This window comes from Nicotiana tabacum, chromosome 3, assembly GCF_000715075.1.
Source record: "Nicotiana tabacum cultivar K326 chromosome 3, ASM71507v2, whole genome shotgun sequence".
In the NCBI taxonomy this organism is placed as follows: Eukaryota; Viridiplantae; Streptophyta; class Magnoliopsida; order Solanales; family Solanaceae; genus Nicotiana; species Nicotiana tabacum.
In genome coordinates, this window is record NC_134082.1 from 112590666 (window position 1) to 112662754 (window position 72089).

The 72089-nt window shown below is 36.9% G+C and overlaps 1 pseudogene; it reads left to right on the plus strand.

Moving 5' to 3' along the window:
- Positions 1-11141: 11141 nt before the first annotated feature.
- On the plus strand, positions 11142-39046 carry LOC107771411 (calcium-transporting ATPase 2, plasma membrane-type-like; annotated as a pseudogene).
- The last annotated feature ends 33043 nt before the right edge of the window (positions 39047-72089 follow it).

Sequence of the window (72089 nt, forward strand, 5' to 3'; positions counted from 1 at the left end):
CAATGCTCATAGGCAGTTAACCGTTTCTAACATGCTTTGCTTCAAACAACATGAAGTCATCCCGGCTTGCTTGTTTGCCCCTTTGAAGTACTTTGGGAACCCCTGTATTTTATTCTATTTTGTATTTTCTTTTTCCTTCGATTTTCATTTTTTCTTTTCTTTTTTTTTCTCTTTTTTCAATTTTTTTTTTGTTGTTGTCGAATCTTGTGGAGATTGCCTACGTATCATGACCCCGCATGAATCAGACCTTGCGTAGTTCGTGCCAATAAAGATAAACAATACTCAACATTTTTTTTTATTTTCATATTAAAACAAACTGGGTTTCAAAGGTTTAAAGATGACCTACAAACTTGAAAATCAAACAACCCGCATATTCTAATCAAAAGATTTACAAACTCAAAAACAAATGCTAGCTTCCTTTCCCCGTTTGTCAAATGCAACCAAACGACTATTTTTGCAAATGTGGCCCCTTCCAAATTTCACATGAATTTTGAGGCCGAGGAGGATTATTTTATGACACTTTACAAACTTGCCCGTTCTTTTACGAAAATAGCCTTTCGACAACTGAAAGATACTCTAAGGCTATTTCGGCAAGAACGGTTTAAGACGCGGCTGAAGCTGGCTTGGCTTATTTTTGACAAAACCCAAAGGTATTCACCTGACCGCTGACTTTTTTCCAAACTACAATAAAAACGTGGTGTTGCAAACACGGCCCTTCAGCGCCTCGGGGACGAAGATTTATAAGGCTGTGTGGGTCGACTAGACCAAAAATCCTAAACATGACCCAAAGGTGGCTATTTATGCAAAGTCAGCCTTCCGGCGTCCCTTTCGGGAACATTCGGCTATTTATGACAAAACAACATCACCTGACTTATTTATGACTCTTTTTATCATTTTTTCAAATTAGAAAACTCAATATTGCAAGCATGGCCTTTCAACGTCTCGGGGACGAAGATTTTTAAGGCTGTGTGGGTCAACTGGACCAAATCTTAAAAAATGACCCGAAGGTGGTTGTTTACGCAAAGTCAGCCTTCCGGCGTCCCTTTCGGGAACATTCGGCTATTTATGGCAAAACAACATCACCCGACTTATTTACGACAAAAATCAATATTTGACATATTATTTGTTTTTTATTATTATTAATAATTAATTATTTTTGGCTTTTTAGCAAAAAATGGGGTTGGACCCGATGAGGGTTGCCTACGTATCTCACATCCGGTGAGAATCAAACCCGCGTAGTTCGGGCAATCAAGAATAAGTAGATGAACTAACTTCCTTTTTTGAATTTGTGAAAGAACTACTTTAAAAAGAGAAAGGAAATATTTTTGATTGATTTTCTTTTTAAAAGAAAGACTTCTAAGATATATATTTTTTTTTTAATTTCCATTTGTTTTTTTTTTCTTATTCTAAAGGAAGAAGAAAATATTTTTCGGAATTTTACCTTTAATAAAAGAAATGCTTCTAAAAAATATTTTTTTTTTGAATTTTGAATTTTCTTTTCAATTTTGAAAGAAGAAAAATATTTTCGGATTTTTTTCTATCTTATTATACATTTTTTTTTTAAAAAAAAATAGTTAAAAGACTTTCTAAAGAAGTTAATAATGGAAAATATTTTTGGATTTTTTTTTGTTTTTGAAAATTGGGGGTCTAAAAACCTTTCTAGACTTTTTGGCAAGACAAATATTTTTGCAACAAATAAAGACATATATATATTTTTTGGAAATAAAAACTTTTGGATATATATATATATATATATACATGTATATATTTGTGACAAATAATGAAAGACTTTGTGACAAATAATGAAAGACTCTTTTTTATTATTATTATTATTATTATTATTATTATTATTATTATTATTATTTGAATTTTCATAAAAAACCCATTTTAAAAAAGTAAGACTCTTTTTAATTTTTATTTTTATGACAAGACAAACTATATATTTCTATATATTTTTTTTTTGAAAAACAAAACAGAACAACGATTTTTTTTTCTATTTTTCCTTTGCTTTTAATAAAACAAACTAATAAGACGTTTTTTTTTCTTTCCAAAATTTCGGCAGAGTTTTGACAGTATTTGGGTATTGGGTTTTTTCAAAAATAAACAATCAATTCCCTAACCGCTATTTCCTTTTTTTCAATTTCACAATATTCATAATATTCAAACACCGGTCAGCATGCGGGCATGAGACAAATAAATGCACGGAAAACAAATAGGATGCATGAGGATGGCCTTTTCATATCAGGTTGCTAGTCCTAGACGGACCCAACCCCTGTGTTGAGTCCCCTAAGTCAAATGCAACGTGATGCAAATAAGCGTTCCTACTAGGGATCCGGCATGAAGTCACGTTATTCTATGTTCAAAACCTGGGTCGGTGTTCTAGACAGTGTACCCGAGCGGACCACTCGAGTTGAGGAAGGAGCTCCTGTCCGGGAACCAAAAGGCCAACCGGCTTAGAAACTTTCCGAGCCTCTTTTATTTAGGGTATGACACTAACAGAATAGGGAGTCTTAACCAGTAAGCACATCCCCGGAGGTAAGAAGAGTAGGTTTCGGCACAGTTTATATACGGTTCAGATAATATCAAAGCGGTAAAGGCAACATTTAGCACATTAGGCTCAAAACATGTAAAAATCAGATAAAGCCAAATATAACAATTTATCTAAGCTCGAATTTCTAACCCTGAACCAGTGGTTCTGGGTCAAAGTATTTTGGGAACCCCTGTATTTTATTCTATTTTGTATTTTCTTTTTCTTTCGATTTTTCATTTTTTTCTCTTTTTTCTCAATTTTTTTGTGGTCGAATCTTATGGAGATTGCCTACGTATCATGACCCCGCATGAATCAGACCTTGCGTAGTTCGGCCCAATAAAGATAAACAATACTCAACATTTTTTTTATTTTCATATTAAAACAAACTGGGTTTCAAAGGTTTAAAGATGACCTACAAACTTGAAAATCAAACAACCCGCATATTCTAATCAAAAGATTTACAAACTCAAAAACAAACGCTAGCTTCCTTTCCCCGTTTGTCAAATGCAACCAAACGGCTATATTTGCAAATGTGGCCCCTTCCAAATTTCACATGAATTTTGAGGCCGAGGAGGATTATTTTATGACACTTTACAAACTTGTCCGTTCTTTTACGAAAATAGCCTTTCGACAACTGAAAGATACTCTAAGGCTATTTCGGCAAGAACGGTTTAAGACGCGGCTGAAGCTGGCTTGACTTATTTTTGACAAAACCCAAAGGTATTCACCTGACCGCTGACTTTTTTTCCAAACTACAATAAAAATGTGGTGTTGCAAACACGGCCCTTCAGCGCCTCGGGGACGAAGATTTATAAGGCTGTGTGGGTCGACTAGACCAAAAATCTTAAACATGACCCAAAGGTGGCTATTTATGCAAAGTCAGCCTTCCGGCGTCCCTTTCGGGAACATTCGGCTATTTATGACAAAACAACATCACCTGACTTATTTATGACTCTTTTTATCATTTTTTCAAATTAGAAAACTCAATATTGCAAGCACGACCTTTCAACGTCTCGGGGACGAAGATTTTTAAGGCTGTGGAGCTGATCTTTGAACCAGTGTTATCCCCAAGTTTAATAAAGGAAGCTGAATCCTCAGCAGACCGAACAAAAAGATTGGAACTTGTGTTTGGAAAGGCAAAGGGCCAGTGTCGCTCCCAACAGGTTTCAGAAGAGGGGATCACCAATTTTGAAGGAATGCAAATCCCCCAGCAGTGTTATCCTCAACAGCGTTATCCCCAGCTCATAACACTTATCCCCCAGCATGTAAGTAAATAATCCCCAGCAGAGTCGCCAGAGCTGTCACACCTCCTTTTTACATACCCGCGAGGGTACAAGGGAGTTTTTTCCAATTAAAGGACAATCGAAACGAGATTGGTTTATTTATTTCAGAGTCGCCACTTGGGAGATTTAGGGTGTCCCAAGTCACCAATTTTAATCCCGAATCGAGGAAAAGAATGACTCCATATTACAGTCTGCGTACCAGAAATCCGGATAAGGAATTCTATTAACCCGGGAGAAGGTGTTAGGCATTCCCGAGTTCTGTGGTTCTAGCACGGTCGCTCAACTGTTATATTCGGCTTGATTATCTGATTTTATACAAATATAAACTTATGTGCAAATTTTATCTTTTAACCGCTTTATTATTATTGTTTTTAAAAGAAATGTGAACATCGCTTAAAACACGTCTTTGGACTGCGTCACATGAAATGCACCCACAATCCGGAACACGTTTTATTTGATGTTTTGGGATTTGGATTCGGGTCGCATGAAATGCACACCCAGGCTTAAGAAAGTAAAATATTAAACACGCGCCTAAAGAGACTATCGCGTTATTATTTTGGGGAAGACCGTGAAATTTGCTAAACGGTCCTTCCGAATTCTAATTAAACCATACATTTTGTGAGGGCCCCGCAATCTGTACGTTTTATTTGGCGAGGCTCGTCTCATTTTTATTTTTAAAGGATAAACCTACAATGACTATATTTTCTATTAAGTTCGTCTCTAAAATAAAAGAAAATCTCTTAATTATTTACATGCTGAAAAATGTAACTTATTAGTTATTAGTTTACGGCTAATGCGAATGGAAAATTGCGATCGAGTTTGTACAAAGAAAAACTGCTTTCATTTTATATTCTGTTATTCAATAATACTAGAACATGAGATTGACCATAATATCAAAACAGATTAATTATTCTCCGATTAATTTAAACTAACATTATTAGATGAAGAAAGTATACATATGCAACCTCATTATTCATTAATCATTCAACTACATCTTTATACGAAGAAAGAAAAATTATATTCAACCACAAATCTAAACAGGAGGAATTCAACAGGAACAAAGCCTGATTAATATTTCATTTTTTGCTTCAAGCCGAGATTGTACAAATGTGTACCTGGAAACAGCAGTACAAGAACAAAAGAAGGAGAAGTCAGCAGCAGTAATAACACAGCAACAGCAGATTCAGCAACACCGCAAACCAGTACAGTAGGAATAGCAGAAAACCCAGGAGAATATAAACGACTCCAAGTATAGAGAAGAAGTAAAAGGCAGGAAGGTTCTGACTATTTCAGATCTTAAGCAAGACAATGAAGCAGTAACTATTCTTTTTCAACTTCAAAACTCTCCAAAATGAATTCTGCCCCTGTATATTCACTGTATCCAGAATGTATATCGGGTGTATACTTCTCACTCCGCCCCCTCTTTTTTTCTTCTCTCTATCTAGTTTTTCCTCTCTTTTTTTCCATCCCTTCTTCCTAAATTTTCTCTTCTATTTATAGTAAAATTTTCGAAATTTTCAGATTTATTTTTTTATTATTTTATTATTTTTTTAATTAAAAGAAATCCCACTTACAAATTGCTTTTATTTTTTTAGAAAAAGAAATCCCACCTTTATTTACTTTTATTTTTAAAATTCCAATTTTAATTACTTTATCTTATTTAAAATCCCACTTTTTATTTTTTTAAAAGAGAATCTCACTTTATTTAACTTTTCTTTAAAAAACAAACCACTATCTTTTCTTTTTCTTTTAAAAATGCTACTTTCAATTACTTTAAATTTTTTAAATTTTAAGATACCTTTATATTTATTTTTTAATTCCAACCTTATTTTACTTTTAAATTTTTTAAAACTTTTTACTTTTTTTAAATTTTCTACATTCTTTTACTTTTTTTTATTTTTTTATTTTTTATTTTTTTTAAAATCATTTCCGAAAAATTACTATATATATATTTTTTTTAAAATAAAAATAATAAATAAAATAATATATTTTCGGATTTTTTTTTATATATAAAAAAACAAAAAAATAAAACTATTAATAGTGATAATTCACTTTTTATTTTTTATTTTTTTGGTTTTGTTTTGTGTTGGACAAAAATGAAGAAGGGGTGTTGGGTTAATGGAGCGGACCGGATCGACCCGGTTTGAAACGGACCGGGTCATGGGGAAAGTTGGACAATTATTTGGGCCTGTGGTTTGAAATTGAAGAAGTGGCCCAATCCGATTTTTCTTTGTATTTTTGTTCTCTTTTCTTCTTTTATTTTTCTAAAACTAAATTATAAAAGTACTTAAATTATTATTAAGAACTAAATTAAGTTATAAAAGCGCAAATTAACTTCCAATAATAATTAACGCACAATTAAGTAATAATTAAGCATAAAATTGTTCATTTGGACATTAAATGCTAAAAATTCAAAAGATGCCTATTTTTATATTTTTTATTAATTTAACAAATAAACATGCATAGACAAACATACAAATAGTTACACAAAATATCACAAAAATTGCACACCAAGAAAAATTATTTTATTTTTGAATTTTTTGGGAGTAATTCTCATATAGGGCAAAAATCACGTGCTTACAATACGTATGTATTTTTTTTTCTAATAAAAAGCTTAAGGTCTCTTATTGAAGTTTTGCTTTATGCCACCATATTTATTGAGCTGCTCCTGATTTTCCCTCCTAATAGTAGGGAAAATATTTTTTAAAAATCTAAATTGAGTATATTTTTCAAAATAATATTTTCTACTCACTAATTAACACTGAAAAATATTTTTCGAAATTTTTTTCTAGTCACCAATCAAACAAGAGAAAATAAATAATAAAACCACTTATTTTTAAGAAAAATATTTTCCTTCATACCATATAAACCCATCATTTTACTGGATTAGTTGAGATGCTAAGGAAACTTGGTATAGGGTAAATTGTAAGTGTTGAGATAAAGAGATTTCCGTTCAGAGCCTACCAATGAGTGTGTATGTGTTTTACAATTTACACAATGTCTTGAACTCACGATACCATATAATCGTACAATGCCAAATGGCCTAACTATTTGCATGGGAAAAAAGACGAAACTGAGCGGACGATTGACGCTCAAGTAAAATGAGCAGAATATAACTGATACAGAACTGTTGATATTAACCTATAAGTAGGGGCTCATAGGTTGGGTTGGTTTGGATTTTTAATTACCAAATCAAACTAATTATGTCGGATTATTAAATCTAAAGACCAAACCAAACCAAACCAATAAAAATTGGATTTTTTTAATCTCGATTTTTTTCGAATTTTCATTTTTTTTTGGATATTTTTTATAAAGTCTTCATCGTACAAAATATAAAATTTGTGCTATAAATATTTCTTTAATCCAGGTAAGACAAAACTATATAAGGCATTTTTCAAGAAAATAATATAAAATATGAGATAAGTCATGACGTTGTACTAATTATTGAATGTTGTAGTTCTTTTTGAATCTCTGAGGTTGATTGTTACCATTTCTTGAATACATAGCCAAATCATAATTCCTAGTAACTGCAGTAGGATTGGTCCCTAGCAAACTAGAGGTAGCTGTTAGGACCAAAAAACTAGGTGTCATGAGGAAAGCTAGCAAAGCAAACCTTCAACGACGATAAATCAGACAACAAAGGAGAAATCTACCAAAAGAGACAAACATTTAACGTGGTTCGGTCAACTGACCTACGTCCACGACGGAGATGAGCAATCCATTATATAAAAAGAGAGTACAAAATATCGAGAGAACAACCTCACAAAGAGGCAAACACAAGTGACACACTAACACTTGTCCCGTAAAATTCTCCCCCTAAACACTACTCTCAAGCCCCTATGGCTACATTGTGGATGCTGCTGAATGAGAAGGAAGGATCCTCAATTTATAGAACTCCAAACCTTTTCCTACAAGAAAAAAGACTAGCCAAATATAGGAGAATTATAATTTTCTTCTACAAAAAGGAAAACTCAATTAAGTTAATTATATTGTCGTTTCCTTCAACAAATAGGAAAACCAAATATGGTAAGAAAATTATGGCAAACACCTAACAATTCTCCCCCTTGGCCGGAATTTTCTGACAAAATAAACTTGATCCACCTTCTTCACATAGCCTTCAACAGGTCGCATCTCCAAATCTCCACCACAAAGTTTGTCTCAACGTGCGTAGCACACCGGTCAAATTTCTCAGACAAAAATCACGATTATCGTCAAATATGTTGCGGCTAGAACTGAACCCGCCAAGATGAACCTGTCTTGAACCTCGCTCTGATACCACTTGTTAGGACCGAAAAACTAGGTGTCATGCGGAAGCTAGCAAAGCAAACCTTCAACGATGATAAATCAGACAACAAAGGAGAAATCTACCAAAAGAGACAAACATTTAACGTGGTTCGGTCAACTGACCTACGTCCACGACGGAAATGAGCAATCCACTATATAAAAAGAGAGTACAAAATATCGAGAGAACAACCTCACAAAGAGGCAAACACAAGCGACACACTAACACTTGTCCCGTAAAATTCTCCCCCTAAACACTACTCTCAAGCCCCTATGGCTACATTGTGGATGCTGCTGAATGAGAAGGAAAGATCCTCAATTTATAGAACTCCAAACCTTTTCCTACAAGAAAAAAGACTAGCCAAATATAGGAGAATTATAATTTTCTTCTACAAAAAGGAAAACTCAATTAAGTTAATTATATTGTCGTTTCCTTCAACAAATAGGAAAACCAAATATGGTAAGAAAATTATGGCAAACACCTAACAATTCTCCCCCTTGGCCGGAATTTTCTGACAAAATAAACTTGATCCACCTTCTTCACATAGCCTTCAACAGGTCGCATCTCCAAATCTCCACCACAAAGTTTGTCTCAACGTGCGTAGCACACCGGTCAAATTTCTCAGACAAAAATCACGATTATCGTCAAATATGTTGCGGCTAGAACTGAACCCGCCAAGATGAACCTGTCTTGAACCTGCTCTGATACCACTTGTTAGGACCGAAAAACTAGGTGTCATGCGGAAGCTAGCAAAGCAAACCTTCAACGATGATAAATCAGACAACAAAGGAGAAATCTACCAAAAGAGACACAAACATTTAACGTGGTTCGGTCAACTGACCTACGTCCACGATGGAGATGAGCAATCCACTATATAAAAAGAGACTACAAAATATCGAGAGAACAACCTCACAAAGAGGCAAACACAAGTGACACACTAACACTTGTCCTGTAAAGTTCTCCCCCTAAATACTACTCTCAAGCCCCTATGGCTACATTGTGGATGCTGCTGAATGAGAAGGAAGGATCCTCAATTTATAGAACTCCAAACCTTTTCCTACAAGAAAAAAGACTAGCCAAATATAGGAGAATTATAATTTTCTTCTACAAAAAGGAAAACTCAATTAAGGTAATTATATTGTCGTTTCCTTCAACAAATAGGAAAACCAAATATGGTAAGAAAATTATGGCAAACACCTAACAATAGCTGCCACAGATTTTTGGCTTTCATCATTGACTATCAATGCATATGCCTGGTTTACTGTAGATAAGGGACTTCTCATTTAAATATGACTTCTAGCTTGTGAATATGAATCATTCAACCCCATTAAGAACTGATATAACTTCAATTTTTGTAAGTATATCACAAAATCTCTTGATTTTTCACAATCACAACCAGGAAGAGGCACGAGTGCCTCAAATTCTTCCCACAAATCTTTGAGTCTTGAATAGTACACAGACACAAAAGCAGTACCTTGAGTTAAAGTTGCAATTTCTTTATGCAAATTGAAGGTTCTTGACCCATTGACTTTATTAAATCTTTCCGATAGATCTTCCCAAACAGCTTGGGCACTTGAGGCATACATAATTTTTCCTAGCATGCCCTTAGCAACTGAGTTCATTATCAAAATAATACTATTGCATTGACTCTTTCCCAATGATTTTCTGTTGTATCTGAAAAGTTTTCCTTCTTGCATGTACCATCACCCATGCCTAATTTGTTTCTTCCTAGTAATGCTACTCTCATAGATCTAATCTATTTCAGATGGAATAGTTTTCAATACCAGTTAGTTGAAAAGAAATGATTTTAATCCCGCTTAACCGGCTAGAGACAAAAGCAATAGATGATTGTAATCAACACCTGCAATTGGATTTCCAGAGTTTTGAGCCACACACTCCCATGTGCCCAGATTTGCAGAGTTCAGCCTTATTTGTTCTCCCATCTACCCCATTGCTTCTTGAATTTCAGAATTCAGATATGACTCTTGTTACAGCTATAAACTCGATCGATTTACAAGCTTCAATTTCTAAGCTTGTGAAGCTCTGATACCATGTTGTAATTCAATAAAGAGGAGAAATGTAACCTTGCTATGAAGAAGACGAAGTACATATATAAAGAGAGACGAAGTGAGAGAGGTAGAGAGAGAATTGGTGTATTAAGTATATTTTCGTGTGTTTACAAATGAGAGCGGTTAGGCTTAAATAGTGACGATTAACTAATATTAGGAATCATAACTAACTCACTAGTAACGGCTAAGCTAACTTTATTAACAGCTAACCACTTAGTGTGAAATGATTAAACTATCCTTTATTCTTTTAAGATTTCTTTTGTACACCCCTGCCTAAAAGAATGTGACTATGGAAAGTTGTCGTTAAATATCGTTTCTCTCGTTTGCACCCTCACTAAATGCGATTGACTAAACGTTTAGAAAAGAGCTACGAGTACTATAAAAGTGAGAACAAGGAGCATGGATTCCGCGTCTGCCAAACCCGAAAAAGAAGCCCCACATTTTCACTGACGGACTTTACCTCAATTAATTTGTCTTAATTAAGGAAAGAGAGTAAGAAAATATATCCATTCCCTCTAATTAAGTTTTTCTTCACATAGTTAATAAGTACTTAATTGGCTTTTTAGCAATACTTTCCATATGAAAGTTACATCAAACATAACATATGACCCCCGTCCATTTCGGTCAACTATGCCATAAAACAAGGTAACAAAAAGAAGGACCGTTCTAATGCGAAAGAAGAAATGAATTAACGAAGCTCCATTAATGTTAAACCAAGTATTCATAACTTCTCTCACCCAAAACTCGGATCCATCTTCTTCACTCTATTTTCTCCCTTAATTCTTTTATTCTCCTTGTCTCCATAAAGCTCCCATACATATCACGTTTTTTAACTTTTGTTTCTGCAAATATATTCTTCCCCCCAACTTGTAACACAATGTCTTGGAAACTTATTCTTATGCCCATTTAACTTTCCTCTCTTTTTCACTTTCCCCGCGTTACTATTTTTCTCAATGCGCTGCCTTTTTCTGTAAGTAACGGTTTGTCTATATATTGCTTTTATATTTGTAGCATATAAGCAGAGAAGAAAAAAGAAGAACAAAAACGGAGAGTTATTTGAATGAGAATTTTGGAGGAGTGAAGCCGAAGCACTCGGAGGATGAGATGCTACGGCGATGGAGGAGCCTTTGTGGTGTAGTCAAGAATCCAAAACGTCGTTTTCGTTTCACTGCAAATCTCTCCAAGCGATACGAGGCTGCTGCCATGCACCGTACCAATCATGTACGATCCCTTTTACTTCTACCATCAGCTTATATGTGTTTTCAGAGATTATCTTCTCTGAACGTATGGACCTCATTGGATTATCCTTTCGTTATACTAAAATTTAGTTTTATGACTTTGCTGCAATAAATTAAAACTTGAATGACCGATACAATTGTTATAAGCTGTGGGAGGCCTGAATGAAGGAATTAAGAGGTAGTTGATTTTGGAAATCCGCAAAATACTAGTAAATACTTACACAATAGCTATATTAGTGACACAGTTGACATATTTTATATAGTGGCAATCTTTTTTAAACAGCTCCGCTTAGTATTTTCTATTTACAAATCCTGATTTCATCTTGATTGTTTGAGTTGAGTTGCGGTGCATTCCAATTTGCGCACCCCTGTAATGCTGTCTAAAAACTGGGTCAAAACTGTTGAAGTTGTCAAACTCCCACATCGGTTGGGGAGAAAAATTGTTGGGATTTTTCCCTTATAAAAGGAGGCCTAATGTTTAGGATTTATACACACCTCTCATTTGCCTTCTTATATTCTTAAGGCATTTGTATCTTCTCTCTTTAGTATTGTCGCACCTCCTTTTTCCGCACCGCTAGGTGCGTAGGGAGTTTTTTCAATTAAAGGACAATCAAAACGAGATTTATTTATTCATTTCAGAGTCGCCACTTGGGAGATTTAGGGTGTCCCAAGTCACCAATTTTAATCCCGGATCGAGGAAAAGAATGACTCCATATTACAATCTGCGTACCAGAAATCCGGATAAGGAATTCTGTTAACCCGGGAGAAGGTGTTAGGCATTCCCGAATTCCGTGGTTCTAGCACGGTCGCTCAACGGTCATATTCGACTTATTTATCTGATTTTAAATACAATTATGAACCAATGTGCAAATTTAACTTTTTACCACTTTATTATTATTATTATTATATTTTTTTTAAAAAAAAATTGTGAACATCGTTTAAAACATGTCATTGGATTACGTCACATGAAATGCACCCGTAATCCGGAACACATTTTTTTTCAATGTTTTAAGATTTAGATTTGGGTCGCATGAAATGCGCATCCGAGTTTAAGAAAGTAAAATTGATTAAATCGCGCCTAAAGAGTCTAGCGCGTCATTATCTTTGGGGAAGGAAGTGAAATTCACTGAACAATCCATCCCAAGTTCTAAGTAATTTTTTTTAAAAAAAATTAAATAAATAAATGAGATTGGAGAATCCTGTAAATTTTTGTATTATTTACATCTATTTATTTTTAGCGAAATCCTTCCTTATTTTAAGAATATCCTTTAATGACTACCTTTTTATTATTACTAAGTTTGTTTATAAATATAAAATCAATATCTACATTCTTGAAAATGACATATTAAATAAAAGAGAAAAACAAATATTAACAGAAAGTAATAAAATTATAATCATAAATACAACATGGAATTATCGAAAAGTAAAAAAAATAAAAATAAAGAAAACTAATTATCCCATAGTTGGATTAAAATTCAAATTGTTAGTAAGACTTAAGCTTATTGAAACTAATTATTTACAAATACTGAAAATTGAAAGAAAGAAAAATAATAACTTGAGTACTAAATCATATTTCTAAAAATTTAAACAATTTAACATTAACTAACTTTGTTTTAATTCATCATGTCCTAATACTTGTTCGCAAACTAATTCATGTTATAACTGAAATTGACTACATGATTCTGATTAACTTATCGTTGATGAAAAACCTTATGAATAAGGAACTTAGTTAATTTTTTCCAAACTGATTCAATAACGCCATTTTTTACGTTATTTCTTCTATTTTTTGTTATTAAACAGTTTTAATTAATAATCAGGCTTAAATATATTTCCTAATAATCTGGTTAAGGCGTTATTTAATATGTCGCTATAATATGCCTAGTTATGCCAAATGACAGTGATTTACAGAATAATAATACATGAATAACCTAAATACAATACAAAAAATTAAATTAAACTAAATTAAAAATTTAATACTCCATTCTTCATTTCAGCTTACAAAATGCCAAAATTACAGTTGTGTACCTGATATTGTCAATATAAGAAGAAGAAAGTCAGCAACGTAATACGTAACACAGCAACAGCAACAATAACCAGCAATAACCAGTCAACGAAAATCCCAGTGACAGCTTTGAAAAATTCAAAAATAAAATCCAGGAATGCCGAAAATAACGGACAGAAACCAAGGGAAACTTTCAGATTTTTGAAAGTCTAGTTAATCTTCAACCCTTAATTTCTACACCTGTATACCAGAATATTTATCAGGTGTGTACTACTTCCTCTTCTAATTTTTAACTTTTTTTTTATTTTTCTTTGTATGTTTTTCTTTTCTTGAGAGTTTCAATGTTTTTTTCAGAATAAATGTTCAGCTCTTTTTTTTTCTCTAATCTTTTTTTTTTCTGTCTGTGTATTTCTCTTGTCCTCTTATTCTGATTTCAAGACTTCTTATAACCCCTCTCATAAAATCTTTCCATTAATTAAAATCAACCCATTTTCTCTACCAAACCCATTATCTTCCCACTCATTCCCATTACATTAAATAACATATCACACCACCCCATTTCATTTTGTCCCCCATGCTTTATTTAAAATAATGCAAGATTCCCCTTTAATTTAAATCTTGTCCCCCCTTTATATTAAATAATCATATCACAACCCACCCCATTTCATTTTGTCCCCCATGCTTCAAATAAACAATTACAAAATGTACAATTCCTAAACTACCCCCTCCAACCTTACTGAAATTACCAAACTACCCCTGAACGTACTACAAATTTACCAAATTACCCATCAGCTATAACACATCATTTAATCAAACATAACCAAAATATAGACAATATGATCAATTTCTAACAATGTTCAAACAACAATATGAACATGGATGAACATCATAACAACAATATCACATGAACATGATTTTAACAATATTTCAACAACAAATCACATGAACACAAATTGAACAACCAAGAACAACTAAAATTTGATTGAACAATATTTTAGCAACAAACAATCCTATTTTCGGATTCAACAACAACAACAAACAAAGTATGAAGATTTCTAAATTCAATCATATTGAACTTAAAATCAACTCTAACAACATTACAACAAACAATTCTTATATTAAACTTTAAACAAGATTATGAAAACAATTCAAGCAATAATCATAAATGGTAAACAAGAAATCAAACTATACAAAATTCGGATTCAAGATCATCCAAACAAAGTATGAACATGAATGAATCTATTTTAAGACAACAAACATGACAGATTAAACGATTAAAACAATATATTCCTTTAATACAACTAAATTCTTTAAACAAATAACAAGATCGACGAAGAAACAATTATGAACTTAAACTTGAACTTAACAATATTAACAATTTCTAACAATACATAAACACATGAAACAAATTGAAGAAACAATTAATTAAATTTCAATTTGAATCTAACAAACATCAAACTAACAAATTCTTACTTAAACAATACAACAAACATGAAATAAACATGAAAACAACTAATTAAACTTCCATTTTAAAATCTGAAAATTGATTTAACAAATAACACATGAACATGAACTAAAAATTAATTCAAACGATAAACAAAACAAACATTTGTTGATTTTAGATTCGAAAATATCAAAACAAAATATGGACAAAATAAAACTCAAAAACTACTAACCGGATCGAAAGACGAACAACGACCAAACAAACAACGAACTTGACGATGAACTTACGACGTATAGTATCTTCACTTGACGAAAAACCCTCGACCTTTGCCGGACTTTAACCGGACTGTCTTGTGTCGTCAACAACAGTACGAAGCGGCGAGCAGCAACACGACGCCAAGAAGCAGCAGCAGTCCGAAGCAGCGAGCAGCAGCAACTGTCGACGACGTCCATGGCGGAATGGACTGCTCCCGATGGCAGCGTGCGAGCTTGGTCGTGACGAGCAGCGGCGATGGGAGCTTCGATCAACAGCTGACTCATCGAGGCTATGTTCGTTTGGTTGTTTGGTTGAGACAGAAGCAACAACGACATAGACGTCGAGCTTCAACGAGCTTGAGCTCGATGAGCTTCATCAATGGCGGATAGGGTTGGGGTCGCGAAAGAGGTTGTGTCGTTTGGTGGTGTTTGGACGGTGCTTGGGTGGTGTTCGACGAAAGGGGGTGGCTGCTGGGTAGCCATGGTTGTGCTTTGGAGTTTTGAGGAGAAGAAGATGAAAAGAGAGAAAGAGAAGAAGGGAGGGGGGGGCGGATAGCTTAGGATAGTTTTAGGGTTTTTTTTTTCTTTTTTCTTTTGTTTTGTGTCTTTGAAATGCAAGATAGGGGTATTGGGTCTTTTGGGTTATGGACTGGGTCGACCCAGTTCGAAATGGACTGGGTCGTAGGGAAGATTGGGCCATTTTTTGGGCCTATAGCTTGAAATTGAAGAAGAGGCCCAATTCCGACTTTCTTTATATTTTCGCTCTTTTCTTCTTTTATTTTTTTCTAAAACTAAATTATAAAAATACTTAAACTATTATTAAGAACTAAATTAAGTTATAAAAGCGCAAATTAACTCCCAATAACAATTAACGCACAATTAAGTATTAATTAAGCATAAAATTGTATATTTGGACATTAAATGCTAAAAATGCAAACGATGCCTATTTTTGTAATTTTTAATTTTTGTAAAACAATTTTAATTACTATCAATTGTAGAATTAAATCCTACATGCAAAATGCGACGTATTTTTGATTAATTTAGCAAATAAACACGCACAGACAAATACAAATAATTATTCAAAATGCCACAAAATATCACAAAATTGCACACCAAAGAAAAATCATTTTATTTTTGAATTTTTTGGGAGTAATTCTCATATAGGGCAAAAATCACGTGCTTACAGCTGCCCCTCTTTGCCCGGAGACACGAAGGGTTTTCGTGCAAAGATAAAGCGAGCGATTTTTGCCCATCCGAGTACTCCGTTGAAGCATTTTTTGAAAAAGATTTGACCGAACCTTTGCTTCAAAGGTTTCCTACATATCCTGGGCTAAACAGGAATCAGGTCAATGTAGTTCGGGAAGTTTTTGGTAGCTGGGACTACCGTGGGACTGCGATGTTACTGCTGTTGCATGTTGTTATCACTGCTTACCGATCTCCTTGTTACACCGTGCTTAAAAGAAAACAAGAAGCTAGGCTAGACTAAAATTTGTTCTTGTTTCCTTGCTTTCTTGTCGGCTTGTGTTTCCTCCGGTGCTTTTCTTTCGATGCTTTTCTTCCTTTTGACACATGCACTTGAATTTGTGCTGGGACCTCTTGTTGCAACCTTCTGCTTCCCGGTGCTGGGGATTTTATTGTTTACTGCTGGGGATTCCTATTGTAACCTTCCGCCTTCTGGTGGGGTTACTGATTCCAAAATCTGTAATACAAGACTAAAAGGTTGCTTCAATGCAAAATTATGAAATGTATGCCCGCATTATACTGGTGGGCGACCTAGAGCTGAAAGTATTCCCGCATTTTACTGGTGGGCGACCTAGAACATGAATGTATTCCCGCATTTTACTGGTGGGCGACCTAGAACTGAAATGTATTCCCACATTTTACTGGTGGGCGACCTAGAACTGAAATGTATTCCCGCATTTTACTGGTGGGCGACCTAGAACAGAAAGTATTCCCGCATTTTACTGGTGGGCGACCTAGAACTGAAATGTATTCCCGCATTATACTGGTGGGCGACCTAGAACTTAAAAGTATTCCTGCATTCTACTGGTGGGCGACCTAGAACTGAAATGTATTCCCGCATTTTACTGGTGGGCGACCTAGAACAGAAAGTATTCCCGCATTTTACTGGTGGGTGACCTAGAACTGAAATGTATTCCCGCATTTTACTGGTGGGCGACCTAGAACAGAAAGTATTCCCGCATTTTACTGGTGGGCGACCTAGAACAGAAAGTATTCCCGCATTTTACTGGTGGGCGACCTAGAACTGAAATGTATTCCCGCATTCTACTGGTGGGCGACCTAGAACTTAAAAGTATTCCCGCATTCTACTGGTGGGCGACCTAGAACTGAAATGTATTCCCGCATTCTACTGGTGGGCGACCTAGAACTGAAATGTATTCCCGCATTTTACTGGTGGGCGACCTAGAACTGAAATGTATTCCCGCATTATACTGGTGGGCGACCTAGAACTGAAATGTATTCCCGCATTTTACTGGTGGGCGACCTAGAACTGAAATGTATTCCCGCATTTTACTGGTGGGCGACCTAGAACTGAAATGTATTCCCGCATTTTACTGGTGGGCGACCTAGAACAGAAAGTATTCCCGCATTTTACTGGTGGGCGACCTAGAACTGAAATGTATTCCCGCATTTTACTGGTGGGCGACCTAGAACTGAAATGTATTCCCGCATTATACTGGTGGGCGACCTAGAACTTAAAAGTATTCCCGCATTCTACTGGTGGGCGACCTAGAACTGAAATGTATTCCCGCATTTTACTGGTGGGCGACCTAGAACTGAAATGTATTCCCGCATTTTACTGGTGGGCGACCTAGAACTGAAATGTATTCCCGTATTATACTGGTGGGCAACCTAGAACTTAAAAGTATTCCCGCATTCTACTGGTGGGCGACCTAGAACTGAAATGTATTCCCGCATTCTACTGGTGGGCGACCTAGAACTGAAATGTATTCCCGCATTTTACTGGTGGGCGACCTAGAACAGAAAGTATTCCCGCATTTTACTGGTGGACGACCTAGAACATAAAGTATTCCCGCATTTTACTGGTGGGAGACCTACAAGACTAAAAAGTTGCTTCAATGCAAAATTATGAAATGTATGCCCGCATTATACTGGTGGACGACCTAGAACTGAAATGTATTCCCGCATTTTACTGGTGGGCGACCTAGAACAGAAAAGTATTCCCGCATTATACTGGTGGGTGACCTAGAACTTAAAAGTATTCCCGCATTATACTGGTGGGCGACCTAGAACCTAAATGTATTCCCGCATTATACTGGTGGGCGACCTAGAACTTAAAAGTATTCCCGCATTCTACTGGTGGGCGACCTAGAACTGAAATGTATTCCCGCATTTTACTGGTGGGCGACCTAGAACTGAAATGTATTCCCGCATTTTACTGGTGGGCGACCTAGAACAGAAAGTATTCCCGCATTTTACTGGTTATATGGGCGGGCTCCCAACTTCAATGCTAACTTAGAAGGAAATGCGTCTCCTATGGGTAAAAGTAAACTTAGGAGGAAATGCGTCTCCTATGGGTAAACTAAACTTAGGAGGAAATGTGTCTCCTATAGGTAAAAGTAAATTTAGGAAGTGCGTCTCTTATTGGCAGAACTAGACTTAGGAAGTGCGTCCCCTATTGGCAAAGGCGTGGAATGTATTCCCTTGTTATACAGGTGGGCGCCTAAAATATGCAATGGACAGACAAGAAAAGTATTCCTCTCGTTATTTAGGTGGGCGCCTGGCTTCAACAACAACTTTGAAAATAAAATCCTATTCGAGGGCGGATGAACCCAAAATATCCTATTCGAGGGCGGATGAACCCAAAATATCCTATTCGAGGGCGGATGAACCCAAAATATCCTATTCGAGGGCGGATGAACCCAAAATATCCTATTCGAGGGCGGATGAACCCAAAATATCCTATTCAAGGGCGGATGAACCCAAAATATCCTATTCGAGGGCGGATAAACCCAAAATATCCTATTCGAGGGCGGATGAACCCAAAATATCCTATTCGAGGGCGGATGAACCCAAAATATCCTATTCGAGGGCGGATGAACCCAAAATATCCTATTCGAGGGCGGATGAACCCAAAATATACTATTCGAGGGCGGATGAACCCACAATATCCTATTCGAGGGCGGATGAACCCACAATATCCTATTCGAGGGCGGATGAACCCAAAATATCCTATTCGAGGGCGGATGAACCCAAAATATCCTATTCGAGGGCGGATGAACCCAAAATATCCTATTCGAGGGCGGATGAACCCAAAATATCCTATTCGAGGGCGGATGAACCCAAAATATCCTATTCGAGGGCGGATGAACCCAAAATATCCTATTCGAGGGCGGATGAACCCAAAATATCCTATTCGAGGGCGGATGAACCCAAAATATCCTATTCGAGGGCGGATGAACCCACAATATCCTATTCGAGGGCGGATGAACCCAAAATATCCTATTCGAGGGCGGATGAACCCAAAATATCCTATTCGAGGGCGGATGAACCCAAAATATCCTATTCGAGGGCGGATGAACCCAAAATATCCTATTCGAGGGCGGATGAACCCACAATATCCTATTCGAGGGCGGATGAACCCAAAATATCCTATTCGAGGGCGGATGAACCCAAAATATCCTATTCGAGGGCGGATGAACCCAAAATATCCTTAAGACTTGAAAATGTCTTACCTCGAATACTTGCTGGGGATAACACTGTTGGGGAATTATTTACTTACCTGTTGGGGGATTCTGATTCTTTCAGAACTAGTGCTTTACTGAGCTCAAGTTTCATCCCTTTGCTGGGGAACAACTTCCTCCATAGAACTTATTATGTTGGGGGCAACACTGGTTCTAAGACCACTTCCCTTGAGACTGACGTTATCTTTATTCTTTCCCGCATGGGTACCTGACTTCCAGAAAATTTTCTAAGCGGAAGGAAAATTTTCTGCCCCAGTTTGATAATATCCCTTGCGGCATGCATTTCTGGCATCAATGCCATTTCCTTTACCTGTTTCAAATCAAACCAAATTTGTTAGTTTAAAACATGGTGGTTGGTTGTGATACCCCTACTGGGATGGCTTTTCCCTTTCTCCTTCCTTGCTCTGCGTTCCACAGCTTGTTGGGGATGATATTATGTGCTGGGGATAATCCCTTCCTGCTGGGGATATCCGTCTTCTTTTGTGACATAACTCGGAAGCTGGCATTTCCCCGACCTTTTAGTCCTAGTATGAATTTCCCAAATCATGCTCATTGCTTCTCCTTGATTTGCCCACTGGCTTTGGCCTTGAGGTTTATAACTTTGGTTTTGGCAAGGATATCCCTTTTGACACTCGTCAATCCTTTTGTCAATTCCCTTTTGCTGGGGATATTTTCTTGACACTGGCCTCGCGTTTGTTCCTCGCTGACTACACCATTTGGATGCACTAGTCAGATCTCATTTTGTATAATTGGGAAGCTGATGACATATTTTGAAGTCATTTCATACCTGTTCTGACCGGACAGACTCTATTGGGGAAAATGTTTTTATGAAAGGAGAAAGATAAAAGATACAAAACAAAAGACAAAGGAAATGATGACTCTTTTACAAAAGAAACTATAAATAAAAACCTATCAAACGCAGATACCAACTCTAATGGCCATGACATGCGTATGTGGCCTATCCTCTACCGTCAATCATCTTTCAAGATCTTCAATTGACGATTCCCCATTGGATTCTTAATCTTATTCGACTTGTAGTGCCCAAAGGGTTTTCACTATCAAGTCTCTCTCATTTTTTGTTCTTCTCTCAGCTTTCATCGCCTTATGGTGCCTGTGAAGGTTTTCACCGATATGACTCTCTCATTTGTATCACTTTCCAGCTGGGGATTTGGAGTGTTGCCGGTATGACTCTCTCTGCTGGAGATTTAGAGTCTTTTCTGCTGTGGAACAGAATGTTATGTTCGCCGGTAAGACTCTCATTTGTCTGACTTGGCATCTTTTGAAGACTGGTCAGAAGGTCTTTCTTTGGACCGTAATGTGGGTTTTGGATAGGGCTAGAAAAAAAAGGGTATTAAAGGCTCAAAAATGCATTAATTCTGGGTTATTAGTTACAACTTTCGGAACTAGATTTATTTACCACAAATGCAACTTTTGCCCCAGTTTCTTGCTTGGGGATATTTTACTTGATTGATTTATATTTTTTCAAAACTATGACCGAGCCGTGAAGCGCCTACGTATCCTCTTTGAGGAATCAAGTCAAACGTAGTTCCCAATTCCTCTTTTTTTCATTTGACTTTCTTTTGTTTTTTTTGGTTACCATTTTTCTTTTCTTTTCTTTTTCGTTTTGTTGTTTTTTTTTTCATGTTTTCATGCCATGCTCGCGTTTTCTAGTCGTTTTTACTGATTCCGAACGAGGGGTATGAAAGAAAAATAAGTAAGGCTCAAAAAGGGGTAACGAAGGATAAAGTGTTTAGGTAGCAGAACAAAATGCCTTCGTCATTCCAGTCTTCAAAACATGCCAAATGCAAACAACACAACAAACAATAGATTTATAGTCTCTTCCGACGGTGCTGGGCTTGACAATTATGTTAAACATATGTTTGTTCATTTGTCACTTCTAAAGCACCATTGGGCGACACTCTCATTCTCTTTTATTATGAACGACCCTCATGCCAATTTAGGCGAATCTTTATTTAACGGTTTTCTTTGTGTTTGCCCCAGTTCCACATGACTCGGGCTCCAAATAATCTCAAACCGTTCTTATTTCCTTTAAATGCTTTGATCACCTTCTCAGGGTTTTATGATTAACTTTTAAGACTAGGCCCAAACTGGGTGCGCATGTCATGTCCCTAGAATCGGCATTGAACAAAAATGATAAAAGGACTAAACAAAAAGATGACTGGAAATAATAAAAGACCGGATTTTGTATTAGACTACCGGTGAAATGGTTTAAATAACAAAACAAACAAAACAATCCAGAACAAAATCCTAAAACAAACTGGACAAGACAACATCCGACTTATAACCCTAATAATCCGAACAACAGAAATGACAACAAAATGAGCCACCACAAGCTTCTCTCTTGCTGACCAAGGAACAAAACGTCCTCCCACTTTATCAAAATTGGCATTTTAGCCACTGAGCTTTGCATCAATACTGCCGAGACCATTACCAGCTTCAATCTCATCAACCTCCGTCGGCAAGTTCTCGAGGGGGTTCGAGTGCTCCATGTCACTGTTATTAATCACAACCCGCCCTTCTCGGATCATTTTCTCTACTTCCCTTCTCCAACTATGACAGCTCTCAATGTTGTGCCCTATGACATTGGAGTGGTAGGCGCATCGCGCTGCCGGATCAAAGATCCTTGTAAGTGGATTTGGAGTACATGCGGGGAGTGGTTCAATCGAGCCAGCATGCCTTAGCCTTTCAAACAGACTGGCATAAGATACCCCGATAGGGGTGAGAGCCTTTTCTCGTTTCAGCAACCTCTTCATTCTTGCATGTTGACAGGGCCGGAAACCTGATCCAGATGGCTTTTGGTAGGCTTGTATGGGTGGGTAAGCATTTCGTGGAGTCGGGTACCTGGGAAGTGAGGTATGGCTTTTGAGGTCACGGGGAAAGAAGTGGTGTTGGGGAGCGGAGAAACATTGAAGAGTGATGGAGCTACTCGGATAGCTGGGAAAGCTGCCATAAATGGGTTGGGATGGAGAGTATGGAGAATCTTCCATTATGGTGTTGGGTGCTTGGGAAATGACCGAGTTCAAGAGGCTTGGCGGTGGAGGGGGTGGTGCTTTTCCCGTTATCCATGCCTGATACATGTCTGCCACATGCTGTCTCAGCATTTTCACTTCTTCTACCAACCTGTTGTTCTGTTCGACCAATTGTTGTCGGTCATCAGTACCGATCCACTCGGTTCTGCGGTTCTGAGCCATTGTCCTTTGATTTTGCTTTGCAGGGAGGAGTTACCACAACCAACCACTTTCTATATATGGACACATCAAAGGGAAGCCATCACGTTAGTGTTAGGGCATTGGACAGACAATCATGTATCAGAGATACAATGTACCTAAGCAGTTAGACAATTGTGCCCCCTGAAAATCTTCCACACTCTCTTTTATTTATTTATTATTATATTTTTTTTATTTTGGTGGTGGTCGAATCTTATGGAGATTGCCTACGTATCATGACCCCGCATGAATCAGACCGAGCGTAGTTCGGACCCAATAAAAGATAAACAATGCTAAACATTTTTTTTTCAATTTTCATGTTAAAACAAACTGAGTTTCAAAGGTTTGAAGATGACCTACAAGCTGGAAAATCAAACAACCCACATATTCTAATTAAAAGATTTACAAATGGCCAATTTCTTTCCCCGTTTGACAAATGCAACCAAACGGTTATTTTTGCAAATGTGGCCCCTTCCAACTTTCGCATGAATTTGAGGTCGGGGAGGATTATTTTATGACACTTTACACACTTGTCCATTCTTTTACGAAAATAACCTTTCGACAACTGACAGATACTCTAAGGTTATTTCGGCAAGAACGGTTCAAGACGCGGCCGAAGTTGGCTCGGGTTATTTTGACTAAAAAAAAAATCCAAACGGTATTCACCTGACCGCTGACTCTTTTTTTTTCTTTTCAAATTATACTAAAAACCTGATGTTGCAAACACGGCCCTTCAGCGCCTCGGGGACGAAGATTTATAGGGCTGTGTGGGTCAACTAGACCGAAATCCTAAACAGGACCCAAAAAAAGTGGCTGTTTATGCAAAGTCAGCCTTCCGGCGTCCCTCTCGGGAACATTCGGCTATTTTTGACAAAACAGCATCACCCGACTTATTTATGACTCTTTTTATCATTTTTCGAATTAGAAAAGTCAATATTGCAAACACGGTCTTTCAACGCCTCGGGGACGAAGATTTTTAAGGATGTGTGGGTCAACTGGTCAAAATCTTAAAAATGACCCAAAGGTGGCTGTTTATGCTAAGTCAGCCTCCCGGCGTCCCTCTCGGGAACATTCGGCTATGTCTTCATAAAACAGCGTCACCCGACTTCTCTATGACAAAATTAAAATTTTGACATGTTTTTTTTTTTTTTTGTGGCTATTTTAGCAAAAGGGAAGGTTGGACACCACTAGACTTATTTATGACAAAATAAAAAATTTTGAAACGTTTTTTATTTATTTTTTTGGTTTTTGACTATTTTAGCAAAAAAGGGGGTTGGACCCGATGAGGGTTGCCTACGTATCTCACATCCGGTGAGAATCAAACCCGCGTAGTTCGGGCCTCGCGAATAAGTAAATGAACTAATATATTATTTTTTTTTAATTGGAACTGTGAAAGAACTGCTTCAAAAGAAGAAAGGAAGTATATATATATATTTTTTTTTGATTGATTTCTTTTTGAAAGAAAGACTTGTAAAAATTCCTTTCCTTTTGATTTGAACTTTGAGAATTTCAAAAGTAAAAGGAAGTTTTTTTTTTTTTTGAATTTCCATTTGTTTTTTTTCTTATTCTAAAGAAATTTTTTTTTTTGGAATTTTACTTTTGATAAAAGAAATGCTTCTAAAAAATATTTTTTGAATTTTGAATTTTCTTTTCAATTTTGAAAGAAGTATCAAAATATTTTCGGATTTTTTTTTTTTAAAAAAAAACATTTTTATTATTTTTGTTTTATCAACAATGGAAAATAAAGATATTTATATTATTTTTTGCAAGACATATCTTTTTTGGAATTTTACTTTGAATTTTCTTGGCAAGACAAATACTCTTTGCAACAAATAAAGATATATATATTTTTTGGAAATAAAAAAACTTTTCAGATTTATATATATATTTGCGACAAATAATGAAAGACTTTTTTTTTATTTTATTTTTTGCATTTTCATAAGCAAATAAATAATAATAAAAAACCATTTTGAAAATAAGACTCTTTTCATTTTCATTTTCATGGCAAGACAAACTATATATTTTTTCTATTTTTTTTTTGAAAAACACAACAGAACAACGACTCTTTTTTTTCTTTTCTTAGCTTTTAATAAAACAAACTAATAAGACATTTTTTTTCATTTTCTCAAAATTTCGGCAGAGTTTTGACAGTATTTGGGCATTTGTTTTCTTTTCAAAATAAATAATCAATTCCCTAACCGCTATTTCTCTTTTTTCAATTTCAAAATATTATTCCTGATATTCACAAGTCAGTCAACACACAAGTCCGAATCAAATTAATGCGCAAGTAGTAACAAGTAAGATGCATCAGGATGGTCATTTTCATTTTTGGTGCACCTGTCCTAGACAGACCCAACCCCTGTGTTGAGCCTCCAAAGTCAGATGCACGTGATGCAAACAAACGTTCCTACTAGGGATCCGGCATGTGGCTTTGTTATACTAGGTTCAGAACCTGGGTGTTTGTTCTAGACCTGGCTTACCCGAGCGGACAGCTCGAGCCGAGGGGGGTAGCGTACCGGGAATACAGAAGCTTCACCGGCTTAGCAACTTGTCCGAACCTCGTTCTAAATTGGGATTTGACACTATACAGAAAAGAAGTCGTACGAAGTACACCCTTCTTCATGATTTAGAAGACTCAGAGAGGAGATGGGTTTCGGCACAGTTTATACACAGTTCACGTAATATCAAAGCGGTAAAAGCAGCATTTAGCACATTATGCTCAAACATGTAAAAATCAGATAAAACCAAATATAACAATTTATATGAGCTCGAATTTCTAACCCTGAACCACTGGTTCTGGGCAAGTCCCCAGCGGAGTCGCCAGAGCTGTCGCACCTCCTTTTTTCGCACCGCTAGGTGTGTAGGGAGTTTTTCCAATTAAAGGACAATCAAAACGGGATTTATTTATTCATTTCAGAGTCGCCACTTGGGAGATTTAGGGTGTCCCAAGTCACCAATTTTAATCCCGGATCGAGGAAAAGAATGACTCCATATTACAATCTGCGTACCAGAAATCCGGATAAGGAATTCTGTTAACCCGGGAGAAGGTGTTAGGCATTCCCGAATTCCGTGGTTCTAGCACGGTCGCTCAACGGTCATATTCGGCTTATTTATCTGATTTTAAATACAATTATGAACCAATGTGCAAATTTAACTTTTTACCACTTTATTATTATTATTATTATTATATTTTTTTTTAAAAAAAATTGTGAACATCGTTTAAAACATGTCTTTGGATTACGTCACATGAAATGCACCCGTAATCCGGAACACATTTTTTTTCAATGTTTTAAGATTTAGATTTGGGTCGCATGAAATGCGCATCCGAGTTTAAGAAAGTAAAATTGATTAAATCGCGCCTAAAGAGTCTAGCGCGTCATTATCTTTGGGGAAGGAAGTGAAATTCACTGAACAATCCATCCCAAGTTCTAAGTAATTTTTTTTTAAAAAAAAAATTAAATAAATAAATGAGATTGGAGAATCCTGTAAATTTTTGTATTATTTACATCTATTTATTTTTAGCGAAATCCTTCCTTATTTTAAGAATATCCTTTAATGACTACCTTTTTATTATTACTAAGTTTGTTTATAAATATAAAATCAATATCTACATTCTTGAAAATGACATATTAAATAAAAGAGAAAAACAAATATTAACAGAAAGTAATAAAATTATAATCATAAATACAACATGGAATTATCGAAAAGTAAAAAAAAATAAAAATAAAGAAAACTAATTATCCCATAGTTGGATTAAAATTCAAATTGTTAGTAAGACTTAAGCTTATTGAAACTAATTATTTACAAATACTGAAAATTGAAAGAAAGAAAAATAATAACTTGAGTACTAAATCATATTTCTAAAAATTTAAACAATTTAACATTAACTAACTTTGTTTTAATTCATCATGTCCTAATACTTGTTCGCAAACTAATTCATGTTATAACTGAAATTGACTACATGATTCTGATTAACTTATCGTTGATGAAAAACCTTATGAATAAGGAACTTAGTTAATTTTTTCCAAACTGATTCAATAACGCCATTTTTTACGTTATTTCTTCTATTTTTTGTTATTAAACAGTTTTAATTAATAATCAGGCTTAAATATATTTCCTAATAATCTGGTTAAGGCGTTATTTAATATGTCGCTATAATATGCCTAGTTATGCCAAATGACAGTGATTTACAGAATAATAATACATGAATAACCTAAATACAATACAAAAAATTAAATTAAACTAAATTAAAAATTTAATACCCCATTCTTCATTTCAGCTTACAAAATGTCAAAATTACAGTTGTGTACCTGATATTGTCAATATAAGAAGAAGAAAGTCAGCAACGTAATACGTAACACAGCAACAGCAACAATAACCAGCAATAACCAGTCAACGAAAATCCCAGTGACAGCTTTGAAAAATTCAAAAATAAAATCCAGGAATGCCGAAAATAACGGACAGAAACCAAGGGAAATTTTCAGATTTTTGAAAGTCTAGTTAATCTTCAACCCTTAATTTCTACACCTGTATACCAGAATATTTATCAGGTGTGTACTACTTCCTCTTCTAATTTTCAACTTTTTTTTTATTTTTCTTTGTATGTTTTTCTTTTCTTGAGAGTTTCAATGTTTTTTTCAGAATAAATGTTCAGCTCTTTTTTTTTCTCTAATCTTTTTTTTTTCTGTCTGTGTATTTCTCTTGTCCTCTTATTCTGATTTCAAGACTTCTTATAACCCCTCTCATAAAATCTTTCCATTAATTAAAATCAACCCATTTTCTCTACCAAACCCATTATCTTCCCACTCATTCCCATTACATTAAATAACATATCACACCACCCCATTTCATTTTGTCCCCCATGCTTTATTTAAAATAATGCAAGATTCCCCTTTAATTTAAATCTTGTCCCCCCTTTATATTAAATAATCATATCACAACCCACCCCATTTCATTTTGTCCCCCATGCTTCAAATAAACAATTACAAAATGTACAATTCCTAAACTACCCCCTCCAACCTTACTGAAATTACCAAACTACCCCTGAACGTACTACAAATTTACCAAATTACCCATCAGCTATAACACATCATTTAATCAAACATAACCAAAATATAGGCAATATGATCAATTTCTAACAATGTTCAAACAACAATATGAACATGGATGAACATCATAACAACAATATCACATGAACATGATTTTAACAATATTTCAACAACAAATCACATGAACACAAATTGAACAACCAAGAACAACTAAAATTTGATTGAACAATATTTTAGCAACAAACAATCCTATTTTCGGATTCAACAACAACAACAAACAAAGTATGAAGATTTCTAAATTCAATCATATTGAACTTAAAATCAACTCTAACAACATTACAACAAACAATTCTTATATTAAACTTTAAACAAGATTATGAAAACAATTCAAGCAATAATCATAAATGGTAAACAAGAAATCAAACTATACAAAATTCGGATTCAAGATCATCCAAACAAAGTATGAACATGAATGAATCTATTTTAAGACAACAAACATGACAGATTAAACGATTAAAACAATATATTCCTTTAATACAACTAAATTCTTTAAACAAATAACAAGATCGACGAAGAAACAATTATGAACTTAAACTTGAACTTAACAATATTAACAATTTCTAACAATACATAAACACATGAAACAAATTGAAGAAACAATTAATTAAATTTCAATTTGAATCTAACAAACATCAAACTAACAAATTCTTACTTAAACAATACAACAAACATGAAATAAACATGAAAACAACTAATTAAACTTCCATTTTAAAATCTGAAAATTGATTTAACAAATAACACATGAACATGAACTAAAAATTAATTCAAACGATAAACAAAACAAACATTTGTTGATTTTAGATTCGAAAATATCAAAACAAAATATGGACAAAATAAAACTCAAAAACTACTAACCGGATCGAAAGACGAACAACGACCAAACAAACAACGAACTTGACGATGAACTTACGACGTATAGTATCTTCACTTGACGAAAAACCCTCGACCTTTGCCGGACTTTAACCGGACTGTCTTGTGTCGTCAACAACAGTACGAAGTGGCGAGCAGCAACACGACGCCAAGAAGCAGCAGCAGTCCGAAGCAGCGAGCAGCAACAACTGTCGACGACGTCCATGGCGGAATGGACTGCTCCCGATGGCAGCGTGCGAGCTTGGTCGTGACGAGCAGCGGCGATGGGAGCTTCGATCAACAGCTGACTCATCGAGGCTATGTTCGTTTGGTTGTTTGGTTGAGACAGAAGCAACAACGACATAGACGTCGAGCTTCAACGAGCTTGAGCTCGATGAGCTTCATCAATGGCGGATAGGGTTGGGGTCGCGAAAGAGGTTGTGTCGTTTGGTGGTGTTTGGACGGTGCTTGGGTGGTGTTCGACGAAGGGGGGTGGCTGCTGGGTAGCCATGGTTGTGCTTTGGAGTTTTGAGGAGAAGAAGATGAAAAGAGAGAAAGAGAAGAAGGGGGGGGGGGGGGCGGATAGCTTAGGATAGTTTTAGGGTTTTTTTTTTCTTTTTTCTTTTGTTTTGTGTCTTTGAAATGCAAGATAGGGGTATTGGGTCTTTTGGGTTATGGACTGGGTCGACCCAGTTCGAAATGGACTGGGTCGTAGGGAAGATTGGGCCATTTTTTGGGCCTATAGCTTGAAATTGAAGAAGAGGCCCAATTCCGACTTTCTTTATATTTTCGCTCTCTTTTCTTCTTTTATTTTTTTCTAAAACTAAATTATAAAAATACTTAAACTATTATTAAGAACTAAATTAAGTTATAAAAGCGCAAATTAACTCCCAATAACAATTAACGCACAATTAAGTATTAATTAAGCATAAAATTGTATATTTGGACATTAAATGCTAAAAATGCAAACGATGCCTATTTTTGTAATTTTTAATTTTTGTAAAACAATTTTAATTACTATCAATTGTAGAATTAAATCCTACATGCAAAATGCGACAAATGTTTTGTATTTTTATTAATTTAGCGAATAAACACGCACAGACAAATACAAATAATTCCACAAAATATCACAAAATTGCACACCAAAGAAAAATTATTTTATTTTTGAATTTTTTGGGAGTAATTCTCATTTAGGGCAAAAATCACGTGCTTACAAATATTATTTCACTTGTATTTTTGGAATGGAATAAAATATTGGTTGTGTCCGAGGAAGTAAGCAAAATTGGCCGAACCTCGTAAATTCTGGTGTTCCTTTTATTGTTGCTTTATTGTCTTATTTATTATTTGGTGGTTGCCATAATTTTGGGTATAGTAGTTGTGACTCATTCACACTATATACACTTGGCTTCCGCAACAATTGGTATCAGAGCCAAGGTACTGTCTAAGTATGCTCTGTGGTTGCAGCATAGTCTGATCTTCCACATCAGAAAAGATTTATCTTGGTAACTGAGTCAAGGTTCTGTCTGAGTATGCTCTGTGGTTGCAGCTTAGTCTGATCTTCCACACTAGAAAGGAAATAATCTTGATTTTTATCGTCAGCTATTAAATAATATTTGTGTTAAAGATGGAAGACAATAAACAAGAAGAATCTACATCAAGTGTCAACAATACGTCATCATTAGCATCTTCGCTTATGACAAGAATTGTGTCAAATGCGAAATTTGCGGTAGAAATTTTTGACGGATCAGGACATTTTGGGATGTGGCAAGGCGAGGTTCTAGATGTCCTTTTTCAACAAGGGCTAGATCTTGCCATTGAAGAAAAAAGACCAGATATTATTGGAGAAGAAGATTGGAGAATTATCAACCGTATTGCTTGCGGTACCATTCGATCCTACCTTGCTAGAGAGCAGAAATATCCATACACAAAGGAAACTTCTGCAAGTAAATTACGGAAAGTACTGGAGGATAAATTTTTGAAGAAAAATAGTCAAAATAAATTGTACATGAAGAAGAGACTGTTTCGCTTCACCTATGTTCCTGGTACCACAATGAACGAACATATCACCAGTTTCAATAAGTTGGTCACAGATTTGCAAAATATGGATGCAACTTTTGATGATGGTGACTTGGCCTTGATGTTATTGGGGTCACTTCCTGATGAGTACGAGCACCTTGAAACTACTCTACTCCATGGGAATGACGAAATTTCTCTCAGAGAAGTTTGTTCGGCTTTGTACAGCTATGAACAAAGAAAGAGAGAAAAACAAAAGGGCGGAGAAGGAGAAACACAGGTTGTGAGGGGTCGTCCTCAAAATCAAATGAGGAAAAAGAAGGGAAGATCTAAGTCAAGATCTAAACCCAACAAAGATGAATGTGCCTTTTGTTGAGAAAAGGGGCACTAGAAGAAAGACTGTCCGAAGTTAAAGAATAAGGCCAAACATAACAATGGAAAGGCCATTATGGATTCAAATGTAGCTGATTGTGATGATTCAGACTTCTCATTAGTTACAACAGAGTCATCAACATTATCAGACGTATGGTTGATGGACTCGGCTTGTAGCTATCATATGTGTTCCAACAGGGACTGGTTCGTGGAATTTCAAGAAGGAGAATATGGAGTCATCCACACAGCGGATAACAACCCTCTTACCTCATATGGCATTGGTTCAATACGATTAAGGAACCATGATGGAATGATCAGAACATTAACAGATGTTCGATATGTACCGGATTTGAAGAAGAATCTCATCTCTGTGGGAGCCCTAGAATCAAAAGGGTTCAAAATCATTGCAGAAAATGGAGTGATGAGAGTATGCTCCGGTGCACTAGTGGTAATGAAGGCCAATCGGAAGAACAATAACATGTACCGTTATCGCGGTAGTACAGTTATTGGGACAACGATAGTAACATCCAGTGACGAAAAAGAGGCAGAAACAACCAGGCTATGACACATTCGCTTGGGAAATGCTGGAGGAAAATCCTTGAAAACTTTATCAGATCAAGGATTGTTAAAAGGAGCAAAGGCTTGCAACTTGGAGTTTTGCGAGCATTGTGTCAAAGGGAAACATACAAGAGTTAAATTTGGTACATCGATCCATAATACTAAAGGCATTTTGGATTATGTACACTCTGATGTTTGGGGTCCTTCCAAAACACCTTCATTGGGTGGGAAGCACTATTTTGTAACCTTTGTTGATGATTTTTCCCGAAGAGTGTGAGTGTATACAATGAAAAGCAAAGATGAAGTGCTGAGAATTTTTCTCAAATGGAAGACGATAGTGGAGAATCAAACATGCAGGAGGATCAAGTGTATTCGCATAGACAATGGAGGTGAATACAAAAATGATCATTTCAATAAGGTCTATGAAAATGATGACATCGTCCGACACTTCACTGTTAAACATACACCACAACAGAATGGAGTGGCAGAACGTATGAACCGGACCTTGCTGGAGAAGGTACGGTGTATGTTGTCCAATGCTGGCTTGGGCAAAGAATTTTGGGCTGAGGCAATTACATATGCATGCCACCTCATTAATCGTCTAAAACCTGCTGCTATTGATGGCAAGACACCATTTGAAAAATGGTATGGAAAGCCTGCTGTAGATTATGACTCTTTGCACGTGTTTGGCTCAAATGCATATTATCATGTGACAGAGTCAAAATTGGATCCAAGGGCAAAAAAGGCTATTTTTATGGGAATTACTTCTGGAGTCAAAGGATATCGCTTATGGTGTCCTATGACAAAGAAAGTAATATTCAGCAGGGATGTTACCTTTGATGAATCTGCTATGGTAAATAAGGTAACAGAAGATACCAAACAAAATGAAGATGCTTATAAGCAGGTGGAGTTTGAGGGAAAATTTATTTTTCCTACACAAGAAGCATAGGAGGAAACAGATGAAGATTATCCTCTGGAAGGAGAGCCAGTAAAGGAGATTCCAACTCAGGAACCTCAACAACAACTTGAATCAATAGCAACCAGCAGGCCAAAAAGGACAATAACGAAACCTGTTCGTCTCATAGAAACGGTTGCTTGTGCAACCTCAATTGTAGCTGATGATGTTCCTACCACTTATAAAGACGCAGTCCAAAGTTCAGAAGAAGATAAGTGGAGGATTGCCATGAATGATGAAATACAGTCCTTTCATCAGAATCATACATGGAGATTGGCCAATCTCCCGAAGGGAAAGAAAGCAATTGGGTGCAAATGGGTATTTGCAAAGAAGGAAGAATTTCCTAACCAAGTAGATGTTCGCTACAAAACAAGATTGGTGGCCAAAGGATATGCTCAAAAGGAGGGAATTGATTACAATGAAGTGTTTTCTCCAGTTGTAAAGCATTCCTCCATTAGAATTATGTTGGCTTTAGTAGCACAATTGGATTTGGAACTAGTTCAGATGGATGTAAAAACTGTGTTTTTACATGGAAACTTGGAGGAAGAAATCTATATGACTCAGCCAGAAGGATTCAAAGTTGCTGGAAAAGAAAATATGGTGTGCAAACTTGAAAAATCGTTGTACGGATTGAAACAATCTTCTAGACAATGGTACAAGCGATTTGACAAGTTTATGTTGCAGCAAAGGTAGAAGAGAAGCAAATACGATCATTGTATGTATTTGTGCAAGCTTAAAGATGGTTCCTTTATATATCTTCTCCTATATGTTGATGATATGTTGATAGCTTCCAAGAATTCAGAAGAAATTGATAAGTTGAAGATTCAACTGAAGAAGGAGTTCGAGATGAAGGATCTGGGTGAGGCAAAGAAAATTCTTGGCATGGAGATAATAAGAGATAGACGTTCAAAGAAACTCTGTTTATCTCAGAAAGAATATTTGAAAAGAGTACTACAACGTTTTGGCATAGATGAAAAGACTAAGCCAGTTAGTACTCCACTTGCTCCCCATTTTAAGCTAAGTACTACTATGTCGCCAAAGGATGAAGCTGAACGAGAATATATGTCAAAGGTACCATACGCTAATGCTGTTGGTAGCTTGATGTATGCAATGGTCTGTACGAGACCTGACGTTTCATAAGCTGTTGGAGTTATTAGCAGATATATGCATAATCCCGGAAAGGAGCATTGGCAAGCTGTGAAGTGGATTCTACGGTATATTCATAATACTGTAGATGTTGGGTTAGTTTTTAAGCAGGAAGACAATCAGTCTGTAGTTGGATATTGTGACTCAGATTTTGTGGGTGATCTGGACAAACGAAGATCAACTACTGGTTATGTGTTTACTTTTGCAAAGGCACCAGTTAGTTGGAAGTCTACTTTGCAGTCAACAGTTGCTTTGTCTACAACAGAGGAAGAGTATATGGCTATTACAGAGGCTGTGAAGGAAGCAATTTGGCTTCAAGGATTGCTAAAGGAGCTTGGTGTTGAACAAAAAGGTATCACAATTTTTTGTGATAGTCAAAGTGCTATTCAATTAGCGAAGAACCAAGTTTATCATGCAATGACGAAACACATTGATGTTCGGTATCATTTCGTACGAGAAATCATAGAAGAAGGTGGAGTCACGGTGAAGAAAATTCATACTACAGAGAATCCTGCTGATATGTTGACAAAAGTGGTGACTGCGGTCAAGTTTCAACATTGTTTGGATTTGATCAACATTGTTGAACACTGAAGATTGAAGATGAAGACACAACCAAAATTTGTTATTAAGAGAAAATTGAAGATGTGGAATTTTGCCAAGGTAGAGATTTGTTGAAGTTGTCAAACTCCCACATCGGTTGGGGAGAAAAATTGTTGGAATTTTTCCCTTATAAAAGGAGGCTTAATGTTTAGGATTTATACACACCTCTTATTTGCCTTCTTATATTCTTAAGGCATTTGTATCTTCTCTCTTTAGTATTATTTCACTTGTATTTTTGGAGTGGAATAAAATATTGGTTGTGTCCGAGGAAGTAGGCAAAATTGGCCGAACCTCGTAAATTCTGGTGTTCCTTTTATTGTTGCTTTATTGTCTTATTTATTATTTGGTGGTTGCCATAATTTTTGGTATAGTAGTTGTGACTCATTCACACTATATACATTTGGCTTCCGCAACAAAAACTTGGTCTCATTTGATATTATTATCGTTGTATTTTAAGTTCTGAATTGGAACTTTATGGAACCATGCAAGTTCGTAAATGTGGCTGAACCTTGTGTTTTACTATGTGTGGCAGGAGAAATTGAGGGTGGCAGTTTTGGTCTCTAAGGCTGCATTTCAGTTTATATCAGGTGAATTTCAATTTATACATTCGGTTTTATAGGGTAATCACAAAATCTAAAAGATTAATTCCTTGACTTTCGAAGGTGTGCAAGTAAGTGACTACACTGTCCCTGATGAAGTTAAAGATGCTGGTTTTCAAATTGACGCGGATGAGCTAGGATCCATAGTTGAAGGCCATGATCTGAAAAAGGTGAAATTTCATGGTGGAGTGGAAGGTATTGCAAATAAACTTGCTACCTCAAGTACCGATGGGCTATCTACACGTGACTATAGTTCTCTAATCCGCAGACAAGAGATTTTTGGAATTAACAAATTCCAAGAAAGTGAGGCTCGGAGCTTTTGGTTGTTTGTTTGGGAAGCCTTACAAGACATGACCCTCATGATCCTTGGCGCATGTGCATTTGTTTCTCTTCTTGTTGGCATTGCAATGGAGGGATGGCCAGTTGGGGCTCATGACGGTCTTGGTAAAGTAGCTAGCATTTTGTTGGTTGTCTTTGTTACTGCAACAAGTGATTATCGTCAATCGTTGCAGTTTAGAGACCTGGATAAAGAGAAAAAGAAAATATCCATTCAAGTTACTAGGAATGGATACAGACAAAAGATGTCTATATATGATCTAGTTCCAGGTGATGTTGTTCATCTCGCGATAGGTGATCAAGTCCCTGCAGATGGACTCTTTCTTTCAGGATTTTCTGTTTTAATTGATGAGTCCAGTTTGACCGGAGAAAGTGTGCCAGTGATGGTCAGTGCTCAGAATCCCTTTCTGCTTTCTGGAACCAAGGTCCAAGATGGATCTTGTAAGATGTTGGTAACAACAGTTGGGATGAGGACTCAGTGGGGAAAACTGTTAGCAACTCTTAGTGAAGGTGGAGATGATGAAACTCTATTACAGGTTAAACTGAATGGAGTGGCAACAATCATTGGGAAAATAGGCCTTTTCTTTGCTATTGTGACTTTTGCAGTACTTGTGCAGAAAATGTATAGCCGTAAACTGACAGAGAGATCTCACTGGAGCTGGTCTGCAGTAGAAGCTAGGGAATTATTGGAATACTTTGCAATTGCGGTTACAATTGTTGTGGTTGCAGTTCCTGAGGGACTTCCCTTGGCTGTGACATTAAGTCTTGCGTTTGCCATGAAAAAGATGATGAATGATAAGGCACTTGTCCGTCATTTAGCAGCTTGTGAGACAATGGGCTCTGCTACAACTATTTGTAGTGACAAAACAGGCACACTAACAACCAACCGCATGACTGTAGTGAAAACTTGCTTCTGTATGAATATCAAGGATGTGACTAAGCCAAGTGATGCATCTGCCATTTGTTCTGATATCCCTGATTCCGTACTTAAAACTTTGCTGCAGTCAATTTTTAACAATACTGGAGGAGAAGTTGTAGCTACCAAGCACGGAAAACCTGATATATTGGGAACACCAACTGAGACTGCAATATTGCAGTTTGGTTTAGCACTTGGTGGAGATTTTCAGGCAGAACGTCAAGCAGGAAAACTTATAAAAGTCGAGCCATTCAACTCTACTAAGAAGCGCATGGGAGTAGTGCTGGAGCTTCCTGAAGGAGGTTTAAGGGCTCATACTAAAGGTGCTTCGGAAATAATTTTAGCTGCCTGTGATAAGGTAATTAATTCTAAAGGGGAAGTTGTTCCCTTGGATGAAACATCAACTAACCATCTGAAGACCACAATTGATCAGTTTGCTAGTGAAGCTCTTCGCACTTTGTGTCTTGCCTATATGGAGCTGGAAAAAGGGTTTTCCCCTAATGCTGATATTCCAGTTTCTGGGTATACTTGTATAGGTATTGTAGGTATAAAAGATCCTGTTCGTCCTGGAGTCAGGGAGTCTGTTGCACTTTGTCGTTCAGCTGGTGTTACTGTTCGAATGGTTACTGGAGATAACATCAATACTGCAACAGCCATAGCTAGGGAATGTGGTATTCTGACCGATGATGGTATTGCCATTGAAGGTCCAGTTTTTCGGGAGAAGAGTCAGGAGGAAATGCTAAAGCTGATTCCCAAAATTCAGGTATTTCAATAATTCTGTTTACAGATGAGAATGAAGAGATTGTAACAGATTATTCTTCCAAAAGTTTCCTGCTCAATGTTTATAAATTCTGATTTATTGACTACATCGTCTTTACTCCTTCAGGTAATGGCTAGATCCTCACCACTAGACAAGCACACTTTGGTGAAGCAACTGCGGACCACATTTAACGAAGTGGTAGCAGTAACTGGTGATGGAACCAATGATGCTCCTGCACTTCATGAAGCAGATATTGGACTTGCTATGGGCATTGCTGGAACTGAGGTGACTATATAATTTCTCCTTAGTTCATTCCAATCCGAGTTGTAGTGTTAGCCGTCTTACTTCAGTACCAAATTATCATTAGATGACACGGTTACAGGAACAGTTAATTGGAGGATGATAAGTACAATAGAATAGCAATTAGAAATAAGGAGCATTTTATGTCTTTAAGTGCTTGTGCAAATTTCGCTGATAATCTTTTCAGTTGGCCTCTTATTTGGTTGACAACATACTCATTCTAAGGCTTGACGGTGAGATGACTGGTCTAAATATTCTGTTAGCTAAAATAAGATGGAATTCCTTCTAACTTGGAAATGAAAAAAGAAGAATTGAGTCTATCTGATGGCGAGCTTCTTCTATGTATACTGACTATGTAAGGCCAAATTTTGCCACATTGAGTGGTATTTGTAAGTGTACTCTAACGTGCTTCCTCTTAATCTGGTTTTAGGTTGCCAAAGAGAGTGCAGATGTCATCATACTGGATGACAATTTCTCCACAATCGTGAGAGTAGCCAAATGGGGACGCTCAGTCTACATAAACATTCAAAAGTTCGTCCAATTTCAGCTGACTTAATATTGTTGCATTGATTGTCAACTTCTTGTCAGCTTGTTTCACAGGTCAGGAGAATTTATCTTCTTTTACTATTTCCGGTTAGCTCTGCTGGATAGCGACCTAAAGTAGTATTATTAATTCTTGTACTATATATGATCATGCTTCAGGGACCGCTCCACTTACTGCTGTTCAACTTCTGTGGGTTAACATGATTATGGATACATTGGGAGCACTTGCCCTAGCAACAGAACCTCCTCATGATGAACTAATGAAAAGAGCTCCAGTAGGGCGGTCAGGAAATTTTATTAGTAACGTCATGTGGAGGAATATCTTGGGACAATCCTTGTATCAGTTCCTAGTAATTTGGTTTCTTCAGTCAAACGGAATGGGATTATTTCGTCTAAATGGTCCCGATGCTCAACTAACCCTCAATACAATTATCTTCAACACATTTGTTTTCTGCCAGGTAAAAACTGAAAGACCCCTTTGCAGTAATTTTCTGCAGTAGATTAGATAATGGTGTAAAAAGGACAAGTTTACATTCCCTTTGTTGTTATTTGCAGCTCTTCAAAGAAGTGAACTCCCGAGAAATGGAGAAAGTTGAAGTTTGGGAAGGGATGCTTGATAATTATGTATTTGTTGCAGTTCTCAGCATAACTCTTGTGTTCCAGATCATTATTGTAGAATATCTTGGCACATTTGCAAACACAACACCTCTCTCGTTCATCCAATGGTTCTTAAGCATATTTTTCGGATTCTTAAGCATGCCAGTTGCAGTAGGCTTAAAGAGGTTTGAGGTGTGAAGTATATGGACAGAAGGTACCGGGTCTTTTTGTAACAATTCCTTCACGAAAGGAGCTGCCTTGCTCACTCTTTCTTTGGAAAATGAAATAGTTTGAATGATGCAGCCTCGGTATCTAAGATCCCAAAATTCCTTCTGTTTCCCTGGTTTTTCTTTTACTTGAGGGGAAAAAAGAAAAATAGGAGGATCCAGGATCCCAGAGCTTGTGAAGCAGTGTCTACCCTAGGCTTTCAAGCATCTTGTGATTTACCTCAATCTAGCACATAGAACAGTACTAATCTTAAGCTGTTTTTGTTCAATTTATTGGATTTTTCATGTAATTATCTATTTTTAACTGCTAATGAAGAAAGCTTTAAGAGCTTTCCGTTTTCTTTGAGAGTGGCTCTTGTTGATACATGCAATAGAGAACGTTTTAAAATTGGGATCTTTACGTAAATAGCCGATCTGTTTACTTTTACATAGATTATTTATTGATTATACACAAGTATATACACATATAATACACAAATTATGCATATATTATGTTTCCACTGGTTATTTTTAGTTTAAGCGGTTGGGTGAGTGGCTAGTTGGGTTATTTCTTCTTTAAAAGGGGTCAAAAGCTGTTTGATATTCTCTATTTTGAAGGTACTTTTATGGAATGAAAGAAGCTTATATGTTTGATGCTGAAACTGCTAATAAATTTCAGAAGTTTTCTCACTCAAAATGCTCTTTCCTTCTTTTTTTCCCCTTTTGATAATAATAATTGCATTCTTAAGCATGAACTGCCTCAAAAATAATATTTTGTCATTAGAGGTCAGATATTTTTTTATTATTTCTCTTGAGCGAAGTAAATGAAAATATTTCTGTTGACAAATAACGGTGAAACTCAAATATATTGTCATATTAAATTGAGTGAAGTATCTATTTATGAGATTAAACTTTTTAGAAAAAAGAAATTAATTATTTATTTTATGCGTACACAAATAATTAAGATAGCTGATCCCAAGTTTATCTTGGAAATTGAAGATTATAAATCCCTTGTGGTAAGCATTGAAGACAATAAATCGCTTAGAGATTTTTACCTTCCTATACACTATTTGAAACTTTATTACCCTCCCTACTCAAGTTTCAATTTAATTATATAGGCATACATAATTTACTAATTATATACATTTTAGGAATTAAATGAGTATCCTTTTATATTAGGAATTGAACAAGGAATCAATTATTTCTCATTCTTACTCTCTCTCTCTCTCTCTCTCTCTCTCTCCTGCGCTCTCTCTCTCTTTCCGTCTCTTAGTCTCTCATTCTCTGTTCTTTTCCCAATTTTTCTTCCTCTGATGTTCTCTATTTTTTATTCTTTCATGTTGTATATATTTTTAATGGAATTCATTGTAATTGTTAGCTAAACAGAGATGAAACACTTGATTGAATTATCAATCAATGTAATAAGAGAAGCGGAAGAACAGTTAGAAGAAGCAGAGGAACATATATGAAGAAGAAGAAGAAGAAGTAGGGAGTCATACGATAGAGAGAGAAATAGTGAAGAGTATTATTATTTCCTTTCAAAGTGTCTTCTTTACAGTGTGATGTTATGTATATATATAACAATTTCTTAATCCTCATCTAACTAACTCTTAATCCTAACTTAACTAATTCTTCTAACAACCAATAACAGCTTTAACTAACTTATAACAACCTTTCCATATAAAGACTATTCTGCCTTCACTTTATTTAACACTCTCTCTCAAGCTAGGTGGTGGAAAGATATTAAACATCCCTAGCTTGGACTTCAAATATTCATGCTGAACTTTAGTTAAACCTTTTGTAAGTACATCCGCTGGTTGCTCTGTTGTAGAGATATACTTTGTAGCAATAAGACCCTGTTGGATTCTTTCTCTCACAAAATGACAGTCTATTTCAATGTGCTTAGTCCTTTCATGATAGACATGATTAGCAGCTATTTGAATGGCTGCTTTGTTATCACTGTGAATATCAATAGGCAATTTAATCTGAACTTCAATCTCTTTTAGCATGCCATGAAGCCAAATTAGCTCAACAATAGTTGTTGCTAAACTTCTATACTCAGCTTCTGCAGAGCTTCGAGATACAATAGCTTGTTTTTTTGATTTCGAGGAGACCAAAAAATCACCAACTTTAATAAAAAAAACCCTATAACTGATTTTCTTGTCAATGGATATGCAACCCAGTCTGCATCACAAAATGCAGTAATTGTATTGATCTGATTGCTGGACAATAGGATTCCTTGACCAGGTTGATTCTTTATATACTTGACAATTCTCAAGGCAACTTCCATATGAGATATTTTTGGTTGCTGTAGAAACTGACTTAGAGTCGAACTCCAAACGCAATATCTGGTCTTGTTACTGTTAAGTAGAGAAGTTTTCCTATCAACCTTTGATATGATACTTGATCAACCGGTGGATCATTGTTTGTTGATTTTCCTGTTTGGTCAGTATATTCATCATACCCGTTTAGAAGTAAGTTTCACATTGCTATCAATAGGAATTACTGTTGGTTTTGCTGCAGCAAGCAGCTTCTGAAATTAACTCTAAAACATATTTTCTTTGATGCATTACAATACCTTCCTGTGACCTAGCAAATTCAATTCCTAAGAAAACTTTAGCTCTCCCAGATCTCTCATCTTGAAAGTATTCTGTAATGATAATTTTGTTTTTTCAATAAGAGCCAGGCTATGTCCTGTGGTTAGTAGATCATCTACATAGACTAATACAATAACAATCCCTCCAGTGGTCCTTTTGATAAATAATGAATGATCAAACTGACTTTGTTTGAAATTGAACTTCTGAAGAGCCTCACATAGCTTTGTATTCCATTATCTAGGAGTCTGTTTAAGTCCATATAGGGATTTAATAAGCCTGCATACTTTATTCTCCCCCTGGCTTCTAAATCCCTGAGGTAACTCCATATATATTTCATCAAGTAAATCTCCTTGAAGAAAGGTATTGTATACATCCATTTGATGTATACACCATTTCTTTGAAGCTGTAGTGCTTAGCACAGTTCTTACTGTAACCATTTTTACTACTGGTAAAAGTGTTTCTTGATAATCAATTCCTTCAGTTAACTATATCCTTTAGCTACTAGCCTAGCTTTAAACCTCTCAATATCACCTGAAGCTTTATATTTTTTATTTTGTAAATCTACTTACATCCAGTAGGCTTCTTACCTTCTGGTAGTGTTACAATATCCCATGTGTGGTTGTTCTCCAGTGCTTTTATTTCTTCATTCATAGCATCTACCCACTTAGGATCCTGAACAGCTTGAGAGTAACTAGTAGGTTCAGTGATTGAGGAGGTTGCTGCAACATATGCTTGATACTTAGGAGATATTCTGTCATAGATGATGTACTTATCTAAGACATATGGAACATCTTGATGGATATTTAGAGATACAAAGTCTTTCATCCATACTGGAGGTTGTTTTCCTATGCATGATTTTCTAAGCTGAGGTTGCACTTGTCTTTGAGTTTCTGTAGATGCTTGAGATGTCTCAAAATGCTGCTGATGTTATGCAGATATTTGATTGTATCATCCTTGATTACCGGAGCTATGAGCCTTTGAATAGTTATGGTTTGTTGGCACATCTGAACTATTTTCAATTTTCATATTATGATGAGTGTGAAACTGTACCCTTTCAACTTTATTTGAAGAGCCAATATTTGTAATACCTGTTGTTCTCATTTCAAATAGAGATTCACAATTATCATATAAAATTCCTGATTGTGTGGTATTATCCACAAACACAGATTTTGAAATACTAGCTTTACTTGCAAATGAGAATGTGTCTTCTCTAAATATGACATATCTACCAACAAAGAAAGTTTGGTTAGCTAAATCATATAGTATATAACCTTTTTGATTTTCTGAATAACCCATGTGAACTGATGGTCTTGACCTAGGCATTAACTTATCTTGTTCTTGAATAATTTTAGCAAAACATAAACACCCTAGTACCCTAAGATGATGAATGGCAGGTTTCATTTTATACAGTTTTTCAAAAGGAGACATATTCCCAATGACTGAACTAGGCATTCTGTTTATTAGATATACTGTTGCTAACACACAACATCTCTAGAATTTAATAGGGATTTGAGCTTGAAATCTCATAGCTCTTGTGACCTCTAATATATGTCTATGTTTCCTCTCAGCAACTTCATTTTGCTGAGGGGTATAGACACAAGTTCTTTGGTGAATAACCCCTGAGTCTTTGAACAAAGATTCACACATAGAGTTTACAAACTCTGTTCCATTATCAGTTCTGGCTATTTTTACTGTTTTTTCAAATTTAGTTTTGGCATATTTAAGAAAAATCTGAATCAATACACAAACATCAGATTTTTTTTTCCAGTATAAATATCCATATCATTCTTGAATAGTCATATACAATAATCAGAAAGTATCTATTTTCATCCCATGTAGGTACTTTATATGGTCCCCACAAATCTATATGTATTATATCAAAATAATCTTTACTCTGAATACTACTTGTAGGAAATGGTAGCCTAGTTTGTTTGGCACAAGGACACACTGTGCATTTGTTTATTCTATCTTTAATGGTTTCTAAATCCGCTTGAACCAATCTTTTTAATACTTGAGTACATACATGCCCCAATCTTCTATGCCACAAGTCTATATCTATATTTCCAGCTTTAATTGTCTCATTACTTCTTGTAGTTAATGCCTTCAATTTTTTTTCCTCTTGAGTCAGTGTATAGAAGATAAAGTCCACCATCCTCTTTTCCAATCCCCTCCACCTTCCCAATGAAGAGTTCCTGAAACACACAATCTGAAAAGAATGTAGCTGAGCACTGTAACCCCTTAGTTAGTTTGAAACTGATAAGAGATTATATTTAAATTGTGGAACATAAAATACATTTGTTATTAAGCTATCTTCTAAAATTGAGTTGAACCCTATATGTGAAACTACTGTAACATCTCCATTGGGTACCGGATTTTTTTTAGCATTTTCTGTTTTTGTAATTGTATTTTTCTTTAGAAGATTTATGTTTGAGACCATATGGTTTGTAACACCTGTATCTATAATTCATTGTTTAATGCAATTAGTGACAAGTAAGGCTGCTTCCATACCTGCTGCATTTACTGAAAATGCAGAATCATTAGATGTAGTCTTGTTCCACAGTTGAAGAATTTGTTCATACTGATTTTTAGTAAGTGCATAATTTGCCAACTGACTCATAGGATTGTCATTGTTCATGCTGTTTGCACTAACTTCAGTACTTGCATTGTTTCCATAGTTGAATGTGGATTCTTGTTGACTCTCTTGATTACCTGAATTATGCCTAGTATTGCACCTTTCTGTCAATACATTGGCATTATAGACTGCACTTGTATTTGAGTCACCATTCCCTTTCCTTTTGTTTTTGAAATCTTTTGGATAGCCAACTACCTTATAGCAATTTTCTTTGCTATGTCCCTTCATCTTTCAAACCTCACAAAAGAGATAAGCATTCCTTCTAAACCTTTGATTAAAATTCTGAGATCCTTTAGTTTTAGAATACATTGCTGCTTCATAACTTCCCATCTGAACTGTAGGATTAGCACCTAGAATTCCTGAAGTTGCAGCTACAGATTTTTGTCCTTCATCACTAACAATTAAGGCATATGCCTGATTAACAGTAGGAGTAGGACATATCATCAGAATCTGACTTCTTGCTTGTGAATAAGAATCGTTTAGTCCCATCAAGAATTGATATAGTTTCAATTTCTGCAAATAAGCTACAAATTCTCTTGATTTTGGACAATCACAACTTGGAGCTGGCACTAGTGCTTCAAACTCTTCCCTCAGATCTTTTAATTTTGAGAAATATACTGATACAGATGTTGTTCCTTGTGACAGTGTAGCAATTTTTTTTTGTGAAGATTAAAGGTTCTTGAGCCATCAACCATGTTGAATCTTTCAACCAGATCTTCCCATATCACTTGTGTACTAGACGCATACATGATTCCACCAAGTAGCCCTTTTGCAACTGAATTCATAATCCAAAAAAGAACAATTGCATTCACTCTTTCCCAATGATTCCACATCATTTCTGGGAATTTTTCCTTGCTGCATGTGCCATCTACTAGCCCCAGCTTGTTCCGACCTAATAATGCAACTCTCATTGATCTGAACCAAATAGAATAGTTCTCTATTCCAACTAATTGGAACGAAATGATCTGAATCCCACTCACATCTGCAGGAGACAAGAATAAGGGATGATTGTAGTCAATTCCATTGACTTGATACCCTTGATTCAACCCAGATTGTGTTGCATGTTCATTTTGAAGATGATTTCCTGGTGTTTGAACTACAGTTTCGTCATTTACTACCATTTTTCTTTATCTTGCTCAAGATTTAGACAGATCAAACGCAAATTTTTTGGAAACAACAAGAAATATTTCTGACTTGAATTTTGGATTGTGATGGAGCTACGATTATGTATTGTATAGCTCTGATACCATGTAATTATTAGCTAAACAGAGATGAAACACTTGATTGAATTATCAATCAATGTAGTAATAAAAGCAGAAGAACAGTTAGAAGAAGCAGAGGAACAAATACGAAGAAGAAGAAGAAGAAGAAGTAGGGAGTCAGACGATAGAGAGAGAAATAGTGGAGAGTATTATTATTTCCTTTCAAAGTATCTTCTTTACAATGTAATGTTATGTATATATATAACAATTCCTTAAGCCTTATCTAACTAACTCTTAATCCTAACTTAACTAATTCTTCTAACAACCATTAATAGCTTTAACTAACTTATAACAGCCTTTCCATACAATGACTATTCTGCCCTCACTTTATTTAACATTCATCAATGGATTTCAGTCATTTTACTATAGAGTTTTAACTTAGAAATTTCCTTTCATGTTGCATAATTGGTATTTAAATTGAAATTGTCAGTCAATAAATTTTGAAGGTGTTTGACTCTCCACCATTGACAGCCATTAAAAAGCTTTGAAGCTTTGAATATGAATTTGGATTTTCAAAAATCATTATTTGTTTGGATTGAGTGTTGTTGCAAATAATTGGGAATATAGTTTGGAGTTTATATCTCAATTTTGAGGGTATTTGGTGAAGAATAGATTTGGTTTTGGCGGAATCCCAAATTGAAAGAAGAAGAAGAAGAAGAAGAAGAAGAAGAAGAAGAAGAAGAAGAAGAAGAAGAAGAAGAAGAAGAAGAAGAACACATGACATACAGTATACTTACGAAATTGTAGTATTGTATGTAAATTGTATTCTGTTGTAGTTATATATATTTTTTTATTTGAATATTGTATGAAGGTTGAAAAATAGTTGTATAATATATGAATCGTCGTATAAAATTTGTATTTAAGTTACCAATACTATTTTTTACATAAAGTTGTTGATATGTATCAAAATTGTATAAAGAAAGAAAGTTTTGATTGGAATTTTAAAGAGGAAGAAACACACACCACTACAAAATATATACAAACAAAATATATAAAAGACATATTATATAAAATTTGTATGAAAATTATATTTAAGTTGTATGATATTGTAGATATATTTTAAATGAGTAAAAATAATGTATGAAAGTTGTAGATAAATATATACTATATAATTAGTTGTATGAAATTTATTTTTAGTATATATGTTGTTGTAGATATATCGATTTGTATTAAATTTGTACGAATACAATTGTATTGTATGTAACTTAAATACAAATTACTCATTAACTGATTCAGATCAATCTGCTTCACAGGTGGACATTCCAAGAGAGCCTCAAAAGAGTAATTTACCCAAAGTATTATTCGCGGAATGACTCTCGTTAGATCGATTTAATGGGCAAGACTTCCAGAGCTTAGGCAACTTTGATCCTTCCAATAATAACTTTGGCTATAATAATTCAGAGTTGCAAGACATATTCATGCACAGTTTGCCGATGAATGGCGACAGCTATGTGAACGGCATAATCAAGAAGTTAACAATGGGACAGTAGATGATATTTTTCAACCCCAACTTAAGTTTGAGGAATCTATCTCTGCAAATGGATTTGAGGAATTTATGTCGGGGAATTCAGCATAAACGATGATGTGATGTACATATCATACACACTCTTTTAGAATCTTACAAAATAGTGTTTTAAGGAAATACAAATTTCATACGATGATTCATACATTATACAACTATTTTTCAACTTTCATACAATATTCAAATAAAAAAAAATATATAACTACAACAGAATATAATTTACATACGATTATACTACAACTTTACTACAATTTCGTAAGTATATTGTATGCCATGTCTTCTTCTTCTTCTTCTTCTTCTTCTTCTTCGACGAGTTTGAATCTGAAATTCAGCCAAAACCAAGTCTAATCTTCACTAAACACCCTCAAAATTGAGATATAAACTCCAAACAATATTCCCAATTATTTGCAACAACACCAAATCTAAACAAATAATGATTTTTGAAATCCCAAATTCGAATTTAAAGCTTTATGATAGATTAGTGTTCGAATCTTCGGTTCCTACGACCTTCTTACTATGTGCTTAATTCATCTCTTGAAAAAGACTATCAAACTGCAGGATAATCTGATTTTCAAGAGAGCACAATATAAACCGAAGTGTCACAAGTTTGAATTCAATAATATTCTTGCATTGTTAAAGTTCCATACTTAGTGGGTAGCAACGTAAAAGAGAAAAGGGCAAACCAGTGACAAACTGGAGGTTACTTTAATAGGTTGATTGGCAGAAAACAATTTTTAGGCTTATTTAGAGAGAAAGACAGTGAGAGAGAGTGATGAAGAAAGAAAGAAAAATTAATGAGAGAGGCGGCAGTGAGGAAAGAGGAGATGAGAGAAAAAAAGGAAAAGAATGTAAAATAATGGATTGTATATAATTTGTAAGTAATCCTTGTTTAAGGTGGATAATATACAAAACTAGGACAGTTTTGATTAATAAGTTTCAAATATCGTATAAGAAAGAAAAATGCTCGATCGGTAATTATGATTAGAGTCCATACAGCTAGGGAATACTACGTTACATTACATAGGTCTTTCAATCAAACAAGAGCCTAGAATTATTTAATTAAAACGCTTCCGAAAATCAATCTCAAAAAGGAAAGAGATAAGAAAAAGGCAACACCATATTCTTTTCGCGAGGATAAACTAATTAACTGTAGAAATTATCTGATATACTTGTAATTTCATCCCAAATAAAACTAAATTATGCACGCTTTAATTCACGGAGAAAAGTCGATCGCAATGCTGTTAAATTGTGAATCCTTTTGTTGCTTGTCAAACATTTCTCTGAATAATATATTGATAGGGCACGTAATCTGTCAATGAAAACAAATTAATCATGTTGAAAGTCAAAATATTTATTGCAATTATATTCATTCAAAATATTTAATTTAGTAGGTAAATAATCTTCTTCTTAATTCTGGATAACTTATAAATGATAATATTCCATAATTTAATATTTTCCCTATTATTTCATGTAATCTAGATTTTCTTCATTTCTAGTAGCATAGTAATCTATATAAGAAGTTCTTGGCATAATGTCTACAACCAATTCAAATTATGTTTCCTTTGATTCCACAATAGAACTTGAAAATTTGCTTGTTAGTATTAGTTGTTTTAGCATTTTCAAGATGATGAAGAAGTTAGTTTATCTTGCGTTGTTTCTGACCTTAGTATTGCAAACCAGTGCCGACAAAAATCTAGTACAAAACACATGCAAGAATACACCCAACGTCCAGCTATGCCTCAAAACCTTACTCGCCGATCCACGTAGTGCCAACGGCGACGTCCATACGATGGCGCTGATAATTGTGGATGCCATCAAAGTTCAAGCAACGCAGGCGACGGCCACCATCTCCAAACTCCAGCAGTCAAATCCTCCGGCAGCCTGGATTGTCCCTTTAAAGAATTGTGCTTTCTCCTACAAGGTAATGTTGGATTAGTGTAAGTGGTTGGGTGAGCGATTATTTAGGTATATTGTTTACTTCTTCTCCCGTTATATAAATCTATCTCTATCCTTAACAAAATTTGCCTAATTGCCCCTAATCATAACAGAATCTACGTTGTGGCAGCTGACCCCCAATTTTCTCCATATCACCTGTCAAGTCAGCAGGTCCCACCCAACCCCTCTAATATTCTGCATTTGAATAGTTGACCAAAAAAAGTTTCCATTTCCCCTTACAATCTCTTTACCCTACCCCCTAAAAATGAAATCCTTTCCCAACACTTTCTCATTTTTTTCCATTCTTTCCCTTTACATTTTCCATTGCAGAGATTATACCTCCACCAAAATGAAATCTAGTCTTCTTCTCCCATTAACAAATCATCATTGTTGAAAAATTAGGGTTCATCAAAGGAATCACAATTGAAGACCTTCAATATGTTAACAATGGTGTTCTCCAATAATAGCTCTTGAAATCCACTACGGTATATTCTTAGGGTGTATAAAAATTTCGATTTCACTTAGATTAGCTGATTATTTATGGAGGAGATCGACTGAGTGTTGTCATTTTGAGCTTAAAGTCGTGAATCAAATACTGATTTCGTGGATTTGAGTAAAAAAAATACTTGAACTATATTTTTTTGATCATCGAAATTCAAAGATGGAAAAAAGGCTCAAGATCCTAAAATTTTTTGCTTGTTTTATACTGAAATCTAGTGGAAAAAATAAATTTTGTATCTTAAAAAGGAAAGAATAACACTGGTGTTCAAAAAATTTGAAAAAAAAAACAGAAATCACCATTGAAGGAGCTGTAAGAAAGCTCAAAAACATAAGATGGGTATTCTGATTTGCTAAAGTTTGAGCTAAGTGTTTTGTAGTTTATTAGGAATATTCATGTGGAGAAGTTGTGGAGGATCAGCGTTTGGTTAAAAAATTTGTTTGGATCGAAATATTTGAAGCAAAGATGAAGAAGCATTGAGGAGGAAGAAGAAGCAACCTTTTTTGGGATTTTTTTAATTTGCTGATTTAGTAAATAAGTGTAATAAATAAAATATTTTTTAAATAGTAACATGGACTCTTCCGTGGCACTTTTATAAATGCAATAATTAAGATATTATTAAAAGTGGTGATATGGACTCCACCTTGACATTTTATTGGTTGGACCTGCTGACTTGGCAGCTGACATGGAGAAAATTAAGGGGGTCAGGTGCCACGTGTAGATCTGTTAGGGTTAGGGACAATTATGCAAACTTTGTTAAAGGTAAAGATATATTTGGACGAAAAGTATAACGGGTGACAGAAGTAAACAATATACCATAGTAGAGGGACAATTTTGGACCTTTTCATTTAATTTTATATTTTTATATAAATTAAAGACTACTTCCTCCGCCCAAATATGGAAAAAAATTTAAAAGATTCTACGTCCAAATTCAGAGTTTGACTCTCAAAATCCGTGTCAAATAAATTGGGAGAGAAGGAGTACTTTTTATTTTGGGATTTATTTCTGTAAAAGAATATCAGTCTTATTTTAAATTGAAGTCTTAGGGTGTGTTTTGTATAACAGAAAATGTTTTCCAAGAAAATATTTTCTTGGAAAACAAGTAGCAATCTTATTCATTTTTCGGTGTTTGGTACGCAAATTACGAAAAATGACTTCTCAAGAGTATTTATAAATAATTTAGATATAATAAACATGAAGCCATAAACTTTCAAACCAACAACCTTCCGAACCCACATTTTTCATAAACTTTCAAAACCACGGAATTTCTAACCCGTAAACTTTATAATTTCTAAACATGTAAACTTCCAAACACATAAACCTCCGAACTCATAACTTTGAAATTTGTAGAATTTTGAACCTTTAAACCGATAAATAAAAAAACTAAAATAGAAAAATATATTTAAAAAAAATATTTCGGGTGGGTGAGGGGCAGAAAAATGAAAAAACAGAATTTGAAATTACGAATAAAAAGTAAATTTTTTTTGGGGGGGAGGTGAGGTGGGGTGGGGTTGGGGTTGGGGATTGAAAAAAAAATGAAAAAATAGAAATTTGAAATTGCAATAAAAAAATAAGGTAAAAAAATAATTTTTTTTGCGGGAGGGTGTGGGGGTGGGGTGAGTTGGTGATGGTAGGGAAGGTTGAGAAGGAGTTTTGAAAAATGTTTTCCCTTCTCTTGATAAGGAAAATATTTTTCTCCAATTGGAGGAAAATGAGTTCATAAGGAAAATGTTTTCCAAAACATTTAAGCCAACCAAACATGGAAAAATTGGAAAATATTTTCCTTCATACCAAACACACCCTTAATTCTTACTACTATAGTTGTTCAATAAAAGAGATGTCTGTTCAGAGTAAGTTTTTTAATTAATTCTATTAATATAAGCTTCCTCAAAAAAGAAGTCAAGTTAAATTTGTAATATTCTATTGGTTTTGCTATATCCTAAAGAAACTTCTAATGGAAATATAGACAAATAGTTTGGACTAGAAAAGACATTGATTTTTCCCTCTAATATTCAGATTTGATCTTGGAATATTGGATTTTTTGGATTATTTCGAGAGAATTTATTTTATGTCCCAAATATTATTTTCTTTATTTTAAAAAGCAAAATGGGTATTTAGACAAAAATTACGTAGTTTAGTTCCCGAAAAATGCAGAATTAAGGAAAGAAAGCAACCATCCAGTTTAGTTCCTTAGTTAGTTTTGACATAGATAGAAGATTGTACTTGTAGATGAAACACTTATGTGATTGTGTCATTGTTAAACAAACTACTAGTTCCCACATGTGTGAAACGATCCGACCGGTTGTTTTGTGTAATTTCGCCCTGTTACCCCTTTTTATGCTTCATACATGTGCGTTTATGGTTTTATGATTTGCGGGGTTGGTTAGTTTTATTTCGGGAAGCTCTCGGGTTGATTCGGACCCTTTGAGTCTTGACTTAGAAGCTTAAATTAGAATGTTGACCAAACTTTGACTTTTGTGAAAACCACCCCGGAACGGTGTTTTGATGGGCTCCGATAGCTTTGTATCATGATTTCGGACTTGGACGTATGTTCGAAATTGATTTCGAAAGTCCGAAGGTTGATTTGTGTTGTTTTGCTGAAATTTGGTAATTTAAAGTTGAAAAGTTTGACTGTAGGTTGACTTTTAGCTATCGAGCTTAGAATTTGATTTGGAACTTGGAATAGGTCCTATACTATTTAGAACTTGTCTCCAAAATTCGGTATCATTTGGAGTTGATTCGAAAGGATTCGGATGTGTGGTTGTAATTCTAGAAGTTCTTGAAATTTACTTATGCGTTTTAGTGTTCGATTCGTAGTTTTAGATGTTATTTTTGTGTTTTGATCATGCGAGCGAGTCCATATGATGTTTTTAGACTTGTGTAGATATTTGATTTGGAGTCTTGAGGACTCGGATGAGTTTTAAACTTGTATCAGAGTATTTTGAACTGAATTGCAGAATCTGGTGTGCTGATGCTTCAGGTATCGCATTTGCAAACACCAGGTTCACAATTGCGAGCTTAGCAGGAGGGGCCTCAGGTGTCGCGATTGTGATACCTGTCTCGTAATATAAAAGTGACATAGGATTTTGGGTAGTTCGCATTTGCGACTAATATATCGCTTTTGCGAGGGGAGCAGGGTTCGCAATTGCAAACCTCTCTTCGCATTTGCGAGAAGTTCCCCAAGACTGTCATGCCGCAATTGCGAGATTTTCTTTGCAATTACGAACTCATGTCGCAATTACTTTAACTACAGCTGAACATAAGGGCTGGAAGTCAAAATTTCATCTCACATTCTCTCATTTTAGAACTCTAGACTCGGTAGGAGGCAATTTGGAGAGGGGATTTTGATCTTCAAACTTCGGACAAGTGATTCTAATTTATTTCCAATCGTATTCCATCAATATATCTTAGATTTTAACATCAAAATCATGTGAAGCAAAGTGAAAATTTGTGAAACTTTGTCAAGTTTTTGAAAAATAAGAATTTGAGTTTTGAGAGTTGATTTGGACCCGGATTTTAAAACTAATCATATATATGAACTCGTGGGATCATGGGTAGTCGGAATCTACTATTGGACCGGATTTTGATCGGGCGAACCCCGGGTTGGCTTTTGTTGACTTTTTGAGAAAAGTTTAAAGATATTAGCTTTATCTATTGTAATTGATTCTGCTTGCATTGCTTGATGATATTAAGTTGATTTTGGTTAGATTTGAGCCGTGCGGAGGCGAATTTTAGGGGAAAAACTATTTTCGAGGGTTGAATTGGCCTAGTTGAGATAAATATCTTGCCTAACTTTGTGTGGGGGAATTACCCCTTATAATTTGGGATTGATTGTGTCTTTTGTGCTTTGTGAAAGCTGTGTATGCAAGGTGACGAGTGGGTACATAGGTTGTATGTGGTATTTGATCCGTTAAGTTTATGTAGACTCTATCCATGCTTTAATTTAAATGTCATATCATGTTCTAAATTCTCATAGTCAATCGATTCTTACTTATGTTAGTCTATCCTTACATGTCTTAAATGACTTGTTTAGTACTTGTTCCACATTGTACTTGATAAATTACTATCATGCTTTAGTTGAACTTGTTGCCCCTTTTATTATTACATGTTATCTCTTTCATTGTTGATTATCATTATTTGAAGTCATTGATATGTTATCTCTTTCATCGTTAATTATCATTATTTGAAGTCATTATTACAAGTTATCTTTTTAATTGCTATTATTCTTGTTTGAAGCCATGTTATCTCTCCCATGTGAGTATTTGTATTTAGTACATGATTACACATTATCTTTCTCATGGTTGAGTTACTGGTGTTTAAGTTGTGAAAGTTGTACCACATTGGGGCGAAGTTATTAATTGTTGAGATATCTTTCTTATTGAGAATTTTATGTTCGTTGTTAATGTTGATATTTTTGTACACTATGTGGTTGAGCCATGGGCTAGTATTATGAAAACATTGATATTGTCAATTATTGGTAAGTTGTGACATATGGGCACTTGTGGTGCAAGTTATTATTGTGATGTGATACTGACGTACATGCGGCGATATAAGGCTAGGTTAATATGCATGCAGCGGTACAAGGTGGAACTTATGCGCGTGTTGCTTGTAAGGGAATTATATGAAGTCACACAACGTCATAAGGTAGGCTAAAGTACGTGTATCTATTTCGGGAAAACTGTTTTCAAAACTATTTAAATGTAAGGCTCACGTGGCGGTATAATGAAACATTGTAATTGAAATTGAGAAATGTGAATATGAGGCAACATCTCGGTTGTGATTCTTGTTATATATGAGGTGGTACCTCGGTTATGATTTTTTATTGTATGCGAGGGTGTACCTCATTGTGATTCTTGTTGTTTAATCTTGTTGCAAAGAGAAATTGGGTGAGAATGCTTCTTGTTGTTTTGATCTTTCTTGTTCTATCAGTTGTTGTCCGTATATGACCATTATGGTTCTTCTCAGTTGTTTCATTTATGTTGTTTCTATGCTTACAACCCTTTCACTAGCCTGTGTTATCGACTTGTTTCATATTACATATTTCTCCGCTTTCCACTACTTCTCATTATTCCATTTTCATTCTGTTTATTATATCCTAGTAGGTGTCTTGACTTGGCCTCGTCACTACTCTACCGAGGTTAGACTTGATACTTACTGAGTACTGTTGTGGTGTACTCATACTACGCTTTCGCACATTTTTTGTGCAGATCTAGGTATGTTTGCTCGTGTCAGACATTAGTGAGCGACCGTTAGTTGCTTTAAGGAGACTTCAAGTTATGCCTGCTCGGCATCCCCAGGCCTCAGATTCACCCTCCTTTATCTTTTCCTATTGTATTTTCATTCAGACAGTGATGTAGTAGACATTTTAGCTTACTCTGTAGAGCTTATGACTCAGTTCCATCGGTTTTGGAAAAGTATTTGTTGAGATTCTATTTCGGGAGCTTTATGAGTTTTAAACTGTTTTAGTATTTTTGTTAATTATTTTTGTCAAGCTATTATTGAATGTTAGACTTACCTAGTCGTAGAGACTGGGGTGCTATCACGACATCCTACAGAGGAAAATTAGGATCATGACAAGTTGTTATCAGAGCTCTAGGTTCGTAAATGTAACGAGTCATAAGCAGGTTTAGTAGAGTCTCGCGGATCAGTACATAGATGTCTGTACTTATTTTTGAGAAGCTACAAAATTGTTAGGAAAACTTCACTCCTTTGATTTCTTATTGTGCGAATTGGTTGACTTTGAAAACTGAATCTTTGACTTTCTATTCTCTCATAAATGGTGGGGACATGCACTGCTGGATCCGACGGTCAGACACCCGTGCCCTCTCCTAGAACGGCGAAAAGCCCGAGGTGGGGCACGTGGTGCGGCCAGAGCACATGCCCGATATGCGACAGAGAAGCCATTAGTAGCTCTAGTTGGGGGACAGGCACCCGAGGTGCCTGTTGCCACCCCTGCACTTCAGGAGACCCTCGCACAGTTCTTGAGCATGTTTGGTACTCTAACTCAGGTGGGTTTGACTCCATTTGCACCAGCCACATCTCAGACTGGGGGAGGAGCTCAGACTCTCGTGGCCTGTACTCCAGAGCAGCAGACCCATATTGATCAGGTCCCAAAGGTTATTCCAGTACACCCTATTGTTCTGATTTAGCTCGTGGTTACGGAAGCAACATATGAGGAGGAGCAACTTAGACTTGAGAGGTTTAAGAAGTATCCCCCCATACTTTCAATGGCTTGGCTTAAGAGGATGCACATGATTTTCTAGAGGAATGCCACTGTATTCTCCACACCATGGGTATTGTGGAAATGAGTGGGTTTTGCTTTCACTACTTTCCAGCTGTCAGGAGCGGCATATCAGTAGTAGCGGGTGTACAAGGGCGGTAGGCTAGCTGATGCAGCTTTACTTACATGGACTCGATTTTCAGAGTTGTTCTTGAGAGAGTTTGTTCCCCAGACCCTTAGGGATGCATGGCGCACGGAGTTTGAGCAGTTGCACCAGGGTACTATGACGGTGTCAGAGTATGCTGTCTGATTTAGTGATTTGTCATGCACTTGCCTTGGTTTCTATACTTAGAGAGCGAGTCCGTCAATTTAATGAGGGGCTCAACTATGGTATTAGATTCAACATGGATCGAGAGTTGGAGACAGATACCCCATATCAGTAGGTGGTAGAGATTGCAAGGAGTTTGGAGGATATGCGGGGCCGTGAGAGAGAGGACAGGGAGCCAAAAGGCCTCGAGGTACGAGAGGATTTAGTGATGTCCATGCAGCAGCTACAACCTGTCATGGTAGAGGGTCTGTGAGCTGTCCAGTTCACTCAGCACTTCCAGCTTCTAGTGGTGCTCAGGTTGTTTCGAGGTCTCAGGTTGCACACTTTTCTCAGCAGCTTTCTAGTGCACCTCCTGCACGAGGTGCCTTCAACGGTCAGTCCAGCCGACTAGGACCGAGCCAGTCCTAGTAGCCACGCCTACCAAGATCTTGCTTTGAGTGTGGCAATACCTGTCACGTCTGCACCAGACTTAGGAGGGGTGCACCTCAATAGACTACTCAGTCTCCACGGATTCAGTCAGGTCCACAGATTTCTCAAGCCATGGTTGCTGCCCTAGTTGCCGCTCCACCCGCACAACCAGCTGTTGATACCCAATTTTTCCCTATAATAGTTTTAAAATGCATATATATCTTCAAAATCATGCATTAGCATCAATTGGTATTTTTCCACAATTTCTACATTTGTTAAATTAATTTGCTTAGTATTTTACCTTTAATAAATAGTTTTAAAATTGCATTATAAATGAATTTAGAACATGTCTTGATTTAATATTACTATTATAGTCCTATTGAGTCCAAACTATTTCATAAATAGCCAAATTGGCACCTTTTGGCCATAATTGCAATAACTTTGCAATTATAGCCCATGCATACGTTTTTGTATTATTTTACCAGAAATTAGTCCTTTGTATTTTTAAATACTAAATAACTATTTTTAAAAATATTTCACGCATGAAATTCATTTTTATAATTAATAATTATTTTACAAATTATTTTTAATCAATTGTTTGGGGTATTTAAAAAATAGCCTCTTATATTTCAATTTTAGCCTAAAATCTACCAGCTTAATACCCCTTATAAAATTAGCCCAAGCCTTAGGCCCAATTCCCTACCTGCCCGACCTAAACCCCTTGGCCAATCCTGGCCGTTGATCATTCTTGATCAATGGTTCAAGACTCCCCTACCATAATTAAACGAAAAGACTCCCCAACCCTAATCATTTTCCTACCATACCCCGCCGTTACCTGTTTCCTTCTCTCTCAAATGCTCTCTACCTAAACCCTAGACTTCAGGCGCCGTCACAGGCTTAGCCCTCCGTTCTACGATGTTTCTCTGTCGTCTCAGGCCTATATTGGCCTCCTACTTGCTATTTTATCTCCATTTCTTGAATCCTTGAGGAGATTCTCAAGGGACCTAGGCGGTCTGTTTACACCTTGGGGTTTTCTTGCCTATTTTAGGCCATTTGGCTCGACCTTGAGTAAGATCTTTCTCTTTTTTTCCATGGATTCCTAAGTCTGTGCTTGTCTCTGTTGTCTTTCTGAAACCCTAATTTTTATCCTTTGACCTTCTCAGATCTATCCATATCTGAGATGAATCGAACCTATTTTACATGTCGTCACGAAAGTCTTATGTTTTTTTCAATTGATTCTCCGTTTTCCCTAAAATTAGGGTTCACTGAACTCACCTTCTCAAAGCTTTTCTAATTTTCGAGTGTTTAATCATTGTTCTTAAGTGTTACTGATTGATTCATGTTGAGATTGCCTAGATCCTAGTTGATTTACGCTAAAACCCTAAGTTTCTTATAGTTTGTTTTGACTCTGAGCCTGCCCGTGTTACTTGCTACATTGTTTTATTTAATGTCTTGTAATTTTTCACCCTAGTTCATCTCTATAGGGTTTCTGGTTCGACTTCTCGACTGTTTTTTGTGTGTTTATGAAATTGTGTTTTAGAAAATTTGTCTATTTGTAGAAAACTTATATTTTCTCCCTTAAATCAGTACTGTTTTGAATTTTTGATTCACCGATTGGCTATGTTTAAAACTATGTGTTGATTTTTGATTATTTCCTTTATTTGCGACCTTATTTAGTTTTCTTATCTTATTCGATTAACTGTAATATTTACTGATTCTTCACTAATTATTCCTTTAATTGAACTTATGTCTATTTATCCCTAATTGCTCACTTGATTTTCTTTCCTTAAATGTATTCTACCTTTTACCGTTGGGTAATTATCCTCAATTAAGGGAAAACTACACTAATTTGGGTGTAATTGATTCTGTGGCTTCCTTAATTGCTGAATGACTGATATCCTTTACCTTATTCTTTTTGCTCTTAACTACTATATATACTCTCCTCTATTCTCACTTCTAATACACGAACATTGGTTAAAAAACACACTTTCACCTAAAAGCTCTCCGTTCTTCTCTATTACTTGCAATCTTCACTAATCTAACCACCTGTAAGCCAAGGCTAGCTATTGCACAACATACTCTGTGTTTTTCTCTCCTAACTGGTATGTCCTAATTCAATTTCGAAGTCTAAAAACTCTATGTGTTTCATTGCTGTTTTAGTTAATTGATTATGAGTTCCAATCCTGTTTCTTGTTTACTATCATGTTGCTCAACATGTAACCAGCATGTCTAAATCACATTGCCTAATTACTGTCTGAATTTGGTTCTGTTAAACCTGTGATTAGTATGTCCAATTCTGCCTACTGCTTTATCCAACATGTTTCAATCTGCTTGTTAAGTATGTCAACATGTTTAAACTAGGAGTACTTATGATGCTTGCCTAATCTATTTACTTAGGTTCTTGTTTAATCTGCTTTGTTAAGTTGTCTAGCATCCCAAAGTAACTCTGGTTGTGTGCTTAGCTTGTCCAGTGTTAATATGTTTTCAACATGGCTGTTCTGTGATCCTTGCTCTACATCTCTACCACATATTTAATAACTAACTTATTAATCCTATAAGACCTTTGAAAATCTCTATGCATCCTGTTGTTATATGCTCTATGTATCCCCAATTCTCACAACCCCTGGGTGAAATTTGTTGTTGAGTGATGCTAAACTTGTTTGTTCTATAACCAATTAGACTGTTTGCTGATTTTTTTTAAAAGTGTTCACATTGTTTTTAAACTACTTTACTACTAAATTAGTTCTTATTCTTCATAAAACCTCTTTACTTATATAGAATCATTTCAGCACTATTTTCTTGTCAAAAACTTTTCAAAACTATGTCAAGCACTCTCACTCTACTCTTAAATCCCTAGGTTCTGCCCCTCCAGTGTGTGTATTGCCTTGGGATCCTCTTGAGATCTTTTGGAACTCTGGCACACTGGGGCTGGCTACTCCACACTGCATTTACTCAATCCATTATTGTGAAAAAGTCTGGGTGTGAGCATTGCCCAGGTTCCTTGAGGTCCTTAGGGAACTCTGACACACATGGACATGAAATGAGCTATGAAACCCTTGGCATTTGAGACTACTAAAGGCCTGGTACCCCAGGTTTGCTTTGGGCCTGTATCAGGCTTCCTATAGTTTAATCTATATCGTATTTATGTAAATTATTCAATCTTGGTATGCAATAATTATTTGTAAACAGATATTGGGGTAACTAGTAAAACGGGAGGGTAGTTGTATGGTACTGTGGGTAAAACTGGGTAGAAAACATGCTATAGGCTTTATGTTATGCAAATCTGTATTAGAATCCATATTCTAGGATGGATGTGTTCATTTGCATTTAAACCATGATGATCTTGTGCATTAGATAACCTAATTTTAGGACCTTCACGTTTATGGCTTCAGCATACTACATGCCATATATCGCTATTCCAGCTTTGATTTTGCATAAGTACTTTCACTTAGAGATCCTGCTATTAGGTTAATAATCCTGCCTTAAAAAATAGTCATCTCTTATATGCATTAGATACCATGTTTCTAGGAACTTTATTTACATCTGTTCGAATCATGTTTATTCTAATCACTGTCTACTAAAGGTTTAAACAGTCCCACACGTAGACGTCATGTCTCTAAATATAAGTTGATATAAAACATCTGTTATAATCTGTATCACCTAGATCAGCACGCTCATAGGTTAAAAGATCTCAATTATTCAAACAGTTCCTGTATAGTCCCCATGTCTAGGCAAGCCTTAGGTGATGAATATCCTTATATAAAACTAGAAACTGCGTTTCGATTGTGTATAAACTGTTTAATTCTCACAGATTTAAAACTAGTAAGTAAATGGATTTGGACCTTGCCATTGAGTTCTGAAATATCGTTGCAAGATCCGTGTATTAATGTTCACCTAGATACCCTGTCCTAGGATTCTTTCTAGAAATTATCTGAATCTGTGTTTTAGACGTGCTGTTTATTTGCCTATATACATGCGGAGGTAAATATGAGCCTTTTAACTTTTTTTTCCTATTTGCTTATCCTACATGTTATTTGTTTGTCACCTAAATTTTTACCTTTTAAATATCTTAGGTTTGTCTAGAACTGCCCATATTTAGAGGTCCTAAGTTCCTCCAGGACCATAAGGAAGGGACGGGTAACAACACGCTTAAGGGTCGTTAATCAAACTCGCTTATATAACCATTAAGGGGGGTAACAGGTAGTAAAAAGGATATGATGACCTGCGCGCTAATGTCACGTGTAGCCCCTCTAGTTGAGGAGGATTATCGGGCATTGTATAGATTGATCCTGTAGGCTAATCAACTTAGGACTTCCCTATCCCAATTCCTATATGTGTTTAAATTAGCTAAAAATCCCCTTTCTTTACATATACATGTGTAAGCTTTCCAAACCTCTTTTACCTTCATTATCTGAACTTCCTTGATCATATATGCATTTAGATGGGGAAAACTACTTTATTTGCATAACTTGCTTACTTGTTAATTGACTAATTTACATAGTTTAAGTTCGGTCGAGACCCACCATTGTGGACCGTGAGGGGTGCCTAACACCTTCCCCTCAAGGTTATTTCAAGCCCTTACCCTAATCTCTGGTGATGCAAACTAGTTACATGAGTTAATCGCTCTAGGTGCCCTATCACACCATAATCAGTTAGGTTGCGACTCTTCAAATACCCAATTCCCAAAAGGAAACGAGTTGTTCCCCCATGAATGTCAAAACCCGGACTCCGCGAGCAAAAAGGGGGCGCAACAGCATGGCGACTCTGCTGGGGATATTTTTAGGCTCTTACCATAACAAACTTATTTTTTGTGAATTAGTATAAGCATGCTTATCCCGTGTACCCTTTCCCCTTTATTTGGATATTTATGATTTCTTCATTTTCCTGAAACTGACTTGTCTCTTTGTTTTCTTTTTCCGTAACTGTCTTTCAATTATTTAAATATTGCATTTATCATTTTTATTTACGTGCAAATACTTGATAACATGCTATTTATTATTGTATAAATCATGCACAACATCATATTCCACTCGTGCGTAATCAATCCTATAGCAACGCTGGATGAGTGTTTGCGCTCTTCCTATATATCACCCTTTAAATTCGGAAAGGCGTATTTGCGGTAAAATTAGTCGATGAGCGGTGTGTTCGACGGTTCCGTGCCTTTCCCCCTCAAGTTGTCTGCTTGAGGGTCCCAGTCTAGACTTCTATAGCAACCTTACTCTGATTATTGTACATGCATCATGGTCAAACCTAGCTGGGTTAATATGTTGTCCGCATAATAACCTTTTAAGACAAGCCTCATCCAAAAGTCCATCGGGTTTTCCGCAATCCCAACGTACGTAACCATGATTGTGTACATTAATTTTGGATAAATAAATGCCAATATGCTAATCATTATTGTATAAATAGACGAACCTGGAAGGGGAAAGGGTCTAACTATCTCTTGTTTTGCAGAAAATGAGGCACGAAGTCCCCAAATTCGCTATGGTCGGTAGTATTCCTCCACTTTTGATAGATTGGTTAAGGGATCTTCCCTCAAGTGACCAAAATTATGTGGAAAGAGTCTTAGGGAATTTGTTATCACTATTGGATCTTCAACCAAACAGGATGCTAATCGAGGTTGCCACTCTATTTTGGGATAAGGAAAGGGTTGTGTTCCATTTTGGAGACAAAGAAATGACCCCCCTTCTAGAAGAAATAGGGGGATTTGCTGGGTTGCCTTGGGATAGACTGGTCTGCTAGCACCTGAAAATCGCACCACTAGAGGGTTCCTTAAGATGATGGGGCTGAAGAAAAATGATGATTTGGAGTGCCTGAAAAACTCCTACATACCTATTGATTTCCTTTATGAAAGATACGGTCACACTAGTTCTTATCGTATTTTTGATGATGAGTTCTCAATCACCTCTTTGGGCTGGGTTCATCGTAGGGTTTTCATGTTCATTGTGTGCTTCTTGGGCATGCTGGTATTCCCAATCAAAGGGGATAGAATCTATACTAGGTTGGCCATGGTGGCCAAAACTCTGATAGACGGGATCGAGGGGCAAACATATACTATTGTCCCTATGATCATTGTGGATATGTACTGGGCCTTGGAACGCTGTCAAGAGGGGTCCAGATTCATTGAGGGTTGCAATTTGCTATTACAAGTCTGGATGTTAGAACATCTCCAAAGGGGTCAATACCGCCAAGCGTTTCCACGAAGGTCGTGGAATGACCACATAGCCTTCCATCACCCTAAAATGATGACTTATATTCCAGACATGTTCGATCAACATAAGGATACTCTAGGATGAGTGTAGTGTTTCAACAAGTTGACTAAGGACCAGGTTCAGTGGATGTTCGAGTGGTTCCCCACTGACGAGTTCATCATAAGATACAGAGATGTCCCACATTTGGTGTTGATCGGGTTAAGAGGGATATACCCTTATGCTCCCCTTAGAGTTATGAGACAGGTAAGCAGGAGACAAGTCATACCACGAGTTGCTAAGATGAGTCACTTCATAGCTGATTTCCAGGGTGACGCCATCCCATGTAGAATGAAGCACAATATATGTGGACTTTGAAGATTATTGTGGAGAAGGATACCATCGAGCTAGACCTTTATCATGCGGGCCATTCATACTTTTACCCCTCATGGTTGGATGATAATCTACATGAGTCTTTGATCCAAGGGTTGGTCCAGGAAATAGGGTCATAGATGAGTTTGCCGAAGCAGAGGTGAAGTACAACAAGCTGCGCAAAAGAGTTCGAGAGTCTGAAGCTGAGCATATTCCGCAGCATAAGGCCGACATGGAAATGATTAACGAGTTGAAAGAAAGAGCTTTGAAATCTAGCGAGAGGCTGGAATATCTGGAATACAATTTAATGGAATTGGAAGGGAAGATAAGAAACAATCTGCGACTGCCAGAACGCTGAAGGAAATGAAGGAGGGCATCTGGCAAGGGCATTCCTACTACTGAACCTGTGCGAGCTAGGAGAGTTGATCGACAACAACATCTGATCTGGAGAGGGTCCTTCTAGGACCAAGTAGATTAGATTTACTTGCTTTTATTTTAAATGTAATAAGGCCAAGTTCCACTAGAAATATTATCTTATTTAGTGTCGTTTTGGGTCGTTTACTTTTACATTAATGAAATGAGGCAATTATTGGCACTGAATTTCTCCAAATTTATTTATCGCTAGGCTACCTCGGGCACAACGGGGCTCCCAAATTAGGATACAAATTTATATTCCCGCAATATGTGTTTAAATACTGCAAACATTTCAGAATCCTTACTGGCTTGTTTACCTTTTATTTTTCTTTATTCCCATCCCCTAAGGTTGGTTCGCACATACTGGCATCATCAGCGTATCACACCAGATCTAGAGGCCCCCCACCTCATCTTCCTCCAAGTAATACAAAGAGCAAAGGGAAAGCTAAAATGGATGACTTAAGTGGTATTCGAAAGGAGAATGTTGAAAATGCAGAAACTTCAGACGATCGGAGTACTCCGGCACCAAATGATTTAGTTTTGAGGTTGGAATAAAAGATACTAGAGTTACAGGGAGAGCTTGAGCAGTTCCGCAACTTGGCAAACCTATCCCTCACCCTGAATGTCCCCGATGTTAACCAACAAAACACCAAAAACCCAGCGCCTCCCCAAAACACACTGAACCAACATCCACAAAAACCCTCCTGCACCGTATCAATATGCAACCCCACCTCAAAATCTCAATCACTTACCAACACCGACTTTGCCACAACACCATCATCAACCAATGCAGTACCCACCAACCGCCACTTATCACACTCCCCAGAATACACCACAACCCATTCTCGATCCTCAAAACTCAACCAATGACCACCACTACACCTAGGCTCCTAACACTCACCAAAACAACCCTATATACGTGGAAACCGTACCTCACTCTATCCAACCAACTTCTTATACACCAGAATTCGCCGAGAAGGACCTGCTCATCAAGAACATGGCTGAGGAACTCAAGAAGTTGACTAGTCGAGTTCAAGGTGCCGAAGGAGGCAAAGAGATAGAAGGTTTGAACTATGAAGACCTATGTATACAGCCAGATGTAGAACTGCCAGAGGGGTACAAAACTCCCAAGTTCGAGATGTTTGATGGTACAGGTGATCTCAGGGTTCATCTAAGTACCTATTGTGACAAACTTGTTGGGGTCGGAAAGGATGAAAAGATCCGGATGAAACTCTTTATGAGGAGTCTTACTGGAGATGCTTTATTCTGGTACATCAGCCAGGATCCTAAGAAATAGTCTAACTGGGTGAGTATGGCATCAGATTTTATGGACCGATTCAGGTTCAACATAGAAAATGCACCAGATGTTTTCTACATCAGAACCTCAATAAGAATCCCACCAATACTTTTCACGAGTATGCTACTCGTTGGAGGTAGGAAGCAGCCAAAGTTAGGTCATCTTTGGACGAGGAACAAAGGAACAAGTTTTTCGTCAGAGCACAAGATCAGCAATACTATGAAAGGATGATGGTTATTGAAAACCATAAATTCTCTAATATCATCAAACTTGGGGAAAGAATCAAAGAAAGCATCAAGAGCGGGATGGTAACAAACTTTGAGGTATTACAGGCTACAAACAAGGCATTACAATCAGGCGGCATATCAAAGAAGAAAGACGTTGGGGCAGTAATGGTGGCTCAAGGCCCGAAATCTCCACTTACATATCAAACACCTCCACCCACATATCAAACATCTTCACCCACATATCAAACACCTCCACCCACATACCAAGCACTACCACATACATATTAACCCTCATATCCTAGATATTCCCAACCGGCCACCGTCTATCATACCTATAATTCCTAACCATCTCATTTCCAGTCACCTCCATCTCACCAAAATTATCCAAGACCATGACCCAATTTTGACTGCAAACCACCCAAACAATACACCACTATTGCTGAACCCATCGACCAACTGTATGAAAGGTTGAAAGTCGCTGGTTACGTCACTCCCAACCCGTTGTGGCAGTAGAAAACCCGTCTCAATGGGTCAACCCAAACAAAACCTGTGCATACCATTCTAGAATGGAGGGGCACACCATTGATGAGTGCCAAACATTGGAAGCCAAAATCCAAACACTGATTGACAACAAGTTTATACAGGTGAAAGAAGCTGTACCCAATGTCCGCAATAATCCTCTCCCGGATCATAGGGGTGGCGGGATACATGTGATAGAGATGGATGAAGAATGGGATCCTGAGGGGTCAATCGGGCTTATTCGAGAAGGCGATGACTTCAAACCCGCAGTCACACTTACTTCTATTGTAGTACAAACTCAGTCACCAATCGAAGTTGAGATAATTGCATCAGTTCTGTTTGAGGTAGATGTAGCTCCACCTGCGACCATCCCTATCCCATTTGAAGTAGAAGTGGCCACACCTTTCACAGTGACAATATCAACCACACCTCCTTTAAACTCAAAAGCAAACCCTAGGATTACGTTGCCAAAGCTAGGCGAAAAAGAAAGGCAAAGATGGAGGAATCCGATGCTGCACAAGGAATGACTAGTACTGGAAGAATCTATACACCTGAACACTTGGGAGGACCAAGTAAGGATGCCACTACCAAGCAGCCTGTCATTGAAACATGGCCAAATGACTTTTAGAGGAAGTACAAGCAAGGGAATATTCTGGCATTGATCATTTGAACAAAACCCCAGCCCATATATCCATCCTATCACTGTTGCAAAATTCAGAGGCGCACAATAATGCTTTGACGAAGGTGTTGAGTGAAACTTATGTACCCAACAATATCACCTACGGAGAAATGGCCAATATGGTAGGGCAGGTGCTAGAAAGTCATAAAATAATCTTCCACGAGGATGAGCTACCGCCTGAAGGGTTGAGTCACAACTGAGCATTTCATATCACAGTGCAATTTGAAGATAAATTCATCGCCAGGATCTTGATTGATGGGGGTTCAAGCCTCAACATTTGTCCGTTGGATACTTTAAAATATTGGGCAAAGGTTTTCATGAAATATGGCCAGGAAGCATGAACGTGAAAGCCTTCGATGGGTCTCAAAGGGCCACGATTGGGGAGATTAATCTTTACCCGCAGATGGGGCCAACTTGGTTCGACGTTGAATTCTAGGTGCTCGACATATCAACCTCGTACAATCTTCTGTTGGGATGACCATGGATACATGCCGTTGGGGCTGTGGCTTCCACACTATATCAAGCCGTGAAACTCGAGTGGAACCATCAGGAGGTGATCATTCACGTAGACGGGATAACCCCATTTACACCAGTCAAATCATCCCGGTTGCCGGGAACAGAAGAAGGCTAGGAGGGGAAACCTATCATCACATCAAACATGTCAATGCCATTGAGAAAGACAAATGGTGGAGTGGCAAAATAGAAAGCATACTGGCATGGTTCGGGTATGAACCTGGCAAAGGGCTTGGGAAGAATCTCTAGGGTATTACCAAACCGATACAACTGAAATATCATGGTACTACTTTTGGGCTCGGATACCAGTATACATGGTAGGAGTATGATGATTGGTCGCCTCCATGGTGTAGACCTTATTACCCTCTCAAGCAACCAGTACCACATCTGGGTCAAACTTTTCTCCAAGCTGACACAATATGGGGAACTGCAGAAGAAGAAGCATTGGCTGGGCTGAGGAATCTATTCTTGGAGGACCAAGACATGAATTGCAGTGCAATAATTGAGGAGGAGGAAAAAGGCCTCACTATTCAGACTGTGGAGAAGGGAGCTGTTCTCAAGAACTGGACCGCCACACCATCCCGGGCCCGCCGAGTCCCTGGTTAGCTTGGCGGATTTTATTTCTATATACATTCTAGGCATCTAAGATTTTCAGTCATTTTGTTTTAAAGACTCACTTGTTTCAAAATAAATGCTCAATTCATCGAGCCGTACTTGTTTGGATGTTTTAAGTCTTAATCAAATGCATTGCTCTTTATTATTTATTATTATCTTCCACACTTTTTCTTTCTACAACATTATTGTTACTTTTCCTGATGAACCAGTGACTGTGACATGTAATGAGGCAACACAATATGAGGATAGTGATTCAGATGAAGAAGATGAGATACCTGAGGAAGTTGTCAGGGAGGTTGAAAACTTTGAGAATAAGCCTGAGTCCAACCTGGACGAAACTGAAGCAGTAAATTTGGGGGACGCAGAGACCGTCAAGGAGACTTGCATCATCATTCACTTATTGCCGATAGAAAAAAAGGAGTACATTCGTTTCTTAAAGGAGTATGCGGTCATTTTCGCATGGTCATATGATGACATAATCGGTTTGAGCACGTCCATAGTAGCTCACAAGTTGCCTACCAATCCCACGTGTCCGCCGGTGAAGCAGAAACTCAGAAAATTCAAACCATATATGAGCATGAAAATCAAGGAGGAGGTTACTAAGCAGATCAAACCAAAAGTTCTCAGGGTGGTTGAATACCCAACCTGGTTAGCCAACATTGTACCAGTTCCGAAAAAAGATGGGAAAGTCCGAGTATGCGTTGACTATCGAGACTTAAACAGAGCAAGTCCTAAGGAAGACTTTCCACTGCCAAATATACACATCCTGATCGACAATTGTGCCAAGCATGAACTCCAATCCTTTGTAGATTGCTTCGCGGGTTATCACCAGATCTGGATGGATGAAGAAGACGCAGAGAAAATAGATTTTATTACACCATGTGGGGTATACTATTACAAGATGATGCCATTTGGTCCAAAGAATGCTGGGGATACTTACATGAGGGCCATGACAATCATCTTCCATGATATGATACTCAAAGAAATAGAGGTGTATGTGGACGACGTCACTATCAAATCCAAAAGGGCCGCAGATCACATAGTAGACTTGAGAAAGTTCTTTGACAGGTTAAGAAGGTACAACTTGAAACTGAACCCCGTAAAGTGTGCATTCGGGGTTCCCACAGGAAAGTTACTGGGATTCATTGTCAGTCATCGAGGGATCAAGCTGGAACCGTCTAAAGTTAAGGCTATTCAGGAGTTACCGTTGCCTAAGAGCAAAAAGGACGTTATGAGCTTCCTAGGATGTCTCAACTATATTAGTCACTTCATAGTACAGTCCACAGTCCTATGTGAACCCATCTTCAAGATGCTGAGGAAAGATGCCGAGACAAGCTGGACCAAGGATTGTCAGAAGGCTTTCGACTAAATCAAGGAGTACCTGTCTACACCACCAGTCTTGGTCCCGCCACAACCACGACGGCCTTTGCTACTCTATCTATCTGTGTTGGATGGAGCCTTTGGATATGTTCTAGGACAACATGACGAGACAGGAAGAAAGGAGCAAGCCATATACTACCTAAGTAAGAAATTCACACCTTATAAAGCACGATACTCTCTGCTGGAACGCACCTGTTGTGCTTTGACCTGGACGACCCAGAAATTAAGGCATTACTTCTGTGCCTATACCACATACCTCATATCCAGGATGGACCCTTTGAAGTATATATTTCAGAAACCCATACCGACTGGGAAGTTAGCCAAGTGGCAGATACTGTTAAGTGAGTTCGATATCGTCTATGTAACTCAAAATGCGGTCAAAGGACAAGTATTGGCAGACCACCTTGCTGAAAATCTAGTGGGAGGAGAATATGGACCCTTAAAAACATATTTTCCTTATGAAGAAGTATCATTCGTAGGAGAAGACATTACTGAAGTATACGATGGCTGGATGATGTTCTTTGATGGAGCTGCAAATTTCAAAGTAGTGGGTATTGGAGCGGTTTTGGTATCAGAATCAGGTCAACATTATCCGATATATGCTAAACTCAGATTTCCTTACACCAACAACATGGCAGAGTATGAAACTTGTATACTAGGGAACAACATGGCAATTGACAAGAATACTTAGGAGCTGCTGGTAATCGGTGATTCAGATTTTCTTGTGCACCAGGTACAAGGAGAGTGGGCCACCAAGAATTCCAAGATATTGCCATATCTGCACCACGTACATGAATTGAGAAAAAGGTTCACGAAGATAGAGTTTCAGCATGTGCCCAGAATTCAAAATGAGTTTGCCGATGCATTGGCCACTTTGTCATCCATGATACAACATCCAGACAAGAATTTCATTGATCCTATCCCAGTGAGAATTCATAATCAGCCGGCGTATTGTGCTCACATTAAAGAAGAAATAGATGGAAAACCTTGGTTCCATGACATCAAAGAGTATTTGGCAAAAGGAGAATATCCAGAGCATGCAAACCACACTTAGAAACACACACTTCGGAGATTGTCCAATCATTTTTCCACAACGGAGAAAACTTGTATAGAAGAACTCTTGATTTGCGATTGCTAAGATGTGTCGACACAAAAGAGGCTTTTAAGCTACTTGAGGAGATACATTCTAGGACCTGTGGCCCACATATGTCAAGTGCATGCCGATATGATAAAAAGTCCCGTCGAATGAGCTCAATGCAACAAGATCACCTTGGTCGTTCGCCGCCTGGGGAATGGATGTCATCGGTCCTATCGAGCCCACCGCTTGAAACGGGCACAGGTTTATTCTAGTAGCCATTGACTATTTCACAAAATGGGTAGAGGCTGCATCCTACAAAGCTGTAACCTAGAAAGTCGTCGTAGACTTTGTCAAATATCGTATTATTTGCCGATACGGAGTTCTTGAGTCTATTGTCACTACTAATGCCGTCAATCTCAACAGTGATCTAATGAAAGCCATGTGTGAGGCTTTCAAAATCAAGCACAAGAATTCCATAGCCTATAGACCTCAAATGAATGGAGCCGTAGAAGCTGCCAACAAAAACATCAAGAAGATACTAAGGAAGATGGTAGAAAACCACAAACAATGGCATGAGAAGCTACCCTTTGCTTTGTTGGGATACCACACTACATTTCGCACATCAACCGGGGCAACTCCCTATATGCTAGTTTATGGTACCGAGGTTGTCATCCAAGCCGAGGTAGAGGTTCCTTCTTTAAGGATCATACAGGAAGCCGAACTTAGCGATACAGAATAGATAAGGAGCCGCTATGAACAATTGGCCCTTATAGATGGTAAGAGAATGAATGCAGTATGTGTGCTCAGCTTTATCAGAATAGAATGTCTAGAGCTTTCAACAAAAGAGTCAAACCAAGACAATTTGCACCAGGACAGCTTGTGCTGAAGAAGATCTTCCCATATCAAGATGAAGTCAAAGGGAAATTCTCTCCCAACTGGCAAGGTCTTTACATGGTTCACAGGGTGCTAACAGGAGGAGCACTCATACTTTCAGAAATGGACGGAGAAATTTGGCCAAAACCAATCAATTCAGATGCAGTCAAAAGATATTATGCTTAGATATTTCACATTCACATGATGTAATAGAACTACGCTTGACCTGATTCCCGTTTAAGAGAGGATACGTAGGCAGCCCTGTGGGTTCAGTCATATCATAATAAAATTTCCATTTTCCCCCAAGATCAGAAACTAGGACAGAATTTTGAGGAGGACCCTTAAAATTTCGGAGCAAGTCCAGCCAACGCCATTCCGTGCCAGAAAATCAAAAACTAGTTAAGAAACTGGGGCATAATTTTTGAGAAGGATTCTCAAAATTCTGAAGAAGGATCGACAAGTTTCGTTACTCGCAAACAGCCGAAGGATCATCCACCAAATTGGGGCAGAATTTTGTGGAGGACCCTCAAAATTCTAACACGAGAAAGATGCAATGTCTTTGAAATGTGTTACAGTCACTAGTTCATCTAAAATTACTTGATGTTTCAATATGTTTCTAAAATAACTCTATTTTTATCAATAATTGCATATTTTTGAAAACTCTATTTCCGTAACAGTTAGATGTTACCTAGGGAAACTCAAACAAGGAAAGCAAGGCCAGCGGACAAAGAAATGAGCCAACCTCCTCCTCACAAAACTTACAATTTTTCTTTGAATGCAGGCACATCTGATGTAGCAATAACATTCGCAAATAGATACACGAAGCAAAATCACTATCAATCGGGCCACTAGACACTGAATGTATCCCCATCTAAGAAACATTCTACTTTGCTACCTTCTATTTGCATGGGACTAAACCCCGTCCCACATCTTGCATGAGGCTAAGCCCTGCCTCCATATTTGCATAAGGCTAATCACTGCCTTACATTTGCATGGGACCAAGCCCTGTCCCCCATCCTGCATGAGACTAAACTCTGTCTCCATATTTGTATGAGGCTAAGCCCTACCTCCATAATTCTACTTTGCTACCTTCTATTTGCATGGGACTAAACCCCGTCCCACATCTTGCATGAGGCTAAGCCCTGCCTCCATATTTGCATAAGGCTAATCACTGCCTTACATTTGCATGGGACCAAGCCCTGTCTCGCATCCTTCATGATACTAAACTCTGTCTCCATATTTGCATGAGGCTAAGCCTTGCCTCCATATTTGCATAAGGCTAAGCACTGCCTTCTCTTTGCATGGGACTAAGCCCTGTCCCGCATCTTGCATGAGGCTAAGTCCTGCCTCCATATTTGCATAAGGCTAAGCACTGCCTTACATTTGCATTGGACCAAGCCCTGTCTCGCATCCTTCATGAGACTAAACTCTGTCTCCATATTTGCATGAGGCTAAGCCTTGCCTCCATATTTGCATAAGGCTAAGCACTGCCTTCTCTTTGCATGGGACTAAGCCCTGTCCCGCATCTTGCATGAGGCTAAGCCCTGCCTCCATATTTGCATAAGGCTAAGCACTGCCTTACATTTGCATCGGACCAAGCCCTGTCTCGCATCCTTC